Here is a 69869-nt window from a genome sequence, read left to right on the forward strand (position 1 = left end):
ACCTTTACCTAAAGCTCGGCACAAGTTCCTTATGTCACAATTATCAATTCGATCATTCTCTACTGATTCTGCTCGAATTGAGGGGGCCTGCTAGCGTATTAGAGTTGTATTATGATTGAGTTATTATTTCCTAGTTAGAATTGTATTCTTGTTATACTTGGTATTCACGTGTATATGTATCCTATAAATACTCTTGTGAATAATATGAGAAGCAAGTTAGTTTTGCTGTAAACCTATTCTCTCTATATTTACTCCTTAATTTATTTATAAACAAGTGTTAGTACAGCAGTAAGATCCACCATACTCCCAGAAAGGTAAGGTTAATCACGAACCTGAAAGATTTTTTTTTTTTTTGAACTATAAAAGGGATACGATTGGACGCCCGATAAAAGACAGAAAAAAAACAAATTAAAGCTGCAATGTGGAAGAGTTGACAAATATGGTAAAATTACCATCTCTGAAGTATGGTCCAGAAGCCAGAGCTATAAAAAGTTTGTTCTACACTGCAAACACAGACAAAAATACTGATCTACATGGGCCAGGAAAATAAAATGTTAATACCAGGCAAGGAAAAAGTGCTGTATAATGATACGTGAACAGAAGTTCGAAAGGGAGGGATTGTGCAAATTAACACTTGTGAAACAAGAAAACTTTTCCTGCCCAATGAACAAATTATTAAAGAAATGGCATATATATAGTAATAGTTAGCAAGCAATTTAGCTTCCACTAATGGAGAAGACAGAAGGAGCCCAAGATGTATGCCTACCAACTAATTATTTCCTAACCTCCATTACACAAACTTTATTAAGATGTTAAAAAAAAAACAACCTGTAACTTTAGCTTTACTCCTACTCAAACATTCCATAAAAATAAACCCCTCCATAGAAACACAGAACAAGTCCTCATCATTCTGTTTCGTTGCTCATCTAGTGATCCCACTGTTGTAATAATTTCTTTGCCAGGCTCCTGCAATGAGCTTGGCTCTCTCTCCATCTGCTTCAATGAAACCTCCAAGAGGAAAGCTTCCCCTTTCTGTCATCACTGTCATTTGCTGCTCTGCATTTCTTGCTCTTTTGTTTGCTAACACTTCCAGGTCTTTTTTCAAGCTTAACTCCTGTCCTAGGAGACTTGTTGCCAAAAAGTCAAGTGAGTAGTACAAAATCTGCCAATTAAGTTGTTTTTTTTTTTCTAATTCCCGTTTAGATTTTATGCATGAAAAGTTAAAAAGATTCTTGTGTTTCTACTGTGAATGTCACTGTCCGATAGAGGATAAAGCTGCGGTGGATAATCTTAAAAGCTTCGAAATGGATGACAGATTCGAGTTCGACCCTGAAGAGTGCAGTGTTAATACTGGAAAGTGGGTTTTCAACAAATCACTCAAACCTTTTTACACAGACAGCAGCTGTCCCTATTTAGACAGGCAAGTTTCTTGTGTCAAGAATGGACGACGAGATTCTGATTACCAGCGATGGCAATGGCTGCCCGACGACTGTACTTTGCCCAGGTGGAAAACAGGAGAAAGTTAAACTAAAACTATAAACTAGCATCACTTGGATATAATTAAGAGTCAGTTCAAGGACAGATATTATCGTTTTATGATTAATCCAACGGTTATTTGTGTGTAGATTTAATCCAGAGGTTGCACTTAAGAAACTGAGGGGGAAGAGGCTGATGTTCGTCGGGGATTCACTACAAAGGGGTCAATGGCAGTCATTTGTCTGTATGGTGGAATGGATAATACCTGAAGACAAAAAATCCATGAAAAGGGGTCTGTTTCTTTCTGTCTTCAGAGCCAAGGTATATATACTACTTGCATTGGATGTCTTTCCAAGCAACTTGAACAGGAGAAAATAATGTCTCCGCAAGCTTTGTGTTCGTTAGAAACTAGAATAATAAACTAAGTTATTTTATTTTAATAGAATCTAGAGAAATTTTTATAAAGATCCAATTTATCAAGTTCAAAACACAAATAAGTGGATTTTATTTATTTTTTTTTATGAAATAATGGCTTGTTTATTTTAGGTTCATAGTGAATGAGTGCAAATAATTTTTTTCCATATGAACTTTGGCATGTTTTAATACAATTTCGTTTTCTTATTATCAATGCTTCAGGAATATGATGCCACCATTGAATTCTATTGGGCTCCATATCTTATTGAGTCCAATACTGATCAACCCATTATAGGAGATCCAAAGAAGAGAATACTAAAAGTTGATTCAATTGAAAAGCACTCCAAAAACTGGGGAGGAGTTGATATTCTAGTGTTCAATACTTATGTTTGGTGGATGAGTGGTCTCACACTCAAAACACTGTGAGCTGCTTCAAACCCATTGATCTCTCTCTCTCTTTTCTTTTTTAATTGAACTCATAAGTTAAATCTAATTGAAAGCAGCTGGGGTTCATTTGGAAATGGAGCAGAAGGCTATGAAGAATTGGATACTCCAGTAGCTTACAAGATAGGATTAAAGACATGGGCTAACTGGGTAGACTCAAATATAAATCCCAACAAGACCCGAGTCTTCTTTACCACGATGTCACCTACACATACAAGGTATCTCTTTTTTCTTCATTACTGTATTTTAGGCTTTATATTAGTGCTTCCTCTGCGGTTAGCGTATAGTGAAGAGAAAAACAAGTGCTAACAAATTGAAAATTTCCTGAACAGAAACGAAGATTGGAACAATACAAAAGGGATAAAATGCTTCAATGAAACAAAGCCAGTAATGAAGAAGAGGTACTGGGGAAGTGGGTCTGACAAGAGAATGATGAGTGTGGTGGCTAGCATAGTTGGGAAAATGAAAGCTCCAGTGACGATCCTTAACATAACACAATTATCAGAATACCGCATCGAGGCTCATACGTCAGTGTACACTGAGAATGGAGGAAAAGTTTTGACAGAGAAAGAAAAGGCCGATCCACTGCGCCATGCAGATTGCATACATTGGTGCTTGCCTGGAGTTCCCGATACTTGGAATCAAATATTTCTTGCTTATTTGTAGGCTGTAGCTGCAGACTCGAAAAGCTTCTTAATGAAGAGAATTCATGTGTTCCTTCTCATCAACTTTGTACATAGCACGCCATTTGGGATTTTTCTTGTTATAGTTTCTGAGTCCCATATATTTTTTAAAAATTTTCTATATATCTATATATTAAACCAGAAAAAATAAAGTGAAAATTAACGGAAATCTAAAAGTAAATAGATTATTTTGATATAGAGTAAATAGTTTTAAGTTAAGAAAATAACAAACCAAATTAATTTAGTTAATTTGCTCGACCTTTTTGTCAAATGGGAAATGAAAAGCAAAACTGGTAAAAATATCATCATAAAAAGCGTTACTTCAGTTAGTAGATTTTTTAAGATTTTAGAAATAGTTTTAATATATTTTTAAAAATTAAGATATTAATTAATAGTAATTTTTTATTAAATTAAATTACACATTAATAAAAATTCAATTCGGCCCACTTATATCGGTTATGGCCGCACAGAGCCGGCGGAGTTTTTAGCATGAGGGAACTGAGCCAAAGGGCCGCGGTTCTGAATCATAAACCAACCCTAAAGACGCGCTTCTTATATAAGGTCAAAGGAGGCTTTCTCTGCCCTCAAATTTCTCAAGTTCAGGTGACGAACGATAATTTCATCCTTTCTCAGGTAAAAATCCCTTGCATTATTTTATTAATCTCATTTGATTTATGAATCAATTTTGTTCGTAATATTCCAATTCCTTTGTGTGGAATTTGTGGATGCCCGGAATTTGATCATCCCCTGGGGTAACAGTTGATTGGCGGTTTTCTTGCTCTCTCTTATTAATCGACTTTGTAGGGTTCTCTTTGGTTTATTTAAAACGATTTCCTTTCTATTTGCACAAGATCGTTCTTTTTATTGATTTGTTTTCTGTGTAGTTCCAACTTTTCAATCCAGGCGATACTGATAGATCAAAGGGACATGGCGGGTGGAAATTTCATGCACAGAGTGATATCTTATGTTGTTAATGAGCTTGTTGTCAATGGGCTAGCTAACAGGTATTGTCACTTCTATTTTCTACAGATAATGTCTTCAATACATTTCTTGTTTGATTGATTTTTACTCATTGGTAGTTCTCTTGAAGCCAAAGTGTTTATTTTATTCGTATTGTATGTCCAACGTATACTGTGGTGCATTTTGTTTTGCTTTTATGTGATCTGAAGAAAAATTAAAGTGAAGTGCTGAATTTTTTCCATCTGCTGTGTCACTCTTATTAAGTATGAGAATATTTTTGCCAACAATTTGGAACAGTGTGTTGCAATAATTTGTTATCTTCTCTTTCTAGCCCCCCTCTCGCTCTGTTGTGGGACGGAGAGAAGATGAGTAAATGAAATAATATGCGGTGCAACTTATGTCTAGGCAAGTTGTTGAGTTATTATCTCTGATTTTATATTATCTCTCAGGTCAATATGCTTCATCCCACCTTTTTGTTATATTTGCTGGACATTCAAGATACCGATTTACTCAATTTATGAATGACAAACAATTCTCTTGAGCTTTAATGACTTGTAAACTTGGTCATTTAAAGCTTCTCTCTTAGGCTGTTGGGACTAGCCAATACCCAACCTGTTTGCTCCCTGAAGTGAGAGTCTCAGAGCTTCCATGCGTTGTGCCAGTAGTGTGTAATGCTGTGCACTGCATGTTGGATGTTTGAGAAAATTTCACCATAAGCTGATCATCATCCCCTACCATCTACCTTTGTTCCTCAGGAATTGCTTCAATTTAATTTGTATCCTTGTTTTATTTGGAAAAGCAATATGGAGATGTTTTCTCGGTGAATGCAGTATTAGGTGGAATTCTTCTTCGATTGTCATTGGTTAAAACATACCATGAATTTTTAAATGGTCATTTGTAATATTTACGGACTTCTAAACTAGTAGTGATTGTGGGCCAGTGCGAGTTGCCTCCAGAATCTGTGACTGACCTGGTAGGCAAAGATTTTAGGCCATTAGGCTTTGGCCTTGGCACAGTCCTCAAGAGTTAAAGTGGAGGATTTTGTAACACACAAGTCCCACATCATTCTGATTTGGTATTTACACAGAGGGCACTACTATCAACACAGTCCTGCCTCAATAGTTAGCTCAATAGTTCACATGGGCTTGGATCATGTCAGTTGACTTTTTTTTCAATGGTTGCATGTGATTATGTTGTTGATTTGTAAAGGAAGCAGAGATGTCCACATTAGTTATCATCTTCATGAGTTGAGGCGTTGGCTTCTCAATCTCATTCTAGCTTGTAACTTGAGGAACCAATATCAATGAATCTCAATGCTAAGCTGTTAGATTAGCTTGTAAAATTAGTTGGTTAATGCTTTTCTTAAAGCTGTTGGCTAATACATTCCTGAACAGATTGCTGGCCTGTAAAATGGAATTCTAAGTACTAGATTAGGCAGTTTGAGAAATTTTGCCATAAGGTGATGGTTATCTTTGTATTGCATCTCATAATGTACTTGCTGTTTTGAATTTGATACATTAGACTGAGGACCGAGGTAACATGGATTTCTCAGTAAAGACGATTAGTATCATGTTTGTGAACATTTTGTTCTCTTAAATATGATATGTTCCCTTTGGGTGTTCCATTTTGAAATAGAAACATAAAATGAATATGTAAAGTTAATAATGATGAACAGTTGCATATCTGTTCACTTCTTCATTCCCTTGCATAGCTGCCAAAGTTGACTCCATATGCTTGTAAGGATCACTGAGATAAGTTTCTAATTAATTAACATCCAAAGGGGTGAGGCACTGGCAATATTATTAGCCTAAAGGCATTGAGCGAAGGTGCATTGCTTGGATGAGGCGAGACCTCTTACAAAGGCGAGTGTTGCCTCACTTGGCTTGAGACATGAGATGAGATGAGTGCTTGGCTTGAGATGCGAGGCGAGGCGAGGCGACTCCTTTTAATAGGGAAGACACCTTTTTTCTGCTTTTTAAACACCAAACCCTAATATGTAGCCTCCTTTTGAAGCAAATGGTTGGAGAACTAAATTTTATGTACTAATTTTGGGGATATATCCCTATAATTATGCTAACTTATTAGGGATATGTATATTCCTATAGTTGTGATAACTAATTAGGGGTATGTATCCCTATAATGTATAATTGAGGCTGTAGTGCCTCACTTCAAAAAGGCCCTTCCTTGGCCTTGCTTCTCACCTAATAACACTGGAAGCACCTGTTCTTCTTTTTCTTTTTCTTTTTCTTTTTCTTTTTTTTCTTAAAATGATAGCAAGTTCTGTGGAGGATATATTCTGTGGTGTTAACATTCTCAGTGATCACTCCTTTGACACTCCCAGTGCCAAGCGGAAATATATGTAGACTGTAGTTTGCTTCTGCATCAAGACATTTGACATGTCCTTCTTTAAGTGTTTGTTAATTGAAGAAAATGGTTGAAATAAAATACTGTTAGATGAAAATATAACGTTGTAATTCATTGACTTTATTCTTTCCTTTTTGGTTGCAGTCCTGCATTTCAGAGGTTTGCAGTAAGAACATCTAGGAAGATTGAGGATATTTCAAATATTGGTATGTCTGCTTGCATTACAACTATTTGTCATTTAGTTGCATAGAACATGTGCAATTTCGAGTTGTATTTCAGGTCACAGATGTGCTTTTGAACTGATATATGTTTGTAATGGGTTGTTAATGCAGCTGAGAAACGAAGGAAAGAACTTGCTGAGCAGATGAAAGATTTCTCCAAGAATATAGAGGTGTGTGATGGTGTTATTGCTTTTATGTCTGATCGTGATATTCTTGTTGTTTGCTGCTAATAGCATATCATAATTTCTATTTTCTGCAGTCCTTTAAGAACCAGAGATGATAGGATGGGGATCATTATCCTTGATTCCATACGTTCCCCACTATAATGGCAGCTGGAAACTAGAGAGACTTATAATGAAGAGCATGTAATGACAATGCTGGTAGTCGGCTTGTATAATTCTTTATGGTGCCTTGGGTAATATGAAGTTCAGCTGTGTGTTGCGTTGAGTTGCTGAAGGCTTTTGTTCGTTTTGAGGGTATTATTTTTTGAAACAAATTCTATCATGCCAAATACTCTGATGGATTGAATTTTCTTTGAAATAAAAGCATTTAAAGTAATGAGGTCATGCTCTTGGCTTTTTATACATGATTGTGTAAGTCATTCTCCCTCCTTTATTTGATGCTTTTATGTGTGTTAAGAATAAATAATTTAAAATTTGGTATTTTTTATAAATGATGAATGAGGTTGAGAGATAAGCCATTTAATTCTTTAGACGTAGTTTAAAACTATTTTGAAAAAATGACAAATAGCAAAATTAAGATATTCAGATTTTTAATCAAATTTTCAAAATTTAAATACAGAATAAATATTTTAGATATATAAATTTGGTATGTATTACTAATACATCATAATAATATTTATATTTTTTAACATATGACTAAAGATATTTAAATTAATTTACTTGAGTAACAAATAGATTTTTAGATAATTTTAAAAAAATTTTTAATAAAATATAAAAATAAATATTATATTATATTTTACATATTAACAAATACAAAAAATTGACAAATACAATTTAGTTGCATAAGCATTTCAATATTAATTAAATTTTTCTGAAACTAATAATTTGAATAAAGAAAATTACACTTTCGATGTTAATTAATAAATATTAAAAAGTCATATTTTTATTTTTGAGATATTTAATTTTTTTTACAATAACAAAACTTTTTAAATTAACGGAAATAAATTAAAATCTTAAAATTAATTTTTATTTAAGTTAATTTGTATTAATTAATTTAATAAAATTTAAATATCATAATAACATGAATTACAAAGAAATATAAAAAAGTTGCTAAATTATTCATAAATTTATTAAATAAGCATTTTATTTCGGATAAAATAATTTTATTTATAATAATTTTAATTTCTTCAGATGAGAATAATGAAAAATAAAAATGGAGGAAAAAATATGGGAGAGAATATTTAAAAATAATATTTTTCTTTTTGGTGACCTGAAACACGTTATACCATATTAGAGTGGCTTTTCTGAAATAAAGTTAAAATTGAGTGGCTTTATGCAAATAAATTAAAGTGTAGAAAATAAAAATCAAAATAAAAAATTAAGTGATTACGAGTAACTTATTCTCGGAAAGGAATAATTACAAAATACATTTTGGATCATGTGTTTTAATTCATAACAAATAGATTTTTATATTTTTTATTACACTATTAAATATTATTAATAAATTATAATTTATTTATTAATATTTAAAAAATTATATATTAATTTCTGTATTTTTTAAATTTATTTTTTATATTTATATTTATAAATTAATTTATTTATTTATTAAATTTTAATATTTTGTACGTGAAAAATAACAAACTAAAAATTAAATGAAAAATAACAAACTGAAAATTAATTTTAATTGACTTTTAATGACATCATGTTTGTTATTAACAATGTTAAAGGAAAAAGCCTCTATTTGTTAATAGAGTAAAATCCATAATTATTTTCATCACAAATCTCCTACTTAAGATGCCGACACATTTAATTTTTTTATAAAGAAATAAGTACGATTAAAAATTTACATTTTTCTTAAAAACAAAAAATATGCAATTTTTTTTAATTAAGTCTTTGTTATTTTATATCAGAGTTAAATAAAATTTGATTTAATATAATATTATTTTTTAATAATAATTTTTAATTTAAAATATTCAATATTTAATATTTGAATTAATATTATAAAAGCAGTAGATAATTTTTATAAAATTAAAATAATATGATAATAAATTTAAACTAATAAAAATATTAAAATTTAATTAACTAAAAAATTAAAGTATATTTTTTATTTATCTTTTTTTTTTTATATAGTTGCCCCTTTTTCAAACTTTTTGAAATGTCTCATTTGCTTTTGAAAAAAAACCTCCAACAAAGGCCAAATCTAAAAGCGTACTTAGCCCATAAGGAGAAAACCCCTTTGATAGGGGAGAGCGTTTTTCGGTTTAAACCGAAAAACCGAACCGAACCGATTAATTTCGGTTTTTCGGTTCGGTTAATCAGTATGATCGGTTTGGTTCGGTTAGTATATTTAAAATTATTCGGTTTTCGGTTCGGTTCGGTTTAAACATGTTAAATAACCGATCAAACCGAAAAACCGAACCCAACCCCTTCATTCATCCCTGAACCCATGAACCCCTTCATTCATACGCTTCTTCAGCAGCCCAACCCCTTCATTCATCCCGTTCTCCTCTGCCTATCGTACGCTTCAGCAGCCTATCGTACGCTTCAGCAGCCCAACCCCTGAACCCCTTCATTCATCCCGTTCTCCTCTGCAGTCTCCTCTCCTGAACCCGATTCCCCCCCGAACCCCTATTCTCTCTCTCGAATCCCGATTCCTCCCCCTGGCCTCTCTTTCTCTTTCACGTCGACCTCCGACCGCTGACCGTCGACCATCAACCTCTTTCCCGTCGATTTGGTGAGTTTCGCCGCCGACCGTGGACTGATCTCTTGAGAGCAGATGTACTACCGCTTTTCGCAATTTGTGTTTTCTCTCTTTTGTACTTGACCATCAACCTCTTTTTTGTACTGTGGCTCAGTCAGATGCTTGTGTTTTCTCTCTTTTTTTCCCCTCAATTTGTTAGACTTGGGTTGGGTATGGGTTTACTGGGTTTACTTTTAATCTTTGCCATTACCAATTTAATTTGTTTGTATGGGATAATACTGATTTTTTCACAAAAAAAAATCAAGCGGGTTGGTACTTTGCAGGAAGCAGTGATTACATGATTTAGGGATTTCTTGTCTGCGAGAGGGAAAAACAGCAAGGAAGAGGAAGAAGAATGTTCTGAGTTATGGAACACTTGGGCAGGTTCCAAATTAGAAATAAAAAATTAAAAAAAAAAAATTTCGGTTTTAACCGAACCGAACCGAACCGAACCGATTTTTATCGGTTCGATTCGGTTCGGTTATACCTCCAGAATCGGTTTTTTCGGTTTTAAAAATTTCAGCAAATCGGTTTTCGGTTTTATCGGTTCGGTTCGGTTCGGAACCGAACCGACCGATTGCACAGGGCTACCCTTTGATAGGGTTTTATTTGAGCGCTGAAACGCAGTGCAAGATTCCAGGATTCATATATGGCGTCTGCTTTATCAAGAAGTGCCGATCATTTCTTCAACGCCCGTCGGTTTACCAGTCTTCGCTTCCTCAGTCAATGCAGACCGTCCGTGCCTCCGCCGCCTCCGCCGCCAGTACCATCACCGGCGCCGGTTCTCGAGAATCGAAATCTCCCTCCATTTCGCTCGGTTCGTTGTCCTCACCTTCACTTCCTATTTCTTATCTTTCGGATTTTAATTCAATATTATTAATATTTTTTCCTTTTTTAAAAAATTCGCTTAATTAGGCTGTACCTGTAGATATAGGAGTGCACTCCATTTGGATTCATCAAAGATTTTTATCTAGTGCAAGTGCAAACGCTGGCACTGTTAGCTCAGAAACATCAAGAAAAGCTGAAGACGCTAAATCTGATGGAGGTGAGAAGTCTGGTGATTCGCAGCAGGACAGTGATGCGGGAAAGCCTGTACGCGGAGGGGTAAAGTTCTCTTTTTTTTTTCTCTGTGTTTTTTTTATTTGCTTTTAATTGAATCCATTGATTATGGGATCATGAGTCGGGCTTGTTTTTGAGTTGATCGTGTTGCTGGGTTTTGCAGCCTATATCGTGGTTGAGTTTTCTGTTGCTGATGGCCACTGGAGTTGGAATAATCTTATACTACGATAAGGAGAAGAAGCGGCATATTGAAGGTAGACTTCTAACGGTGAGTTGGTCATATTTAATGGTCTGTTGTCTGTTAAATCAAACTATTATCTTCATAAGTTGTGAGTATGTATTATCATTTCCATTTACTGATACACCAGTTATATATTTTGGGGGGAGAAGAAAATTTAAAACCATTACTTGAGTTGTTGCTTGTGCGAAACTTATCAGATTTGTTTTCCTGCATTTCCTCGTGGACTACATTCAATCATAGATTTAAATCTCCATTCAATTGCCCCTTTAAGGTATTATTCATTTATTTTCATGTTTGACAAGCTCAGCTCTTTGCAGAAATAAATAAAGCTTCTGAGACTGTCAAAGAAGGACCATCTGTGGGAAAAGCAGCCATCGGGGGCCCATTTAATCTCATCAATCATGAAGGAAAGCAAGTAACAGAAAAAGATTTTCTGGGGAAATGGACAATAATATATTTTGGTTTCACTCACTGCCCTGATATTTGCCCAGATGAGCTGATAAAGCTAGCTGCTGCAGTCGATAAAATAAGTGAGTCCCTTATTATTGTTATTATTATTATTGTTATTATTATTTCCTCTTACTGGTGCTGTATTTCCTGATATCTAATGGCAGAATGGGCTATAGGAATATGTTTTCATCCAATAAAGCAAATTTTCATCCAATAACAAACACAATGTCCTTGCTTTCTGATTTTGGGGGAATCAGGAGCTTGCTCCTGCATCTAACGATAGCAGAAACTGGTCAGCTGAACTAATCTAGCTGGCAGTGCTTAATCAATTCACTTTAGTTTGCAGTCTAGTGGTCAGATTAATTATTCTCTGTGAAACACATAGCCTGTTGCTACACCAAGAATTCTGATGGCCATGAGGATCGAAAGGGTCATTGAAGTTTAATTACGGATCTTATTAGGATTATTATTTGGAACTGTTAATAATATACTGTGAAAAACGCATGTTCAGGAGTTATTTTAACCCTTTTGCCTCCTAGTTTGGTTCTCATTTGCAACTTGGATCAGAAAAGAGAAATTATCAGAAACTTATCCAATGTTATCAATTACCCTTTCAAATATTTGTATGCTAAGTGCAATTTTATTTCCACTATGAATGCATGATGGTAAATTGATGATTTTCTTTTCATGTTTGTAGAGGAAAAGGCAGGGTTTGAGATTGTGCCTGTTTTCATCTCTGTCGATCCTGAGAGAGATACTGTTGAGCAAGTGCGCGAATATGTCAATGGTACTTCTTGACATATTGTTGACTATATTTATTTACTCCTGATACCATTCTATTAATTAATGATTGATGAGGTCACATTTGTGATTATTTTCATCTGTTCCAGAGTTCCATCCTAATTTAATTGGGTTAACTGGCAACCCTGATGAGATAAAGAAAGCTGCTCGAGCATATCGGGTCTATTATATGAAGACAGCAGAGGAAGATTCAGATTATCTGGTCGATCATTCCATAGTCATGTATGTATATGAGATTTTTATTCATAAATTACACACATCCAAAGAAACAAAAAAAGAAAACAAAAAGCTAAAAGAGAGTTTTGCATAACCTGAAAGTGATGTCAAGAATGATATCTTGTGCATGTCTGCTCTATAATATTTTGACTTTTGAATGTTTGTTTCACACAAAATTTGGCCTGTTTTCTTATTATTTTTCTTAAATGCACATAGAAACTCTGTTGTTTTATGTTTAAACAGTAAAAGAATTTCCTATTCTCCAAATTTATTTGATATTTGGAGAACACCTAAATTTAGTTTACACTGGTTACTTTATAAAATGCCACTTGTTTTCTACTGGATTTTTAATTGACAATAGTGCATATATATTTCTTTACCGCCTCCACTGCCATTACCACCACAATGTCATTGTTTTCACCACTATTAGTGTTGTCTAATAATGTTTTATTTTTAAATTTTCCCTCTTATTTTCCAGCAGATGTGCTAATTGTTTTCTATCTGCCTTTTGTTATACTTTGTGCTTACTGCTTAGTGAAATTGATGAGGGCATATTATTTTTCGTTCCTTGTACTTTGCCATTATTAATACTTTTTTATCACAATTTTTAAAAACAAATTAAGAAGTCCCTAAATTTTGGCTACATTAAACACTTCGGTCATTCCGTCTATTTTTAGTCCATTTAGCCATTAATACCTCAAGATAGATGCCCTTGTTAAAACCAGCTAATCTTAGAGATGTTAGTGATATATTTTTCCAAAATAAAGGGACAAATTATTGATGTCATGGAAGCAATAGTAGTTATCTGAAAATTTATCTCTCATTGGCTTGTTTGACGGGCCGAATCTACATAAATATTACTGGAAATGGATGGAAGGAAACAAATTTGAGGATCTAATTTATTTTTAGAAAGTAAAAGGAAACAAAGTACAAGGATTATGAAGTAACTTATCAAATTGATAATTTCATTTGGTATATTATCGACTTAAGATCAAGATAATCTCTTGGCTCTATCCCCAGTCTTCTTGTGTTTTGTTTTCTAACAATATTTCTGATATTATATAGGTACTTGATGGATCCTGGCATGCAATTTGTAAAGTTCTTTGGGAAGAACAATGATGTGGATTCACTGGCAGATGGTGTTATTAAAGAGATAAAGCAGTACAAATCAAAAAAGTAGACGCCTGTCAAACTCTCTAGCGTCTCCTCTTATCCCTTTTTTTTTATGTGATAGTTTCCTGAAGAATTAAAGATTATATTTTGTTACTGGCCTGGTAATTGTTTCCGGGGCATCCCAAAAATGCTGGGGACTCGAGCTATGAGCAATGAGATGTCAGTCATCAAATGTAGCAATAATTTTTGAAATATGAACCGATGCAATTATTTGTTTTAACGGATTGCATGTAACTTCAAAGAAATTGTGTTGGCTACTTGCTCCCTCCCTCCCAAGCGCTGAAACTTCAAGAGTTTAACACCTGTGAAAAAAACAAGAGCTTAAACAACACTGTACAAGGTTCCTCTGTGTTATCATAAATTGTTAGCCGCTGAGGAAATGTATTACTTTTATGCATGATTAAATTGTTACACGTTAAATTGAGTAGTAGACATTTAAATTATCTCTTCATTATTCATATTTTCAATATCAGATTTTTTATTCGATTTATTTTTAATACTCTCTTCTTTAGTTACAGTATTGTCATTTGACAAGTAGTATTTATCAATATGGGGTCTGGTATTCATATATCTTTAATTTTAAAGAATATTGCATAAATAATGATTCATTGCTAAAAGGACAAATTTGCTCCTTAAAATTTGTCCATAACTATTATTTAAGTGTCAAATAATATTATCACTTACCAGGATTTCAAAGCAAAGTTATGCTCTCCTAGTTATGGTCAAAGTATGAGTTACATGATCTTCATTTTATTTGGTTTTGTTTTGTCTTATTTAGTTTTTTAATAATAAGAAATAAATTTGAGTTGAAAAATGATATTTAATGTTTCTTTTTCTGTATAATAGAGGAGCAAATTTAATTTTTTTGTCATTTTAATATAAAATTATTTATGTGATTAAGTTAGCTTATAAGATAAGTAATCGATATAGTATTCCGAAAAGAAAAAATCAATTTAATATTCCAATTTAATTGCCTATATTGCTCATAACTTATTAAAAATTTGCCAATAATTATACATCATAGATATCCCCTTTATGATGGTATTAAGGAGTGGTTTTTGGCCATTAACAACATCCTTTCCTTCCTTTTATCTTGGGATTTTTTATTTTTTTTTTTCATTTGAATTGTGTTTTTTTACACAGATATACGCTTAAGAGAGCTTTTTTTCTAAATGAGTATTTTAGTAGGTACTCTTTATCTTCACTTTAGATTGGCTTTGTTTTCCCTTGAAGGAGTAGATTTGGGACTTACGAGGCATGAGAGCCTTTCCAATGAGATATCCAACACAATTCATCTGTGCTTCGAGGTGCGAATTAAAATCAAGTGGTACTCTCCCCCGCGTGCGTGTTGAAAGTAAATTTTTAGTCTTTACTATGTGGTGGGAAAATAAAAAAGAGTCGCGTCTATTTCAGGTGGATTCCCATTTTCCAGAGATAACACGTATAACTTGATTCATGGAAACCACATTGTCAAGTCGATCACATGAAAAGAGTTTTAACAGGATATGTCGTGCATTTCAAGTCATGAAACCTTAGTTGTATGATACAGTTAATTAAAGATTAAAAAATATATTTTTTTTTATTAAAAGCATCTATATATACTTTAATGATATGTCAATTCGCTTAATCGAGTGTAAAATGCAAGGAATTCTCTTTTTATGTTATTTCTATGAATGCACTTAATTAAGAAACAAAATTCCAGCATCTTACACATGAACAGAAAATTAAAAAAGAAAATGCAAAATAAAAACTCTAGTTGGAAGAATTTTCATTTATTCATGTTACGTCGAGAGGTCCACTATGCGGGAATTCACAAATGACGTTTACAATTACAAACCACGCAATGAGGGAAGAGAACCATGTTTCGAATTAACATTTCATAATGGGATACGCTTAAAGCGTTAGAAGAGATCACTAAATGCAAAATGGAGCAAATCACCTGACAAGCAATTCACCATATACATCTAAACTCCGTATCAAAAATTTTCAACTCCAAACAAAATTGCAAATAAGTAAAAAATCGGAACAACGAAATTTCTTTGCTCGCAGTACAATACTTTTCGTCGCTCCTACTTATGACCAACAGGATTCGTAATAAATTTGCAGTAGATTTCATTGTCCATTATATTCTAACACCACAAAATTCATTCTATGAGCCATAATAATATAACTTTACCTTAAGCTACTTCTAAAAACACATTCATTTATTTCAGGGGCCACAATGTTGGCATCTTATTGCTGTAATCCAAATGTCATCGAAGCCGGCAATTTTGTCAGATGTATGGTCTTGGGTTTGTTTTCAGACCCTGTTCAACTTATCTTTGTATGTTGGTCCGGTTCTCAATTTGCATGATCAGGTGTATTCTGCCTTCTCAAAATTTTAACAACGTTCTTCTCTTCCTGCATTAAATGGGAAGCCCAGCTTATCAACTTCACAGGAAGTTAATCAAGTGAAAAAGATGAGATATTAGAGCATCAGGGCACCTTTATACTTATACATGAATGGCCTTGCCATTTACTTGTCCAGTTCTGCAGGGATAATGGCCTTGCCAAGATAAACCTGTTGCATCTCCTCTCTCCATATCTGCCAAAGAGATGCATTGCATAGACAATCATTGTGTCACCAGAGTTTCCTCTATTCCTCATCACACAGAGCACTATATTGACCCAAAGATGTATGCATTGAATTTGGACAAATATATAGAGGGAAGGCTGGAGAAAATTTAAAAAAAGGGGAGGGGAGGGGAGGGGGGGGGGGGGAGGACGCAGGCTAGAGAGAGAAGAATGACAATTTCTATTAAGCATATCTAGGAATTATCTCACACAATAGGATCTAAAATAGAAAGGCACATTATGTGAAAGCCATTACACAATAAAACAAAAACTCCAAACAAGCCAAATGATAAAATGTTTAAACAGGTATACCGTTTCACGAAATTCCACCCGGATGTGAGGCACATTTGTTTTGTGAATGTCATTTCCATCTGGGCCCCTCTTGTAGTACTCTCTTCCAATCCAGTGTGACTGACACACAATTCAGAAGTGCACGTTAACCACACCATAAAGCACCTAGTATACAAACTGCCTCAATAAGGTAGAGGAATGCAATTATAGTAGTTTCAGTATACAGTCCACTGTTCCCCACAGAGAATCTAATCAGTGAGTTACCCTCTTCCCCACTCCAGAAATTAGTCCTCTTTTTTTATCGGATGGGTAAAGACACAAGAAAAATTATAATGCACTTCCATACAGGGATGGGCACCATTTTTTTTGGACTGTCAACACTGGGCAAAAGGAATAATCAAATCATTGTCACCCATCCCTGTCTTCTTTATTATTGCCAAAAAATGTGGGGTCAAACCCACTTCCCCCACTTTTCTAATTTCAGCATATCCTATCAAGCTTGGACAAAATACGCACCTTTAGAGCATGTGAGAAACCTGACTGATACACTGAATTCCGCGCTATCTCACACAGATCACATGAACTCAACTTCCAGACCTATTTGGGAATACATTAAAGATATAAACAATATCATGTGACCTTAAAAAATAAAACAAGTTCAGCTTTGAGTGAAAAGAGAACTCACAGAAGCAGCTATGCTGTATTCTTCCACCAAAGGTTCCTTTGTTAAGTGGATCTGGAGTGGATCATCAGTTGAAAGGGAAACATTGAGACCCCGTAGGAAGAACATAGGAAATGGATTCCGATGGTAGTCTAAAAATAAGGAATTGTTGCTAAGAGGAGACATTGCCAGACCAATCTGATGAAAGTTATGCCATAATTGCCAGTCAGATATCAGAAATAGTAGAGTCAGAAACCTCTGTATACCTATCCCAGCCACCCCTCCCCCTGTCCCCTTCTCCCAACAAAAAATAAAATAAAAAAGAAATACCTGTGCTAGATAGTATAAATACTGAAGTACAGGAGACTTTCTTAAATTAATCCCATGTGCAATGTTATGAGCCGTCAGAAATGTAGCAGCAAGGTGGTCAATGTCACCAGCCTGGTGATCAATATGCATGTGAGGCACCCAGAAGATCTAATAGTTGCATCAAGTAAAACTAAGCTTCTATTAATACCTCTCCAGAATGTGGCCGAAATTTGATAGTAGTCATGCCCTTTGATTCGCGAAGCTGAAAAATATTATTGTATCAGGTGAGTGAATGATGCATCAGTATAGACCAGTGCATCTAGCAATGATCTCATTCCCATTCATGGGCCATGTTTAGAGCCCCCCCCCCCCCAACCCAAAATAGAAAAGAAAGAAAGAGGAAGAAGCAGCCAACAAATGTTCACAGCAAAATTCATAAACACGTGAGGGAGAAGGAAAATAATGGAAAAATGACAAGAATATTAGTCAATGGTCTTTGATTAGCATCCAAAGATAACTACCTTATGGGAACACTCACCTTGTTTAAAGTGTAAAGGTTGGCATAACAGTAATATACATAATATGAATATGCAGGATTGAACACATTGGTCCATTGAGCTGGTGTAGGCATGTGCTTTGTGGGACGTCTTTCAGGCTTGCTCTCATCATCGACCAAATCCAATCCAACAACCTGAGCATGTAACAAAAACCAACTCATCACTCAAGAAGATGAAAGAAATTGTCACTTGGAGAGGAATCTAACATTAAATTGTCGCACAATATTTTTTTGTGGAAAGGGGAAGGGGAAGTGAGGTGACTTATTCAAAGGGAACAAAGAATTATGCTTCAATAATTTGTACTTGATCCACTGAAAACTCTTAAGCACAAATTTTATTTTCCATATCAGGTCAATTAATTGACAATCTCTGCTAGCTTGTAAACTCATCAACTAATATTATGCGGTAGAGTTCATGGTATACCCGGATCTCAATCAACGATGCTTATTGAGTAGAATTAGTCAGACTGATGGCAGAAAAGGCTTGTTTCAAGTTTGAAATTTCTTTTTTGATGGTTGTAGAATATAGTAAAGGGTCCACATAGTACATGGTCAAATAAAATGAAAACAAGCAACATTAGAAGACAAAGAAGTACATGTATGGACGAAGCCAAAAAAAAAAAAAAAGACTAATCAAGTTCATTTAAATTGTAGTCTATATACAACTGAAAAACCATACCTTATGCCCTTTGGGAGGTGATAAGGAAAATAAGAGGAAATAATAAAAGATGGCAAACCTGTTTTAAGAAAACATGCAACTGTGGATGTGAATCTGGATCCACAGTAACCTCAAAGAGTGGAATAAAGATATTGTCAAGAATGTTCTGAAATGATGTCACTATCCCCATCTCCTTGTACACATTGTACAGCCTTGGAAGCTGAAAAACGACCAAAAGTTTACATAACAAGAATAAAAAATAAAATAAAAACAGGTGAAAGTACTTGTGTTGATTAACATCAAATGAGTCCATTTTTGCAAATAATGGTAAATATTGAGTACAGCAAAAGATTCTTCTAAAAAAAGTTACAAGCAACCCTTTGCAAGATGCTATTACCTGAATTAACCAAACAACATTCTCACTGTACAATTCATTGTTCACTATCCAGCTAGCTAATTGGTCCCATTCGCTTTGCTTGCGGCCATATATTGATATTCGATATTCAGCCATCTACAGCAACAAAATCATTTATCAGGCATATATAATGGCTCTAAAATACTTCACTTATGAAAATGCTATCTGAGTAGAAAACAACATTCCTTTTTGTATGCGTGTCTGCACATGAGGTCAAATATTATATGAAGGTAGCAGTTAGCACGGTCAAGAAAATATTTGTTTTTTTTCCAATGGCTAATTATTCAATACAATAGAGCACTATTTTTAAGATGCAAAGTTACAGTTTCTCCACATTTATTGACAGTAGGAACTGGGAATCATGTAGGAGCATGTACTCCAAGAGCAATGAATAATCTCCAGTTATCAACACCCAGAAAAGCTTCTACAAGTCTCTTGACTTGTGTTATGCAGTTTAGATTACAACAGTAAAAAATTTTCATAAGCAAAGTTGAAAATATAATGACACATTTGAACTTCCACACTGGTCCTCAGCATGATGCATGGAGGCTAATTAGCAATAGCTCAAATCCCAAGAAAGGACGCAGAAACTGTACCACATGTAAATTCTAGAATTTCACATCTGCCCTTACCTTGGTGACATAAAGTTTAGAATACATAAACAAATTAACAAAAGCAAGCTCTCAAATTTTTGCTAAAAAAATATTCAGAATACCTTTTGAACTTTGTGCCCCAAAAAAGTCCAAAATCACACACACATGACACGGAAAAACCAAAATAACAAGAGGCATGCAATGTGAAAAAAGGGGGAAACACTAAAAGTTCTACATCTAACACACTTGCAAATGTTGTCCAACAAATCCTAAACAATGGCAGATAAAAGCAAAACAGAATACATATCTATGCATAAAATTTCATCTATGAATATGACAACTGAGCACCTGATATTTGCTTGCAGAAAGATCAGAAAACACTTGTTTTGTCACCTCAGCAAGGAAACGACCTGCTCATTCAAAGACAACCACAAAAGCAGAATAGCTTGACTATTCAAGGAGAAAGAAGCTTATACATCAGTTGTACTGTTCTAGGGAATTAAGAGAAGTTAAAATGAGAATGTTATGACACAAAGAACTTTCTAACCCTAAGGAGAAACATTTATGCACACAAAGGGAGAAAAGCAACCCTCAACACTACTGAAATTTTAGTAATCCACAAAGTAAATAAATAAGAAAAGGACTTAGATAGAATCACTAATTCTCAAGGTTGACTTTAGAATCAACCCAATTAATGGCACCAAATTAAGAAAAGAATTAAGGTATACCTTGGATAAGATTGTCCTGTTTAAGGAAGATCTCCCTAAGCCTACTCTGACCGCATGGATTGTACTTAAGGTTGAACTTATCAAAGCGGTGAAATGTGCTCTTATCAGCATGAACATCCAACAGGTCAACATTAAGGTCATACCTGCTTGGAAAAATAAGTTTATAACTACATCCTGCTTCTGAAGCAATATAAAAGGAAAAAAAATAAAATCATAACAAAGCAAATTATGGGTTGTCAAATACTAACCCAGTCAAATCCAAGCTTTCAAACACTTCCTTCAAAGTCAAGTAGGTCCCATCCCGAAATATGACAACCTTAAGTGGCACATAAATGTCAAGTCACCAAATATGTCATGTATGCTTAACCAAACGTGAATGTTACAATCTCCTGGTTATTTGAACATGTATATATATTGTATAATTTTAGAATTTTTGTTAAACAGGCAAGAACTTTTAGATAAATTTACCTCATCAGGCTCTTTCCTCAATTTTGACTTAATAAACCTTAAAAGATGCTTCTGGTTCATGCATGCTGAATGATGAACATGTGTATCCACTTTCCTAACATTATAGAAGTCACGATGAGGAGCACTTTTCTGAGCAAGAAACTCCCTGTCCGCATTAAGCATCAAATGAAGGTTGAATTTCTGTTAAATAAGCACACTGTCAGAGTTTAGTTGTTTATTAAGACCAAACAAGCTTGTGCTTCAATAAGTTGCAGCTAAATAATACAAGGATATGTACCTGTTCTAGAAGATTCAGCCGATGATGGCATAAAGTTCTGATATTCCCAGCTGCAATAACTCGAAGTATGTGATGCAAATCAGTGAAGAAGGTTGTTGCATCAGCAACAGGAAAGAGTTCTTCCTGAGCTGCGAAAAGACAATAAATAATTTGTAAAAAGGTGTAGAATCATATTGACATCACAACAATAAAATGTTCCATAAAATCATAACAAGTAAAAACCAGGAACAGAGATCAAATTTCTTGGCTTACAATCTTTATCTGCATACACATGAATGACTCCATCTTGCATCTCAAAGTAATGCTGTTAAAATCCATATATGAACAAAAAAGAAAAATGAGTTTAAAAAAAATCCATGGTAATAACCACAAAGTAACAGAATCAGATGAAAAAAGGCTCACATCAGACTTTCCCTCCGGAGCATAGAAGAAGGGCTCTGGATTAGGCTTTGGTGTACTTGGGTCAGAAATAACTTCTTTCTCCCATGGAGCAATTGCTTCCTTAAACACATACCTTTTTCGCATTTCAAGGCACTCTTGGAGAACTATGTAGGACTCCACTTCATCAGGAGATGGTACCTCTGCTTAAAATCATACATTAACAGAAAAAAAGGGTGCGCATGAGAAGAAAAGAAAAAGAACAAATCCAATCCTTCAACAATGCAGACATGCATCAAACACCTACAAGAAAAAAGGATGAAATATTGATATTAAATGAGCACCAACATCCTGATGGAAGCTTTGTCATTTGCAAACTTGCATGTACCACAGTTCAAATGACTAGAGTTGCCATAAATAAACTAATAGAAGCATAGAAAAATTTTATGAATGAAGAACAGATTGAAACATTGTTTAAAATATTTAATTACCTGTGTGTACGCACAAGCATTCCAAATTATTATTTTTTAACAAAATAGCTACCATAATATCCTTCACTATGAACTCCATCCAATGGTATCCTTGTCAAAATTGAATTTCTCTCTATCTAGCATGCATTTGTATTTTGGATGCTTGCACAACATAATATTATCACATAATAAAATGTACAACCAATATTCAAAAATACATGAAGCAAACTGTGGCAAATCTTCAAACATATGCTACTGCATATTTATGAAGAAACTGTGTGCACGTAGTGATATCTAAAATAAGGTAGAGATGAGGCATTTAATACCAGTAGGGGAAATTTTAAGCCGTGCAAAAGTTTCTTGTTCTGGCTCTTTTCTAAGAATATCAGCTGCAATAGGATCAGGCTGTACACCATGCAAGTCACCAGATACACTATGTGATCGAATCATGCTTGAAGCAGGTATAGGAATTTGCTCTCCGTTGGCATTAACTTGTTTTGGCAAATTGTCAAACAGGCCTTTACACTCAGGGCCCTGTACATGAGAGGGGGGGTTCAAATTCAAAAACTATCCTATAGATCCTAGAAAATATGCAAAACAAAAATAAATAAAAAAAATCGCAAGCAAAAGCTTTCAAAATGAGCACTGCACTTGTGTCTATGCAGTGTGCACTACTTTCCCACAGAAATAAAAGGAACAAACATCCATAAGCACATAAAGAACTCACAGCAGCAGCATTTCCATTGGTATGGATATATGTAATGTCTATCTTAGTGCTGTCAGTCATATTATCTTCTTCATCTGATCCTTCCACGCTCTCAAAGGCACTAGCACTAGGAACAGGAGATTTAGGAGAAGTTGGTCTAATATGATTTCCAGCTCTCTTGACATGTCCTGCAGCCTTCACTGAAACAGGATGATATATTTAATCAACAAAAGTACTGCAACCTCCAAATTTACAAGAAGAAGAAAGAAATAATGTGGAAAAAATACTATCCCCAGTCATGCCACTAAGCTAGAGCTAATGGCCTTCTCCAAGGTGACAAGGATATAGGAGGCATATTAAGAATTTATTGACAGATGTGAACAACTGCAATCAAGTCCATCTCTTAATGGAGCACTCTGTAATTTGGTCCATAACGAAGCCAAAAAAAGAAAAAAGTTACCTTAAATTTTGTTAGTCGGGAGAAATCATCTTCTCAATATTTGTTTATCACTAGATTTAGGTTCCTAAAGATCCTCTTTGTTAGACAAAGAAGGCTAGTTCTACCCCAAGAACTTCATAATACAAGAATTACTTGGCTCAAATCTTTGTGAAATCTATTATTTCATCATACCCATAAAAATCATCTTCTTCTCACAACAGAATGGAGAAAGAAAATTTTGAAAGTTGGTGATATTTGCAATGTTCAGCTCTTTTGCATAACTGGTACAAGTGACAATGAGTTTACTGAACACCAGATGAATTCACAGTAAATAAGATCAATTGAGGTCCCAACATCATTTAATCAAACAAGAAAGCTAGAAAAATTCGAATAACCTCGAGAACCCAGGACCTACAAATTGGTATATCTCACTGCAGAAATCCAAATACCAAGTAACATAGTTTCAGCCTAAACTCCGATTTCCCACTGTCACAGGCATCACAGCATATAAAGATCCTTTCGTAAGAATAAGTTCTACCAGCAGCAAACATATATATACAAACTAACAATCAGGAATAGTTATTCGACATGGCCCTGGTCCCCTGATTGAGTTATAAAATATTCCTAAATAAATTTCTCAATAAATTTGACTACACATTAATCAATCTATATAAATACGATAGCCGTCAATTCTAGCGGAGTTTTATTACTCCGGCGATAAGTCCGACATGTCCATACCTTCAGGCAGCGTGTGGAGCCTGGGTAACCCGGGGGGAATCCCGTCAACATGCAGCGGACCATTACGCTTCTCCATTCCATCGACTCCTCCACCGCCACCAGAAATGGCAGAGACATCCGGCAAAGACGCAGAGCCACGACGGTAGTAACCGTTTCCCTTCCTCCGGCCATGACTACGGCGCTTCTTCAAATGCTGCGGCGAGTCTCCATCAGAGTTATCATCTCTCTCCCTCTCTCTTTCTCTCTCGACCGTCTTCGCAAACTCCAGCAACTGTGTTAGGGTTTTGCGGTGCATATAATACGCCGATACTGCCACCAGCGAAGCTCCCAACAGCGCCGCCATGGTCAGATGCACCGTATAAGTATCCATCTCTCTCTCTCTCTCTCTCTCTCTCTCTCTCTCTATGTGCGTGTGCGCTTATACAGTAGTTCTAGTACCAGTAAAATAACCCTGGCCAACAGTAGAGAGCTGAAGAGGCAACTGAGAGAGCTCAGTTTTATTCGGGACAAGCGCGTCGTCTTCCGGTATTTATAGGCTCAGCCCAGAAGGAGACGTTTCCATTTTTCATTTTTTTCGTCTCCCTATATCACAGTCATTTTCACTTTTCTCTTTTTCTTTTTTTATTATTATCTTTTTTAACCTAGTGCTGTGGAGGCCAGAAAATGCGGTGGATTACATTTGCAGCGTCGCCGCTTTTGCCCAAATTAATGATTATTTAAGTGGTTGATTAATTGTGATTAGAGTAATTAATTGGGTTGATTAGAGGAATTAATTGAGTTGATTAGGTTGTGAGTAGGAAAGGCAGTCCGATACGTGGGAGCTCAGATGTGGATGCTGAGTCGTTTTCGTTATCCGTAGAGTATGTGCCAAGCTGATGCAACTTACACATACGTTAATTGTGTTATTCTTCTGCTTTATTTCTTTACTAAGCACAATTACTAGAATATTATTAGTATATTAAAATTTTAAAAGTCCCCAACTAATAAAATAATTAAAATCCAAAATATAGGGAATGATATTTAAGGAAGTGATTTTTTTTTTTGAGAGAAGTGAGTTTTTATTCTTCAGATACTTAGTAGATCACTTTTTCTTTTTTAAAATGATTTAGTTTTCTTTAAGATGAAGAATCTTTTCATTTGATTAATATTTTAAAAAAAACTTTAAATATAAAAAATATTTTCTTTGCAAAATAAATGGATCCTGAAAATTAAATAAAAAATATATTTTTTGAAAGACATAACAATTGTGCTAATAGCATTAGATTCCCGCTAAAAAGAAATTGTAGGTTCGCATCTCGCGATAGGGAATCGTCTCATTGATCTTTATTCTTTTATATTTTTTATTCCTTGTTTCCTTGTCAAATATTTATTTATTTATTTTTAAATTCACTCAAATTTAATGTTTTTAGAAGAATTTTTATGATGTATACTGTTTAATAAAGTAATAATGAAGAATAATCCACTGAAACGAGAAAATATGCGAATCAAGCTTTAACACGAATATCTCTGGTCCAATGCGCAATTATTCGCGCAAGCAAACTGCAAAAAGATGGTAATTCATCAATATACGTAATAATAAAATGACACTTTTTTATGTTCCTAAAGCATATAATATTTAAATTTTAAACATTTCAATATAAAAAAAATATATTTTTTAAAAAAGATATAAAAAATTATTTTATTTTCAATTTAAAAAATTTACCTTAAAGAAGGAAACCCGATTCAGTGAAGATTCGGCACATTCCCTCTTTTATTAAAAAATTATTCCTTTATAGGATTTGGTTTGCGGGAATTTGTGAGAAAGGAAACCGGAGCCGTGTGTGGGTTCGGAGTCAGTTTACTTCTCACAAGATAAAATTAGTAATGCAAAATAAAAATAAATCGGAAGCCACTCATATCAGAGCCAGGTTTCGATCCTGGGACCTGTGGGTTATGGGCCCACCACGCTTCCGCTGCGCCACTCTGATGTTGTTTGTTAATATGCCAAAACAATTTTAAAACATTGAAGCTATTTGTCCTTGTATTTCAATATTTATATGAAATAATCGAGAGAAAAATGAATGATAAGTTAAGTTTTATAAGATTGTAAAATTCATTATTGTATTTATTAAAAATAAGAGTAAATTTTAACAAATTAATTAATATTACTTAATTTTCTTAAAGTGACATATAATTTTGAATAAATAAACTAATAAAGGTGACAAATAAAACTGGAGCAATGTGTGATTTCTTATAAAAGAAAAACCAATTTTCCTTATTGAAATTATTTTTCTACAACTACAAAAGCAACTTAACTATTCTTCACACTTAAAATAATTAGTTTTTTCGAAGGTTTTACACGTTGTTTTATTCATTATAAAAATCTTTTTTTTATTATTAAAATTTAATATTTTATTATTATTAATTATTTTCATATAAAAAACACCTCATAATATTGATAGAAACAATAAAATATTAATAAATTAAATTAAATTTATTATAAATTTGTCAATAGAGCATCATTTAAAAAATTAATGATTAGTATAATAATTAAAAAAATTAATCCTAAATATCACTAAAATAACAAAATAAAATCCTAATGATATATTAGAATATTAGTATAAATAACAGTAAGAACTTTAAAATTTGTGCCTATTATATGAATATTAATATTTAATGTTATTTTTATAAATTAAAAAAAATATTATTACAATTATTTAATATTTTATTAATATATTTTAAAATATTGGATAATATTGTTAATTATCTTTAATAAAGATTAGATCATCAACCTAAAGTTTATAAATTTTATTTCAATTTATTAAAATTGATTGAGAGGAAAAATAAATCACTTATTATATAATTAAACTTGATAAACTTTTCGTATACCGTAGAAAATTTATTGTATTTTTAAACTGAAATTATTATTTAATAATTTAATATTTTCAAAATTTAATTCTATTACTATTTATATATAAATGAGTGGTGAAATTAGAATCCAACATCAACCTCAGCTCAAAAGAGAATCTAACGTCAAACCAAGGAAAACTTTATTTGGTATGATCATTAATGACAATCTGCACATGAAAGTGTAAGCTTTTAACATTTTTGGGCTGTGAAGATGAGAGTTTGAATTCTTACCATAATTATAATTTATAAGCCTCTTGGATACTCCAGTTGCTTGGTACTCTCCAGCAGTACCTGCCAAAGAAACCAGCATATTTAATTTAATAGAGTATTAAAGCTGTCATTTTGAGAATATAAAACGAGACACCAAGCAAGAAACACAAGTTTTGACAAATTTGGTGATAAATAAAATTTTAATTTGATTTTTAATTTTAAAAATTTTAATTTGATTTGATTTTAATAAAAAAAATTAAAAGAGAATATAGAGAAATTATACTATAATTAAAATTGAAATATTTTAATTAAATTTCAAAATATAAAAAATAAAAAAATAATTAAAATTTTAATTAATTAAATCAAATCGATTTAATTTAATTACTACTAAAATTAATTCAATTCAATTTTTAAAAATATTAAAATTTTAATTTTTAATTTATTAAATTCGATTAATTTTAAATTAAATCGATAAAAAAAACTTTGTGTATTTCATTGTTGTCGGGCCTTCACATTCTATTATCATGAATTTAAAAAAAAAAACAAATAAGTGCATTATTATTTATTTGTCCTTTTTTGAAATATAAATAATTTTCTAAAAGACTAAATGATCATCCTATACCGGATATAAGTTACACGTATTCTAATTTTTTTATATTTTTATAAAATTTAAAAATATAATAATTATATTTTATAAAGTTTAAAATTATATTTTTATATAAAACACATGTTAAAAACAAAAAGTCAATGTATTAACTGAGATATTAAATATAAAAAATGAATACTTTCTTTTTAAATATAAAAATTGATAAAAAATTATTACAAATTTTTATATTTCAAATATTAGAGTTAATAAGTAGTCAAAATATTTTCTTTGAATTTTTTTTAATAAAGAATTTGAGTTATTTGTGTAAACCAATTCATAGTAGATTTATTAGAAAAATTATTTTTTAATATCTGAAATATAATATAATTAACAGATTTTTTTTTATTTTTAAAACACAATACTTTTATTTTTAAAATTTAATTTCATCAAAATTTAAAATTTTTTTATCAAAAATTTCTGTTAAGTCAATAATTTTAACCAAGTCAAAGGAATACCCTTATTAATAATAAAATAAAAAATAATTATTTAATTATTATAATATAAAAAAATTCATTATTTAATATTTCAAATTAAAAAAATATATTAAAATATTTCTGATATTTTAAAAAATTTACTAGTTAGTTTCTCTATTAATTTTATTACTAAATATTTTATTATTTAGTTTCTATATTTTAGAAAAAATTATTAGTTAATCTCTCAAATTATTAAAAAATTTACTAATTAATTCCTCAGAGGTATTTTAAATTTTTTTTTATAATAGTTAACGACTAAAATTAATGAAAATACTAATTAATAAATTTTTTAAAATATCAAAAACGTTTTAATGAATTTTCTAGATGACGAGCAGTAATTCACAGCGAATAGCATCACAAAAATAATTTTTATTGAGTTTTTATTTTTAATAATTTAAATTTTATATATTTTAATTTTTATTATCTTTCCTAAATTTGAATATTAAATTTATTAAAATTTTTATTTGTTTATGAAAATTGAGATTTTCTTATTTGAATTTTGATAAAATTAAATTTTGAGGACTAAAGTATTGAATTCAAAAAATAAAGGGACAAATCTGTTAATTATGTAATATTTTAGAAACGATAACATTTTTTTTCTTTAATTTTTTGAGAAATAAACATATAAATTTGTAGAAATTAAATTTCAGATACTAAAGTGTTAGGTTATAAAAGGATAATTCAGTTATTTTTTCCTATTTCACGAACGGTATTTTTTACAGAGAGATATTTAATTTTGACAGAATTAAACTTCAGAAATAAAAATATTCTAAAAATAAAATAATAAATTTATTAATTATACTATATTTTATAAATAAAAAAAATAATTTTTTCTAAATTTAGTATAAAAATACATAATTTTTTATTTATTTTTATTTGATGCCATCAATCTTCGGTCTATATAAACAGAGTATAAACGAATATGTTTCTTTAAATAGAAGGCTTTGTCACATCAATTGGGAATGCACCCACCATTATCCAAGGTAAACAAATAAATGTATTAAGATTCTTTGTCTTTTTCCACTAACTAGGGAGCAAAAAGACAGCAGATTAATTTGCAAATCTGGTTTTTCAACGACTTATTTAAACTTTACAAGTCATTTTGGAGTTACATATATAAATATTGTTTACACTTGGAAGAAAATGACTCATAGAAAGTGGCAGATTTTTCATTGTTATTATATAGTAGATGTAACATATACCTATAATTTATATTAATTACGCGAATATGTCCCCATGATTCTAAAAAGGGAGACTTCGTTTGCCAAATAGCCATAACATTCCCTAATCCCTGCCCTTTTGAACATGGCACATATTTTAATAGGAATTTTTTCAGTTTTGATGTAAGAGATGGGTGGAATTGGGTTCAGAATCCAATTCCATTGAAGCAATAGAATATATGTACATATATAGAGAGAGTTGAATAAATTAAATAAGTATTTTTTAAAAAAATATTACTTAAAAATATTAAAAGATAATTTAAAAGTTATTTTTAACACAATTTAATTATAAAAACATTAAGAAAACAAATTTTTTTTAACAGTGTATTTTCAGAAAAGTACTTTTTTTAATTTTCAAATTCAATACGAAACACGAGGGGTGAGCATTCGGTTGGTTCGGTTCAAAACTGAACTGAACCGAATAAATCGAAAACTGAAATTTTAGTATTTATAAAAATCAAATCAAACTGATTTTGATCAAAAATCGAACCGAATTGAACCGGTCTGATTCGATTTGATTCCGTTCAGTTTGATCAGTTTTAATTTTTAATAAATTTTTTATTTTTTACACTTTATTTTTAATATTTTAAAATTTAATTAAAATATTTTAATCTTAATATAATTTAATTTCTTTGTATTATTGAAAATAATATATTATTATCACTAATCGATTTGGTTTAATTTTTTCAATTTTTTTTATCAAAATCGAACCAAACCGAAATAAATAAAATTTTTGAAATTAAAAACCGAACTGAACAAAATTGAATAAAAAAGCGAACTAAATTTTAAAATTAATTCAATTCGATCGATTTTTTCAATTTGAACGCCATACGCTCACCCCACGAAACTACACCCTTAAATTTGGAAAAAGGTATAGAAGTTCCTACCTTCCCAGGATCCTAGCTAGGTTTGGCCAACAGCTTTTCATCCCCAACTCCACTTCCTAAAAGTTCAATAATAACACTTTACACCTTTTTTTTTTTTTAAATTATCAGGTCCTAACTATATAATTCATTTTTATCTTAAAATTATTCAATTAAAATATTTATATATTTAATAAAATTATTTAAATTTTATTATATTAAAAAATTTATTAATTAATTTATTTTAACTTTTATTTAGAGAGACTAAATAATATAAATTTTTAAAATGATGGAGACTAAATAATATATTTACATTTAACGGTTTTATTAATAAAAATGATTTGATTTTTATTTTAATGTGAGTTTAGTAGAAGTATCTTTAAATATTTGAGTCAAATAAATATAAACTTTTATTTTCGAAATGTGAATGATCAATAATTAGTTAAATACAACTATCATTAATAAAATATTAGTAATATACATTTAGCAAAACACGAAAATAAAAAAATCCAACTAATAAAAAAAATACAGTAAACAAAGTTGAGTTTTTTTTAAAATATTATTGAGAAAATAATTACGAATTTTAAAAAATAGCTGATTTCATCGCAAGATCAATTGTGCTTTTCCTCAAAGTTATTATTAATAGCATCTGTGATAAGTGCATGTGATAAAAAAGGAACATTCACCCAATGGCATATCAATTTGTAGCCTAAAAAGGTTTCCAAGTTGGAATTTGAAATATTAAATGCTTTACAATTACATCATATGCTCCTAACTCATCCTATTCCACCCATACATAGACTCCATACCTCCCATAACTTTTATTTCATATATATACTTTATCCATCCTATAAATTTTATCCGCTTTACTTTTTAAAAATATAATTTTTTTATTAATTTTTTAATTATATTTATTTTAAATATATTAAATTTTATTAAATTTGAATCAGATCTAACTCACACAAAAAATAATTGAAGGAAAAAAAATTAATAAATCATATAAGGGACAAATTACCAAAAATGACTACAGGGAAAGAATTAATGAACCATATAAGGGACAAATTACCCTTTTTATATTCAATACATCCCGTTCACACCCAAAATTTTACTGATACGTGTCATGTTGGAGGCCCAAAATTAGATTGGGAGGCTCTGATACCATGTTAAATTTAAGTCTGGCCTAACTTATCTAAAAACTAGTTCAACGAAAGGATTGTTTATGAACCATGTAAGGGCACATTACCCCAATCCACAATCAATGTGAGATTCAATAAATTTTATTAAATAGTAAAAATATTTAAGAAAAATTTTAAAAATAAAATAAAATAAAATAATTATAATAATCAATTTATATATTATTATATTCTAAAAAAATATAATAATTTTAAAATAATAAAATAATATAAAAAAATTATACAACGAATGGAATATATATATATATATATATATATATATATATATATATATATATATATATATATATATATATATATATATTCCATTAGCTCGGATCACAATTCGAAATTGAAATCTCATAATTTTGAATTACCAATATACATCAAAGTAAATTAATGTAAAAGCAAAACAATTATTTAAGATAATTTTAGTGGGAAAATATAGAAGAGAAAATAGAAATAAATAAAAGTTTAGGCTAAATATTTATATAAAATTTTAAATAAAATTATATTTCTTGTAAATTTTAAATTTAAATATAAAATTATTCTAACCAATTAAATTAAAAATTAAAAATTTAGTTCTATATTATTTTAACCGGTTAAAATGAAGAATACATTATTGTTTTTAAATTTTATCAGGGATATTTTCGGTAATTTTATTATTTTTAATTAAAATAAAAGATGAAGAATTTAGTTTAATTTGATATTTAATTAAAATATATCAAATTAAATTAATACTTTAAAACTCCATTTGTTTCACAAGAAAATATTTTTAGTCAACGATAAAAAAAATTTTAATAATAAAAAATAAATTATTTTTTGCACTATAATATATTTATGCACTATAATATATTTATTAAGATCTGTATATATACATTTTTTTAATAAAATTTATTTTTTAAATTAAAATTAATCAATAAAAAATAAATTATCATTGAAAAATAACATAAAACATTTTATATAAAAAATATTTTCTAGATATAAGTTATTTTTTTAAAATAAATGGGCCAATTCAAAAAAAATATAATAATCTAGAAAATTAGATTTTTCATTTTTTTTAATAATAGAAAGAGTTTTTTTTTCCATAAGATAAATTCATTAAGCCATAAAAGGCTAAACAAAGATGATTCTGGTTAGAAGGATTACATCTGAAAGAAGAATTTACCAGAAAATGCCTACACAACTTATATATCATTTCATTTGCTGATCTTCTAATAAAAGAGAAACTAATATTTAAATAATAAGAAACTGAACATTGGATATCATGGACAAAAAACTGAATACACAATGGTAATTCACAATTTTTACACCCGTTAGTCATTTAGAGAATCACTTTCGACAATATAATTTTGACATTCTCTCTTATGAATAAGAAATAGCGCTTCTCTGCACGCCAGCCCTTCAAGGAGAAGAGGGTCTGATATTCCGTATCAGAGTCGATAAGATCAATCCACTATTTGACCCAAGTGATTTCGCACAATGACAGTTGAAGAGTCTTGATTTTTAATCTAATATTGCATCAAAATTCAGTTTCTGAAATGAAAGTTATGGAGGTGACCAAAGTTGTATCATGTTACGAGGTAAAGAGCTAAGTGAACAAAGCTGATTTGGACTGTTTGCTGAATTTAAATTCTCTTGTTGCTGTAAAGCACTTTTAATTATTTTGATTGAAGGTGAAAAAGTTTTTATCTTTTCATATTTACCAAAAGATAAAACCGGTCAATTGAATTAACTTTTAAGCGGATGGTCTCATATCAATTTCAGAATTATTTGTAGGTCTGGAAAAAAAAAAATTCAATTCACTAATTTACTTCTCTCTATTTTTTCAGAGAGAGCATCTCATTTGCCGTTTTAATTTGTTAGGCCTAGGCTTTCATTTCATGCAGCTAGCAGGCAAGTTTCCTTTCCTTGCCTCTCCTTTCTTATAAATACCTTTTTGTTTATTTTGTTTTTTTTTTTTAACACACATGAGAACTTAGGTGTGAGAGAGCATTTTCTTTTCAGATTTCTTGTGTTGGTGCTTGTTGTGCCTTTTTTTGGTTTACAAGCTGGATTTTTGGCATTTATACTCGTTGTTTATAGTTAAGAACACACGTAAGTTTGTCAGATTCAAAACAAATTCTGCAGATAGAAAAAAACAAAAGGCAAAACGACAACGTTTAAGTTTAAAGATCAAAATGATTTGGAGAGTGCCTAGGAACACAAATGTACAGTGTAAAAAATATAGAGTATTTTTCCTCTTTTGTGAGCTGGCACTCCCTCAGCTTGTCCTTTCTTTTCTATTATTATTTCTAGAACAATCTATTGATTTGTATAATTAGGAGTACAAATAGAATGAAATGATAAGATTTTTCCTCTCTCATAATACATTTCCTTTGCATGGCATCAGAGCAGTGCCTCTACTTATACTCTTTTTTTTTTCTATTTTACCCATCCTTTTACACGATATAATGGCTGAAAGCAGTGACCAAACCCAATCCCTGGAAAAGAATAAAGAAAACTCTGAGAATGCAACTGATGATGCAATAGCCCTCCTGAACTTAGAAATCCTGGAATGCAGGCGGTCAGCGTCCCAATGAATGGCAACAACTACCTGTCATGGAGTAGAGTAAGGAAGAAGTGCCGGATCCAAATGCAAGTGATTTGAAGAAGGGGCAGAAAACATATAATATGATAAATGCTTGGCTATTAAACTCTTTGTCAAATCACTACAAGAAAATAGATATTTTGTGGGGAATTTTTCCCATTAAAATTATAAATACTAAAATTATAAATTTCACAACTATAAATATTAATGTCGAAAAGAAAATTCGCTACAAAGTCGCCACTAGAACTGTGTCACAGAAGACTGGCGAAATATAATTTCGTCACAAAAACTATACAAGATAGAATTTTAAAGTCTTTCGTGGCGGAATATTTTCCCAACAGACGTTTGTAGCCAAATAATTGTCCGTAGACATTTGTGGTGAAATATTTCTCCACTTAAAGTAAAAGTATTTGTGGCAAAATTTTCCTCACTAAAAAAACATGACATTTGTGGCAAAATTAAATATTCCTGCCTAATATCAATTATTGGAGAATCATTATAGTCATTAAGAGCTTGCTCACATATATTTTATTTAACCTATTTATCTCATTTTATCAAAACATCTTATTAAAAAAAAAGATACATTCTATGTATATATATTTAAGTCTAAAAGTAGCGTACATTCATCAAGAAAAATAAAATAAATAAATGAATGCATATACGTACAAATTTTTTATAACATATTCATTTAAGACCATTGTGCAACACTTTAGAACTACTTAGAGGAGTTAGAAGAATCCATTTGTCTTTTACAATGAGTCATACCCTACACACTTTAAGACTTGCAATGAAACATGAGTTGTAATAATTCATCACTGGCCTCCTACAATGACATATCAGCAATTTTATTCAAATCAGAGGTTGCATCTGTAGTCTCCTGGACCAATTTGACAAATTTCTTGGTCAATAGGTATGCCAACATAGCAAATTGAAAATTTTATTTATAATAGTAGTCATGTAGAGCCGAAGCCGAGCACAATAAAACATGCAAATAAATTTTTGTATCAGTTTAGGAATGAAAGTGAAATAGAATGCAATGTAACTTTGTAAGAAAATGAATTTAAACCGAAAAACAAATTTATGGCAATCATAATAGCAATATTCTGAAGAACTGACATATTAAGCACATATATCAACTAGCAGCACGAGACTAAGGAAAAAAATATTGATGCAGTGACATGAAGATCTTATCAGTTTTAACTAGAAAATCGAAAAGTTAGTTACCAGAGCTGATATATGCATATGAACACCCTGTCTTTCCATTGCTTTGGTCAATTCCATGACAACATCTTGGCCAATCTATTTTCCAGAAATTAGGATGGGTCATGCCTTCTCTCACAGTATTAGTAACGTAGATAGTCAAGAAAAGAGTGCAAATCTAATATTAGACTTTAAGAATAATGAATTCACTATAAATGAAAAATAAGCATGAGGATTTGATAAACAATATCTAACACTATATAACATCAATTTATAATAAGGGTGAGATACAACTCCATCATACAACCATAGTTATTAAAGGCTCAAGGCGTAGTAAGGCGCCATGAGGTCCTAGAGTCTATGCGCAAGGCGCAGGCTTGAATGACACAAGCGTAAAAATTAAAATAAATAAATAAATATGAATAATTTATCAAATTCAAAAATTGAGATTGGAAAAATTTTCAAATCTGACGCGAGCAAATTGCATGCTGCAGTTTGCATATTTGCAGCATGCAATCTGCATGCTGCAAATATGCAAATTACAGCTTGCAATTTGCTAGCTGCAGATTTGAAATTTAAACATCAAACATTCCACATGGTCACTGAATTCAGCTATTCAATCCCATGACCTAAATGTTCCTTAGGAATTATAATCATTATAGAATAAGGAAATTTAAAATTTTATTAATTAGAAATTTTATGATTATAAGGTTAATTATTTTTACTAATTTAGATTTGCTTACCTTCCATTATATATTCACGATGGATGATGCTCCTCTATGTCCTTCCACTTCCAGACATTCCGGTAATCTTGAAGAAACCAATGATGCCAGCACCATAACACTGAAAAAAATGAGGAATTAGCTTGTTCATTAGCAAAAGAGCCTAGACAATGGTAAAACATCTAGTACAAATAATATATGAGCAAAACCAACTTTAGAGTCTAGCCATATATAATGATTTTCCCGTTCGATCAAATTCAATATTGAAAAACCACTCAGAAGTGAATCAGAAATCGGAATATGATCCATTTCAACCATTAAACTATCAAAATTAAAGAGCACGAAAAATGTCAAAAACCACATAAATTAACACTTGACAGGAGCACTAATGGTAGTGAGGGTTATCAATATGCATGCAACTTATAGAAGTAAAAGCATGAATCCTTCAAATTAATGATTCCAGCTTTTTATCATAAAGAAGAAGAGTTCCTTACCTCAGGATAACAGTCTTGACGAGCAGTTGGTGATTATTGCAGCTCTTGGCAATCTTGGGGCTTGTTTTTCTGCACCAAAACATGAAATAAAATAATTAAAAAGCCTTTATCAATAAAATTTTAACTAATTTTACATAACTTAATGTAGATATTCAATGTAATAATTATTACACTTGTCTTTGGTATAAAGGAAAGCTTATTTTAAATATGTAAAAAAAGAAAAAAGAAAGTGAAGTTAAATAACGGGAAGTTCATCTCCTACCATGGTATCTACACAGACATCTAATCCCAAAATATGCAAATCTAAGTGAAAAAAATGTTAAATATTAACAATCCTCTTACCTTCTGTTGCTATAGCCTATAACACAGAAATATCATAAAAATGAAAATCAATGTCTATTAATGCAGCTTGTTCTGGAATGGTACTTTTTCAGTAAAATTCTTATGAACATGAAACAAGAAATTAAAACAATACAAGTTACGCTACCAAATAGGCAGATACTTTTTGTGGAACAAATTCATTCATTTGGTGACAATTGTAAGTCACACTACCAGATAACTACAAGAGAAATTAAACATTTCAAGTTAAAATGAAAACCCAAGTTTGAACGGTTGAATTCTTTTTTTTTTTTCTCAAAATCACATGGAAAGTTGCACAACTATGAAAACATTATACCACCTTCAAATTAGGATCGCCAATGCCAGCAAAGAATAATTCCTTCAACTGAAATCTAGTGAAAACCATTCGATTAGGATAGTGAAAGACTAAGAAAGAGAGAAAATATATAATATATTGTGAGTGCCGAACTGAGATTTCCTATCAAATCCCTAATTGAAAAAATAAATTGAGATAAAATGAGATGAATTACCTAATTTATGAATCAAAATACCCATGCCTAATGTAAATAAAAATTTCAACCTTCAATATTACAAATAAATTATTACCCAATTTATTAGAGGAAAAAATAGTTGACGGGTGAAAACAACATACTACATAGAGGTTATATTTTCTGAGATTTTAGCTCAATTTATAGGGGGAAGAAAGCACAACAGATAGAGATCGACTGTCAAAGTGAAAGAGGGAAATTTGTCATTAAGCCCCAACAAGTCGAGGACGGCAGAACTAGAGGAGATATAGAGAGCAAGAGAATGGGAGGCATAGAGTCACCTTAATCTTGGCTTTCCCATTTTCGTCGACATATCACACCCATCCACTACTGACCCATACCTCTTCTCCCACTTCTCCATATTTAGACATCTTCCTTGCTCCTTAATGGTGGACGGTGGGTGTGCGTGACTATATGAAGGGTATTACAAATCAGGAGAAGAGAATAGAAATTGGGAGAGAGGAATGGAAGAGCGGCTGTGAAGAAATCGAGAGAGGAAAGTGTTGAAAGTTTATTTTCTCTTAAACGCGATGCAGAGCTGTGCACACTTTTTTTTTTTTTATTCATCTTCCCCACTGATCGTAAGCATTTTGCGGCGTTTTTTCATTTTCGCACTGTTAACCACCACTTATTCATTTTTAGCGGGAAAATAAATTTCTCCATAAATATTTTATCATAAATGATTAAATTTGTTGTAGCGAGTATTGTTGGAGCTTTTATCTATTCAAGTTCTGCAAAGATTTCATGAATAGAAATTAAAGAAAAAGTTTGGACAAAGTAATAGTCCATTACTTTATCAAATTAAAAAAAAATTATATCTATAAAAATTATTGAATGAATTAAATTATTTAAAATTTTTATCTATATGTATCCGTGAATCATTTAAACTAATTAATTAACTTGATAACCATGATAAAGTAATATAATTTCTAATGAAATTTAATAAATAATATAGTCTTATTAAAAATCAAATATTGATCAGGAATTCTCCTTCTTTTCTTATGGTAGTAAGCATAGAGAAACAAAAAGAGATACATAACACTAGTATTAGTGATTTTAATATTGCAGTCTTGAAGGTGAGGGGTCCAAAAGAAATTTCAAATTCCAGAAAGAGGGAAGACAAAAAAAAAAAAAAAAAAAAGACAAAGCAAACAGGGCCTGCAGCCACTGTGGGAACATAGGACACACAAAAGAGAAAAAATACTCTACATTGTTTACGCCTAGCCTCTCTGCAAATCATTTTGATCTTTAAATTTAAATGCCATTGTTTTGCTTTTGCTTTTTCTATCTGCCTTCAATGGGTAACTTGCTTAGGAATTTCAATCAAGCTCGAGATTCCCATTCTCTTTAATTGCGATAACAAGACGATTATTCTATTGTATGCAAACAGATATCAAAAGACTCCATTTCTACTCACCATGTCCAAATCGATGACCTTTTCACCAATCTCTTTGGTGCTTTCACTTTTTATTGCTTTCTGTCCAAGATGAGACTGCGCCTTTAATTGCATCTTCATCTTGCAGGGAATGAACAAATTATACAAATAGAAAAAGCAAGAGGCAATTATACAAATAGAAAAAGTAAAAGGCAAAACAAAAGCATTTAAATTTAGAGATAAAACGATTTAAGGACAGCATAGAAATATAAATGTACAGTATAGAAATATAAATGTATAGTGTAAAAAATATAAATTTTTTTTTTCTCTTTTGTGAATTGGCATTACCCTTTATTTTCTATTATTATTTTTGAAACAATAAATTAATTTGTATATATATATATATATATATACAAATAGAATGAAATAATAAGATTTTTTCTTTACAAATTCATTTAGATTTTTATAAATATGTTACCTCTTAAAGACGTTTACTAGTGAATCTCATTTTAGACTCTGTCTCTCAAAAGTGAAAAAACGCTAAATCTCTGAATGTCAGTCGATCATCTCCCTTAGTTTAGATCATAGTCCTTCCCATAATTAATATTGATTATACCTTATTGTGTTTGTCTACTCTCTTGGGTGCTTGATGAGTTACACCTGTAATTTTATTTTGTTAGGCTGGGTGTGGATTTATTTGAACTTGACTTATGGTAGCCCATCTTGTTGTTGTCTTATGTTAGGTTTTCACACAGTAAATCTAATTTTTCTTTAACAAAAAAAAATCTACTAAATTGATGTTTTGAAAATAGAAATACTATCAAATATATATTTACATTCATAAACTTTATAAAAAATAATTTAATTTATTTTAAATTTTGAATATATCTTATAACCTATTTAAACTATTTAAAAATACAATTAAGATAACATTATAATCTTCATATAAAATAGCATGAACTATAAATATCCTGACATATATCTATAAATTTCAAACTATTACTTAAATTCACAATTAAATGCCAATAACTAAATAATAATAATAATAATATACAATATATAAAATTTGAATTTGAAACTCATGCTATTTTTTCTGTTTAATTAAACAATCTCTTCCATTGATTTAAATTAATAAAAATAAATTGAAAAATTCAAGTTATTTATCTGTTCGAATTGTGAAAATATCTTAATTTTATTTTTAAATAATTTAATTTTAATTGAAAATATAAGATTATCTTAATTATATTTTTAAATAATTAACTGTGTTATGGTTATGATACATATTTAAAATTCTATAATTTTCTTATAAAATTCTGACATGTAAATATATATTCACAAACCTTTCAAAAACCTTATTTTAGAAGCCATAATCTCTCAACACGAAACTTTGAAAAAAATAAAACTTCATCCCGTTCATCCCACACACAGGTTAATTACACCTACAAAATGCCCGGTTTAATCAGCTCCACTAAAGTTACTAACGCACGATATCTCCGAGATAGGGTCCCAATCAAACTCGAAATTCACCAATAAATACATGCCACGTATTCGACAGACCTAACTTTGAGTACAATTAAGCACATGAACAAACTCTCCTTAACTTCCCAGTCCCTCCAACAAATTTTTTTATTTACTGCTGGAGTTTATCATTATTCTAACTCCACTATTAGCGCTCTCCGCCAGTCTCTGCAGGCTCCATAGCATCCTTTTTTTTTTATCTCCAATGGCGTCTACTCTGAGCACCGTTTTGTCCATAAGTGCATCCAATATCCACAATAGACGAGTTCGGACTCGGTCGCTTCTCCCCCCTCTCTCTATTTCTGGCACAAGTGAGTCAACTCGTCTCTGATAGTGCTAGTTATGATTATCTCTTATTTTTTCTGTTACTCAGAACGATTATGGTGATTTCAGGACGTCGGCTTGCTATAAGAGCAGCAGAGACCGATGCAAATGAAGGTTTTTTCTCCCTGCTTTTCAATTGAGGAGGTGACTTTTGGAATTTCTGTTGTTTGTTTTCAGTGATTTTTTTTTGAACCAGTGCTTTGTTTGAGTTATGATAGTTAAACCTCAGGCGCCGGATAAGGCGCCCGCTGGTGGTGGTTCGAGTTTCAACCAGCTACTTGGTATTAAAGGAGCGAAGCAAGAAACTGTGAGTGCTGAATTGAGATAATTTATTGAGCTCGAATTCCTTTATTTCTATTTATGATTTGTATAATGTTAAATTTTCTGCTTTGGTGCTAGTAAAACTTGAAATATTGACTATTTTTTCCGGTGATTTTTCGTGCTAATTTCTGTTGCTGACACGAGAGGACATCCGATTCTAATTTGACATAGCTCCGAAATTGAGACTGGTAATGTGAAAAAACATGTAGAATAAGTAGAAAATAAAATAATCGTGGCATAAGCTGAATGCGGTGGACTTGCAAGGAAGTGTCATGAGAAAAGGTAGCAAGTTCTTTGTTCTTTGCTTAAGTGCTTTAAAAGATCACTGGGTTAGAATTTGTGAGGAAACAGATAATCCCTGGAGGACTGGATGTGGCTGACAGATGACTTGTATTTGTATACGTAATAGTCAAACTTAAACTATATATCTGAAAAGACCCACTTAATGTGTATTTATCATCGAGGTTTAAGCTGCTTTTCTGGAACAAATGGAAGATCTGTCACGTTTTGGTATGCTGATTGTGCAATTGTTATCATTCAGAACAAATGGAAGATCCGTCTTCAACTCACAAAACCTGTTACTTGGCCTCCTTTGGTCTGGGGAGTAGTTTGTGGAGCTGCTGCTTCTGGTAATTTAGTTATGAGATTTTGAAGTATATTTTTGTTTTTGTAATTGTGCTTTTCAATGTATAGTTAGGAATTGTGCAAAAAGCCTCACTAATGAATTCCTTATGGCCAGCCTACTCTGGCATTTTAAAACTTCCCCTGGCCCTTTTTTCATGCAATCTGTGAATTATGAAGCATCTATCTCTCCAGTTCATACTTAACACTCTTATTATTTTATCTTCCTAATATCTGGCTGTGTTATAATTTGTCCAATATCCAAGAATATAAGAGCTGCAAAGTTTATGACTACTAATTATTTTCATTCTTAAAACACTTGTGTGATAGACAGGTCATTTTGCAAGTATTCTGTTGAGATTTGGATAATGTCCTCCTAGTTGCAGTTTTTCCAGAGATGAAAAAGACTGAAAGAGTAACCTGTATTACTATTGAGCTGAAGTATAAAGCGTTATTTCTCTTTTTGCTATTATAATCCCTTTTCCATTCTCACTCCACCCAAAACGCATAAGAATATTCCTCCTTCCTTCCTTTATTTATTTTTTAATTTCCATAACATAATAGGATAGAGATTTTTGCCTTTCTTCTCTCTGGCCCCATATAGCCATTCATAATATTATTTTATCTGTTAATAGTTGTGTGGATTCACATGTCTCTGCTCTGTGGCATGTGGTTAACTAATTAAGCAGTCCACCGGTTGTGATAGACTTCATTATAATATGTGCTTAGTTAATAGCTTTCTTTTCTATATGTGGAAAAATAATTACAAATTAAGTAACCTGCAGTGACTTCGGCCCTGTTTGCTTACATTACAGGGAACTTCCAGTGGAACTTGGAGGATGTTGCCAAATCAATTGTTTGCATGATGATGTCTGGCCCATTTCTTACTGGCTACACGCAGGTACCTTTTTCAAATGTAAATGATTAATGCCTTTGAATGATTTAAGTCTTTGACATCAAATTTTGCAATGTCCTTTTTACATCTGTAGACACTCAATGATTATTATGACCGAGAAATTGATGCTATTAATGAACCTTATCGTCCAATTCCATCAGGGGCTATTTCTGAGAATGAGGTCTGTAATGCAACTCTGTTTTATAAATTCTACGTTAATGAGAGCAAGCAATTCACCTGCAACTTGCCTGAATAACTTTTCTTGAAACTTACTGTAGGTAATTACCCAAATCTGGGTACTGCTTCTAGGAGGGCTTAGCTTGGCTGGTATATTGGATGTGTGGGTAGGTAACTTAAATGGCTGATAGTTGTTTTTTCAGTTTATAAAATTAGTGCAACTCTTGAATCCTTGTAATTTACAGGCAGGGCATGACTTTCCTACAGTATTCTACCTTGCTTTGGGTGGATCCTTGCTGTCATACATATATTCTGCTCCACCTTTGAAGGTTAGTTTACTTCCACTCGAGACAAACTATCTTACTTTCATGTTACACACACACACACAAAAAAAAAGGTTAAAGCCTGACTTGGTCCAAAAATTTTTTGCAGCTGAAACAGAATGGATGGATTGGAAATTTTGCCTTGGGAGCAAGCTATATCAGTTTGCCATGGTGTGAGATCCTCCCTTTTACTGATCTTGTAATTTTACGTTAATAGGATATATAGTGTTCTATCATTGATGACATCTACTTCATCAACTGGTCCATCTATTTGTATTCTCTCTTACTCAAAGTAGAAAGTTGAGAGTCAATGTGGTAAGCCGGGACGCCATACATATGTGGTGAGCAGGACACCTCCAATTGATTATGATCAGCAGATCCTTTCATATACCAAAAAATGATTTAGGACAATTCTTTTCACTTGAACAGTACAGAAATTTTGTAGATGATTTGAAAAAAAGAAAGCAATTGGGGCAAGTGATGAAAATAAATTGGACGGTCACCATATTACTTAAGTATTCCATGTCATTTGATGAGGTGTACCTGTATGCTTCTTGTACCTCTAGATCATATAATTCACTAGTTTGCAATGGCCAAGCACCTCCGGGCCCTGTTTTATGAGTAATTACAGGAAATTTTGGGTTTAATCTTTGATTGACAGGTGGGCTGGTCAAGCTTTGTTTGGAACCCTTACACCAGACATAATAGTTCTCACTCTCTTATACAGTATAGCTGGGGTACGTGTTAATTGACTATCTTTATGTGCAAATTACTTGTTTTATCCAACCACTGTTAATTCATAATTCTTGTTTAACTTCAGCTGGGAATTGCCATTGTGAACGACTTCAAAAGTATTGAAGGAGATAGAGCATTGGGTCTTCAGGTTAATATTGTTTAATTCGCATGCCCATAGTGTGAAATTCCTATATCTCCAAATGAAATATTGCTCACCACTGCATGTTTTTCTTGGTTTTGACCTTTTGGCTTCTACTACTGGCTGACAGTCACTTCCAGTAGCTTTTGGTGCTGAAACTGCAAAATGGATTTGCGTTGGTGCTATTGACATAACTCAGATCTCAGTAGCTGGTAAGCTTATGATGGATTCAGCTATCATGTTTTGTATGTTTAGTTATCATGTGATTTGCTCAAACCCTTGCATCATCATGAATGTAGGTTATCTGCTATGGTCCGGTAAACCTTATTATGCTTTGGCATTGCTTGCTTTGATAGCTCCTCAGATTGTTTTCCAGGTAAAGAATGCTACTTCAAATTTATATTTTAATGTTCCTCCAAACAAACATCATAAAATCACATATATATTGCCTTGCATGTGATACTAAGCCCATAAAATATTAATTCTCTCTTTGGTATCCAACCATTTCCATCTTCTGGTCTTCTCTCTCTAGAATAGACTGGGCATATGCAAGCAAGACAGTAAGGTTATGTTAAAGAGAGGATGCGACCTTCCTCGACTTTCAAGCTGCATATATGAGCTTGTTAAAACTTCATAATCTAAATATTTCAGATCCTTCTATCCATAAAGGTTGCCATGATATATGACAATTAGCTTATAGTATCTGGTATTTTTGCTTCGTAATAGCGACTAATGTCCCTGATCTTTATTTCTTCTTCTTCTTTTTTTATTTTTTTTTGGGGGGGGGGGGGGGGGGTGGTGTGTGGATACTTGGCCCTCCTAAAAACGATATTGTAAACAAGTGAACACAGTGCTAATACTTTCTTCTGTTCATTGCAGTTTCAGTATTTTTTGAAGGATCCTGTCAAGTATGATGTTAAATACCAGGTAAATCATATAATCCCCCCTTTTGAGGATTTTCCATCGACACGCATGACCCTGCTTAAATGACTGCATGTGAAAGCTACTTGACCCCCTCATGGGAGTTGAATAGTCTAGCAACTGCAGACAATTTTTCACTCGAACTTTTCAGCACAGGTAGAATAATCAAGCTCCTGTGTTTTGAGAACATTAACTTACAGAGGCGGGCAACCCAGATTTTATGTCCAATAGCAACTGAAATGTGAACAATATGTGAGATCCTGTTACTATATAACAGTCGAGTACAGGAAGTCTAGGATCGGACATATTGTTGGATTCTCCATGACGTGTAGAGCCGTAAGACTTATTTGATTTAGACCACATTCTCCCAAGTAGTAATCACCATTTTACTTTCCTGTGTTTCAGGCTAGCGCACAACCTTTTCTTGTGCTCGGCTTGCTGGTGACTGCTTTAGCCACAAGTCATTGATATTTCGTCGTGAGGCAATGACACAGTCGAGTAGCAGACCGTGGTAGGAAAACCTGCGAAGGCGCACAAGTGAATATCACACCAGACAATCCGCACAGGCTGTGCTCCTAGGCAGCTTCTCTTGTAATAAAGCTTCCTCAATATTTTCCCCCTCGTTTCTCTCCGCTTTCTGTTTTCTTCTCTCTCCTGTCCCTCGTTTCTTCTCTTTCCTCACCTATCCATTTTCCTTCCCGGGACCAGACAAGAGCGCAAGAAGCCTAGTGTATATTTTTAGGGGTTTAACTTAAGCTCGTTGAAATGCTCAAATGAATGTTCACATTATAAGAAGTAATGCCTTAATTTCACCATTTGAAGCAAAGTCTCATAGCAAAGTCTCATTACCTACTAGCCCATTACCATGTATTGGCAACTTTTACCACAACCAACAATAAGCAAGAGAGAAAGATATAGGGTCTAAACAGAAGCGACTGTCATTACTTGCTACATTAATTTACATTACGTAAAGAAGTCAACGAGCCAACAAAAGAGCTGCACATAGAGGCAATCCAACCAAAAAAAAAAAAGAAAAAAAAAGTAAAGAAAACCCAACAGGCTATGCATGGGACTGCCTCCTCCAAGTAGGAGGAGTTGGTTCAAAAGAAAACCCGGTAACAAAATCAACCCATGCATATTGCCATCACTACAAGAACACTGGGAGAATCTACAGCTACCAAGGTCAAAATGCTAGTTAAAGAAGACACTGGCACAACACAACCTAGCTACGGGTTCTGTACTTGGACTCATCAATTTCGATCCCTTCCTCAGCAGCACGTTCTCCACCAGACTTGTCTATGGTGCTAAGCCCACCTTTGCGGCCCATCTCCTGGTACCCTTCAGTCCCCATCTGCTCCCTTCTAGTCTCACCTCCACGGTGGCCCAGCTCCTTGTACCCCTCTGTTCCTAGCTGATCTCTTCTCGTCTGCCCTCCACGGCTCCGCCCTGACCACAAACGATAATAATAAAAAAAAATCTGTCAAATGGACACCAACGAACAGTCCCAACACAAACTAAACCAAAAAAGATTGGTAAAACACCGTACCTTCTGCAAGGTGCTCCTGAGCTTCAAGGCTCTTGCCACCAGTTCCACCTGGAACAACCGTCTCTCCTTGCTTCGCCCTTGCATCAAGGTCAGATCGTTCTTGTGCTGAAGCCATTACCAAACTATAAACTCTCCTCTTGCTTGAAACCTTTCGTTAACGCACATGCAACATACAAAACACGAAAGAGTCGAGTGGGTATTTATAGAGAACTGAGAGGGGGAGTAAAGGAAGCAAAGGGACACGTAGAGGTAAGATACATCGACGCGGCAAATCAGGAGGAAAGATGGCTTGTGGTAAAGACACGTTGGTGCTATAGCAAGCAAAGCAGAATGACACGAGTCCAAGCTTGGTGGGTAACAGGACAGGATATGTCGAGCCGAGTATTTTTGGGAGTTCATCTGTTTCTAAAAAGGCATCCAAAAATCCTTGCTTATTTTAAGTTATTTATAAAAGTGGTATACCAAAAAAATATTTATAGGGATATAAATACTAAAATAAATCGAAGAGTGTTTATTTTTTATTATTATATATAAATAATTGAGTATTTGATGAATTTTTTAATTATTTTTAGATTAAATTATATTTTATTTTTAAATTTTAAAGTAATTAATGAATTAATTTTTATTTTTTTAAAATTAAATAGTTAAATTTTTATATAATTAATTTATTCAAATTCAATGTATTTATATTTATAATTTTATTAATTAACTGCTAAAAAATAAATATTTAAAATATTTTATAAACACTTCAATTTTTATGGATGTGATTAAAAAATTTTATATTATTTAAATTACATTTTAATTTTAAAATTTTAACATAATTAATAAATCAAATTTTTTATTTTTTAAATTTTTTTATATTTAATTTGTTTAAAATTATATTTCTTTCATTTATTATAAACATAAATTCAAAACTAATACATAGTGAAACTTTTAAAAATATAATTTATTTTTAAAATATTTTTATAAAGTTTATGTTATTTAAAATTATTTGATACAATTTAAAAATAATTGAAATTATAAATATTTTTTAAAAATTATAAATATTAAAATATTTTAATGATGAAAATTAAATAATAAAAATTATTAAAAATTTGTTGAATGAGATAATATAGATAAAAATTAATAGAAAGTAAGTATGAATGTTCAAAATATTTAGATTATAATAGATAAAAAAATAGATAAAATTTTATTTTTCTAATATTTTTAATTTAAAATAATAAAAATAATAAATCAATAAAAAAAAATTAAAGTTTAAATGGATCGATTATAAAGAAATTTAATTAAAGTATTGGAACCGTTTCATTAATTATAATAAAATTTAATAATTTAAATGTAATTTATTTATTTAAAAATATAATAAAATTTTTTCACACATAAAATAGATAGATTAACTTTTAATTTTGATATTAGAGAGTTTAATTTTAAAAATATAATAATTAAATTATTTATTATATTTTTATGTAATTTAAATATATTTTTGACAGATTAAATATTTAGTTATTAAATATTTAAATAAATTAATTTCATTAAAATAATAAAAATATATGTGATATATCTATTAAAATAATATAACATCTATTTTATTTAAAAAAAGAAAGTATGAATTGGTTAGCTCAAATAGATAATTTTAATAAAACATAATAATTCACCTATTTTTCATTATTGACAATAATACAGAGAACGCAAAAGAAGATAGCGCCCACATCGCAGGCTGCCTCTTGATAGAATTCCATCGTTCAGGGTCTCCAACGACGACTGCTTTTATCTTGAACATATATCCAGCAAACAAAGCTGTTCTTTAAACTCTCATTGCCTTAAGCAAAAAGACAGTGCTTCTTCCAATAAAAGCTTCCATTTTGTGTGGAGGCTTGTCAAATAATATTTAATAAATTAAAAAGAAAGGGTGAAAATCAAAAAAATTAAAACATCGCCGTTGCCGGGGATCGAACCCGGGTCACCCGCGTGACAGGCGGGAATACTTACCACTATACTACAACGACTTGCTTGACATCTTATGATGGGAAAAATAAAAAAATAAATAATGCGTAGATCTTCCTTCGGTGCCGCATTGATTCAGTACTCTTACAGGTCTTTATATATTGATATAAAAATAACTAAATAATAATTTGTTACTAAATAAACATATTATAATAAATAATACTCTTTCCGTTTTCATAATTTATTTTTTCATACATTAAAAAATATACTTTTTTATTAAATTTTCAATTATATTCATTTTAAATATATTAAATTTTATTAAATACTATAAATTTTTAAAAATAAAATAAAATTATAATAGTCGATTTATATTATTATAATTTAAAAAATAAAAATAAAAAATACTCTTAAAAAATTAAAAAAAATAAAATTACGAAATAGAGTGAATAATAATTTATATATATATATTTATAGGAGTAATTTATGCTAGCATTTTCTCAATTTTGGTAGTAGTTACATTTCAATCTCTCATTACTCTAAGACCTGTGATCTTTCAAAATATTACATAAATGGTGTGCAAGTAGATAGAATATTATTAATATTTTATGGTACACTTTTATTTTTTTAAAACTTTTTGATGACCACTGGATTTCTTTACCCCGGTCCTGGGCCTTGACCACAGCCAAAGGCCCAACTCATTCATCCTTCAAGGCCGGGCTCGATCAAGCTTCTTCACTCAAGTCGGTCCAGCCCACGCGAAGCAGGTCCTCTCCTCTTGGGTCCAGCGTCCGGCCCAACTCTCGGCCCAGCCCAGTATCCAGAGCCCTACTCAGACAGCCTGGCAGATCCGCTCGAACGTACGCACGAGGAGAATCAGAGGCCGTTACGCATGGAGCAGGCAGCTGATACCCTCGTACACCCGAATCTGTATGTCAGAGACGCGTGTCCCAATCACGGAGAGGCCTTTACACGTTTCCAGTAAGCAAAGCGAAATGGATAAAAGGGGAGCTCCCTCCCCAGGTAGCATAAGTTTTTTTAAGATTATTTTTCAATACCAAAACCCTTGTAAAACCCTATTCTATTGGATCTCATATCATCAATTGGCGCCGTCTGTGGGAAACGAAGGAGATCTTTTTATCACCGGAGTTTTCACTTTCAAAACCCACTGAGATCCACGATGGCAAACCACCAAGAAAGTAACCTTAACATTCCAAATGACCTGAGCTCTGCCCAAGATGGGCAACAGTTCTCCTTTTCTAGCCCTACAACGTTGAATAACCAAACGCCTATCCCTCTTAATCCCTCGCCAAGCTTGGCAGGGAATACTCCCACCATGATTCTGTCTAACCAGGACATTCAAACCATGGCTCTCCAGCTACAGACTACTGCTCACTGGTTGGGGCAGATAATGCAACAGAGGGGCCTTAGCACCCCAGTAAATACACTCCCAGTAGTGGAGGAACCCAGAACCAATGAGCCCCGACCTACCTCTGATCACCTCCAAACTAACAGCCACGATGCCGGGGAAGAGGAAGAACCGGAGGCCCGAATCCATGGGAGAAGGGCAAGAGAGTTGATAGAAAATGAGGAGGCGGACAACTATTCTGCCGAAACAACCAGGGAAACGGGAACTGAAACAGAGGAGGAGGAATACAGCTTGGGCAAAGGATCCAGCCCGGAAGACGAGAAAATGAACCAAAAGCTGAAAAGGTTGAAAGAGCAGCTCTTAGCCGAGCTAGGTAAGAAAGATCAGAGCCAAACCTCCTTGCCCACCTCTTCTCCTTTCTCAAAGATAGTGCAGCAGGAGACCGTTCCCAAGAAGTTTATGATGCCGCTGATGGCGGCCTATAATGGAGCTGGTAACCCGAGAGAGCATGTCATGAACTATAAGACCTTCATGGAGTTGCAAACCCTGTCAGATGCCTTGATGTGTAAGGTGTTCCCAACGACGCTCTCGGGACCAGCGCGGGCGTGGTTCAACAGCTTGGAGGTTGGAAGCATCAAAAGTTTTGGAGATCTTGCCACCCGCTTCATCAGCCGGTTCATAGCCGGGGTGCCAGCAGATAGGAAGACGAGCTATCTAGAAACAGTGAAACAGAAAGAAGGTGAATCACTCAGAGAGTATGTCGCCCGTTTTAATACGGAAGCCCTGTAGATTCCCGAGCTAGATGAAGGAAGGGCGGTGGAGGCCATGCAAAAGGGAACAACCTCTGCCGAGTTCTTTGGTTCTTTGAGCAGAAAACCTCCGACCTCACTGGCTGAGTTGATGAAGAGGGCGGAGAAGTATATAAGGCAGGATGACGCCTTAGTGACGAGTAGATTTGCCAAAGGGATGGCAGGAAAAGAGAAAGCCCCGGAGGAAAGGAGGCCGGAGAGACACGAAAAGAAACATGGAAAGAGGCCTGAGCCGTACAAACAGACCTGGGAGAGAAGGGATCAAAGGCCTCCTCCACCTCCTCGGGCTCTTGAACCAAGAGTGCTCCCTCCTTGGGTTCCCGAGAAACCAACCCCCCTCAACGCTTCCAGAGCCGAAGTACTCATGGCAATCCAGGATAAGGAGTTCCTCCAGTGGCCCAAACCCATGAAGTCGGAAGCAGATCAAAGAAATCCTGACAAGTATTGTCAGTACCACCGGAGCCATGGGCACGATACGAACAACTGTTTTCAGTTAATCGCGGAGATTGAGAGGCTGATAAAAAGGGGGCACCTCAAAAATTTTGTGAAGAAACCAGAGGGATAGAGGCCTCACCCTGGTCCGACAACTCAGACGCCTAGGAGAATAGGAGCTGGACCAGTGAATGACGGGTCCAGTGGGACCATCCACATGATTGTTGGAGGAACGGGAGGACGGATGAGCCATCGAGGAAAGAAGAGAAACCGGGAAGGAGAGACCAGCAATAGTGAAGTCATGCAAATCGTTGACCACTCTCCCATGATCATCACTTTCTCCTCAGAAGATGCTCAGGGTATTTAGATGCCCCATGATGACGCGCTTGTCGTTGAAGCCGTCATTCATAATTATAGGGTAAAGAAGGTCTTAGTGGATGATGGGAGTAAAGTCAACTTGCTGCCATACCGAGTGTTTCAGCAGATGGGAATCCCAGAGGAACAGCTGGTTCGGGACCAGTCACCAATCAAGGGGATCGGAGGAGCACCGGTACTTGTAGAAGGAAAGGTGAAGCTGGCTCTTACCTTGGGAGAAGCACCCAGAGCTCGCACCCATCATGAGGTGTTTTTGGTGGTCAAACTCCCACTGAGCTACAATGCAATTTTGGGGAGACCGGCGTTGTTCGACTTTGAAGCTGTCACTAGTATCAGGTATTTGGCACTCAAGTTCCCAACGGAAGAAGGAGTGGGAATGGTCTGGGGCAGCCAGGAAGAAGCAAGAGCGGTATACTTGGCCACAGTAACAGAGCCGAGCTCAACTGGAGAAGCACTCGACTCGGAAGTTCTGGAGGTCAGAGATGAAACAAAAGAAGCCCGGACAGAGCCAGTTGGAGAGTTGGAAACTTTCCCTTTATCAGGAGCAGATGCAAACAAGGTCTTCAGTCTTAATGCCAGCCTCACCAAAGAACAAAAAGGTGAAGTCATGGCCCTGATTCGAAGTCACGCGCCGACCTTTGCATGGAAGCCTTCAGACATGCCGGGAATTGACCCCAAAGTGATGACACACCGATTGAATGTCCTCCCCGAGGCCAGACCAGTAAAGCAAAAGAAGAGAGTAGTGGGAAGAGAGAAGCAGCAGGCCACCCGGGAAGAAGTGCAGAAGCTAGAAGAGGCAGGTTTTATTAGGGAAGTCATATATCCACAGTGGTTGGCAAATCCTGTGTTAGTCAAAAAAGCCAATGGCAAATACAGGATGTGTATAGATTTTACCGACCTAAATAAGGCCTGCCCTAAAGATTGTTACCCCCTGCCTGATATTAATAAAATGGTCGACTCAACGGCCGGTTTTGATTATATGTCTTCTTTGGATGCTATGTCGGGTTATCATCAAATCCCAATGGAAAGGTTGGATGAGGAAAAGACCTCATTTATAACTGAAGATGGAACTTATTGTTATAGGGCTATGCCCTTTGGATTGAGAAATGCCGGGGCAACATATCAGAGGTTGATGAATAAAATCTTCAAACACCAGATCGGTAGAAACCTGGAAGTGTATGTGGACGATATGGTGGTCAAAAGTTCCACTTTCCAACAACACATAGCAGATTTGAGGGAGATATTCGGGGTGTTAGATCAATACAGAATGAAGTTGAATCCAACAAAATGTGCCTTCTTCATTAGGGGAGGAAAATTTTTGGGATACATGGTGAGTGGTAAAGGCATTGAGCCTAACCCGGAGAAAGTGGAAGCCATACTAAATATGCCGGAACCGACCTGTGTAAGAGATGTTCAGAGACTAACCGGGAGAGTAGTAGCGCTTAACCGATTCATGTCGAGGTCGGCAGAAAAGTGCTTGCCATTCTTCAAAAAGTTGAGAAAAGTACCGAATTTCGAATGGACAGAAGATTGCCAAAAGGCCTTCATAGAGCTTAAGAAGTATCTTAGCTCGCCTCACGTGCTCAGCAGTCCCATAAAAGGAGAAGAACTTCTGATATATCTGGCGGCCTCAGAACAAGCAGTCAGCGCAGTGCTAGTAAGGGTGGAAGAAGAAGAGCAGAAACCTGTTTTCTACGTTAGCAAGGTACTCAGAGACACTGAGGTCAGATATTCGAACATTGAAAAATTGGCTTACGCCTTATTACTAGCAGTCCGAAAATTCAGAGTTTATCTAGAAGGCCACCAAGGAGTCGTGATGACAGACCAACCCTTAAAGAAGATTCTACATAGGCCGAAAACTTCAGGGCGGATGTTGGCATGGTCTGTAGAAATTAGCCCTTACTGTCTAGAGTACCGACCTCGAACAGCCATAAAATCCCAAGCTCTGGCTGACTTCATAGCGGAGTGCGCATTCAATGAGGAAAAAGGAGGATCATCCTCAGAGATATCAAGAAAGGGGGAAGAAGGAGAGCCCCCCCAAGAATTTAGCTGGAAGCTGTATGTAGACGGAGCATCAGGTGCTGAGGGTAGTGGCGCTGGAATAATGCTTAAAGGGCCAGAAGGTTTTAAATTATGTTATGCCTTGCGTCTAGAATTTACGACTTCTAACAATATGGCCAAATATGAAGCCCTGGTAAATGGAATGTTGGTAGCTTCGGAGGTAGGGGTAACCGACCTCGAGGTGAATAGCGACTCTCAGTTGGTGATCAACCAGGTGACGGGAGTATATCAGGCTAGGGACCCCATCATGCAAAACTATCTTGATAAAGTAAAAACTATAGAAGCCGAGCTCACGGGTCGGGGAGTTATCATCAGATTTCAAAGAATACCTCGGGATGAAAATGAGGAAGCAGACCTGCTTAGTCGATTGACCAAAGAAGAGTTAGAACAGCTTCCCGATGAAGTATATATACAGCATGTCCGTACACCTGCTTTTAAAAAGACAAACACGGTACTGCAGGTAGAACAGAGCCCAACTTGGATGACCCCATACCTGAGATACTTGGAGGAAGGTGAGCTCCCCGAAGATAAAGATGAAGCCAGAAAGATAGCAGCTCGTGCGGCCAACTACCAAGCAGTAAGGGGAACCTTATACAGAAAAGGGAAGTCCAGCCCATGGCTCCGGTGTGTGAGTCCGGAAGAAGCTGCAAAGGTAATGGAGGAAATACATAGAGGCCTATGTGGGGCTCACGAGGGAGCAGGGACATTAGCCAACAAAATATTCAGGCAAGGGTACTACTGGCCCACTGTTAAAAAAGAAGCAGAAGAGTTTGTCCGAAGATGCGACGTATGTCAGAGATTTGCTAACGCCATCAGAACCCCTGCCACTCCTCAAGCGAGCATATCCAGTCCATGGCCTTTCTCACAATGGGGAATCGACATCCTGGGACCTTTCCCCAAGACTACGGGGCAAAGGAAATTCGTGGTGGTAGCCGTGGAATACTTCTCGAAATGGCCAGAAGCAGAAGCAATAGCCACAATCACAGCTCGCAAGATGATAGATTTCGTATGGGGACATATCATCTACAGATTTGGCATACCTAGAGTACTTATCTCAGACAACGGCAGACAATTTGACTGTAGCATTTTCAGATCCTTCACGACGAACATGGGCATATGGCATAAGTTCTCCTCCGTGGCTCATCCTCAGACTAATGGCCAAACAGAAGTCACTAACAGAGCTATCCTTCAAGGATTAAAGAAACGGCTGGATGGCGCAAAGGAGAATTGGGCAGAAGAACTCAATAGCATACTATGGGCACTCCGAACCACTTCCAGAGCGCCCACTAAAGAAACACCGTTTGCACTTGCCTATGGCACAGAAGTCGTAGTCCCAATTGAATTGCAGATCCCCACTCATCGAGTCCAATTCGTTAGTGAGAATACTAATGAGGATAAGTTAAGAAGCAACCTGGATGTTCTTGAGGAAGTCTGGGAAGAAGCCCAAGTCCGAACTGCCGCTTATCAACAACGAGCGGCGAGATATTACAACCAAAAGGTCAGAGAAAGAAGCTTAAAAGTGGGAGATCTGACCTTAAGAAACCTGGAAGCTACAGGAAAAAGAGCGGCCGCGGGCAAGTTAGCACCTACCTGGGAAGGTCCTTTCAAGGTGACAAAAGTGGTCAAGCCAGGGGTATACCGAATCGAAGATATGCAAGGAAACCCCGAGCCCCACGCTTGGAACATCCAGCACCTAAAGAGGTATTTCCCTTGAAATATTTGTAAAGAAAAACATTGTATTTTGACGAATATGAGTAAATAAAGTTGTCTACACAATATGATTGTCTTTATGAATAATATTCTTCCATGAAAAAGAAAGAACAGGGCTCAGAAAGATCCCTTGAAAAAACAAGACCTCAGTTAGGTCCAAAACCAGCTGAGATGACGAAGCGACAGTAAATGAGCCCGAATCTTGTGCAAAACCTCAAAGAGGTACAAAAAACTGCCGGCGGGGCCCCGAGGTCACCCCGGAACGGTCGGTGAGGATCATAAAGATGCCTCCCGGAGCATGAAGACCGGGATCCCCTAGAACTCCCGGGTAAACAAAGAAGACCGGGATCCCCTAGAACTCCCGGGAACATCAAAACAAAAAACTGCCGGCGGGCCCCGAGGTCACCCCGGAACGGTCGGTGAGGATCATAAAGATGCCTCCCGGAGCATGAAGACCGGGATCCCCTAGAACTCCCGGGTAAACAAAGAAGACCGGGATCCCCTAGAACTCCCGGGAACATCAAAACAAAAAACTGCCGGCGGGGCCCCGAGGTCACCCCAGAACGGCCGGTGAGGATCATAAAGATGCCTCCCGGAGCATGAAGACCGGGATCCCCTAGAACTCCCGGGTAAACAAAGAAGACCGGGATCCCCTAGAACTCCCGGGAAAGTCAAAACAAAAAAACTGCCGGCGGGGCCCCGAGGTCACCCCGGAACGGCCGGTGAGGATCATAAAGATGCCTCCCGGAGCATGAAGACCGGGATCCCCTAGAACTCCCGGGTAAACAAAGAAGACCGGGATCCCCTAGAACTCCCGGGAAAATCAAAACAAAAAACTGCCGGCGGGGCCCCGAGGTCACCCCGGAACGGCCGGTGAGGATCATAAAGATGCCTCCCGGAGCATGAAGACCGGGATCCCCTAGAACTCCCGAGTAAACAAAGAAGACCGGGATCCCCTAGAACTCCCGGGAAAATCAAAACAAAAAACTGCCGGCAGGGCCCCAAGGTCACCCCGGAACAAAACAGTCAGGATCTCGTAAGATCTCCTGAAAACAAGAAATGGTCGGTGAAGGACTTAAGAGCTTTCCGAAATAAAAATTCCCCATATCATATGCAGGGACAACTTAACACACAGTTCCGACCTCACAAAAAGAGAGGAGCCCGGAGCTACCAAAGAAGAATCCGGTTCCGACCTCCTGAAGAGGTTCGGGGCACAATAGCCAAGAAGCGCCGACCTCGAAACAGACGCTAACGCTAAAAGTTTGGCTATCGGGCAAAATGCCGAGCTCCCAGCTCGGATAGACTTGCATCCTCAAAAGCCCAAGGTATGAAGGCCAAAACAAAAGGCCGGGCTCCCTCTTTCAAAAAGCTCATAAACAAAGAAACCTGTAAAAGGATAAATGAAGGAGAAAAGGACCATACTCCAAAATCAAATAAAAATTCCCCATATCATATGCAGGGACAACTTAACACACAGTTCCGACCTCACAAAAAGAGAGGAGCCCGGAGCTACCAAAGAAGAATCCGGTTCCGACCTCCTGAAGAGGTTCGGGGCACAATAGCCAAGAAGCGCCGACCTCGAAACAGACGCTAACGCTAAAAGTTTGGCTATCGGGCAAAATGCCGAGCTCCTAGCTCGGATAGACTTGCATCCTCAAAAGCCCAAGGTATGAAGGCCAAAACAAAAGGCCGGGCTCCCTCTTTCAAAAAGCTCATAAACAAAGAAACCTGTAAAAGGATAAATGAAGGAGAAAAGGACCATACTCCAAAATCAATTTATCGGGAACAGACATCCAAATTCACAACTAAGAATGAAAGGCTAAAAGCAAAAAACAGACATGCTAGTCGCCATTAAAAGGTATGAGATTTGATCTCTCAGACTATTAGCTAAGAGCTGAGCATGCAACTCAAGAGTAATCCAGAGCTTATGAATAAGAATACATAGTGTACAAATATGAGAAAAAAGATATTAGAGTACTTTGAGGAAAAAGAAAACTGATATTTCATTACAAATAACTATTACAAATTATCCTTCTGACGAAGTGGGGGGATAAATAGTCCTTAAAGGACTTACATCAGTAAGAACACCCTCGCCTACATTATTTCTACTTGCAGTCACATCTGAAGGAAGCTCGAAATCCTTTGGACCAGAGCCCTCAACGTTTACAACAGGAGCTATCTCTGACTCAAGGTGGAGATCCTCCTTCTCAGAGTTAAGGTCATCCTTCCCTGACTCAAGGACCTCCACGTCCTCCCTCTCTAGCTCGGACTCTTCCGAAGAAGACTCAGCTGGCCGGCATATGTCCCTCCGACAATCTCCTCGGGGCATAGGAAAATCATCCTCCCCATACAACACTGGCTCGCCATCTGAGTCCGCTTCATACTTGCGAAGCTCGGCCAAAGGAGTATCAGGAGCGTGTCTGGCTTCTCTTAAACCGCGATTATAGCCGGTCACATACATACGGAAGGCTTTCTTAAGAATAGCCGCTTTCATTTCACCAGAAGCCTTAAATTCATCAAGATGTGCTTCACAGGCCTCAGCTACAAATTCCTTAAGCTCAGAAGAGTCCTTATAGTCCTGGAGGTGAGCCTCACAGGCCTGCTCGATCTTCCTTTTCAGCTCATCAGACTCCTGATATTCCGCTATGCATTGCTCACGCACCAGCTGAGATTTGTCTTCAAAATGCTTTACTACCTTAAGCAGGGCTGAACACTTACGCTCCAAGGTCCTGACTTCATGGTTGAGCTGCTGGTGGCGAAGGTTGAACTCTTCAGCCGATGAAGCCAGGTCTCTGATACGATCAGAGCTCGTACTCAACTCCTGCTCAAGGACCTCCATCCGAGCTAAGGCCTTTTCCTTCTGAGTTTTCACTTCATTGAGATGCGCCTCAAGTCCTTCAAAATCGGCCTTTAAAGCATCACATTGACGCTGGACCTCAGCTTTCTGGCTCACAGCCTCATTTCTCTCTTGAAGAGCCTGTGTCATAGAGGACAGTTGCTTCAAAACTTCTTCACAACGACCCTCCATCGCAGCTGCCCTCTCATCAGACACTTTGAGAACCTTACGAGTCAGAGACAGCTCTGCTTCTAAAGACTCGGTATGCTTTGCTGTCTCAGCCGCCTTTTTATCAGCCTTTTTAAGGGCCTCTAGCGCAGAGTGCAAATTCACCTGGAGGGACTGGATTTGCTCCCGAGCAGCTACCAGATTACCCCTCGCATCACTGGTTGCAGACAGATTTTCCTCCAGACGCGCCTCTTCAATCCGGCGGTCTATGGACTCCTGGAGGGAGCGATCACGAGCATCCACCTCCATAAAGAGGCCCGTCACCTAAAAAGGCAGAATAACTGTCAAGAAAAGGAAACAAAGCAAACTGAAAAGAAGTGAAAAAAGTAATTTACCATCAGAAGCATTTCCCTGATCGTGGATCCGAGCTCCTCACGAGAGCGAGATTGGAAGGATGCTTGCTCCTTGGTAGAACTGGCTAAGAGACCAGTCAGGGCAAGAAGACGAGGATCTGAAGCCTCTGTGATTCCGCCGAATATTCGCTCCTTGAGAAATTTGGCGACAGCACTGGTCGGAGACTCGGAGGTAATGTCCGACGTGTTCAGAGCATTGTCAGAAGAAGACAACGGAGGCTCGGCAGCAACACTTTTCCCCTTCCCAATGGAAGGAAGGGCTGGAGAAGCTCCTGCGGCAGCCCTGGATTTCTTCCGAGCAGGAGATGGGGCAGATGTTCTAGGAGAGGTTGGGCGCTTGTCCCCGGTCTTTGATGGAATGCCCTCAGAACCCTCAGGTTCAGTCCTCACAGGGGCAGAGACATCCTGGGTAGAAACCTCTGGAATTGGGTCCTCTATAAGGACGATCTCCAGCCCTGTCCCAGAGGCCTCCTTGTCTTTAGTCACAGGGGACTTAGATTTTTCCCCTGACACCCCTCCAGGAGAACGGGCAATACCCTGCTCCACTTGTTCAGCACCTTGGGTCTGCTCCACAATAGCTAGGGAGGCTTCCCTCACGACCTCCGAGGAGGCTGGGGCAGACCTAGACCCTTCAGCAGGCCTAAGAGTTGAGCTCGACCCACCACGGCTAGATGGCTTGGTGCTGCGGGAGCTCGGCTTCGAAGCTCTACAAGAAGCTTTGGCGGGAGGTCGGCTAACCTTCTTGGAGGAAGCAGCTTGAACCATCTCCGCAGCAATCTCAGTCACTGAACGCCCATCCCCAAAAGCGTCAAAAATCGCATGCATATTGTCCCGGGATAGGACAAAGTTCTTGGGAAACTTGATGTCATCCATCTTTACCTCAGAAGCTACAAAAAACGCGAAAGTACAAAGAGTCAACATATCTTCTGATATTGCGGGCAAAGAAGAAACAGAATAATTGGACAAGGCACTATACCCGTGTCCCGGATATCCCTAAGATTGGACACGAACATACACTTCTCGACGTCATACTTCTTCTCAACAGAAGTCAGTCGAAGCAGCCCCACCTGCTCAATAAGACTCAATTGGGGCAGCTCGTTGCAACCCGGAAAGATCTCCCCCCAACTTAGATCCACCTCCCACGTTCAGGCGGACCCTAATTTTAACTCCGCCACAAGGAAGTTCTCCACCCATCCCTTTATGGAGTCCTTATACCCCGTGAAAAGAGATAACCCCCTACGGGGGGACAAGTAATAGAAGTTTTGAACCGCCTTAACCAGGCGGAAAAAAGTAACGAACAGACAGGCCGTGGGTGTAAAACCCCAACCCAGGCAGATAGACTCAAAACAGGACATGAACAAAATGGAGTTTGGGGATAACATCCGAGGAGTCACCCCGAAATATTCAAAGACCTCAATAAAGAAAGGGGTAAAAGGAAACGGTAGACCGAATTCTCTCTGCTTCAAGAAAAACACTATACGACGACCCTCTTGGGGATCCACCAAACCCGAAGGGGGAGGGTAAGGAAGGACTATCCTTTCATTTGGAAGAGGCGCTCGAATCAGATACAGAGGAGTATCTAAGAGCCTCCGGGAAATGTACTTAGTTATGTTGGAAGGAGTAATATGCGACTCAATGTCAACAACATCAGGAAGCTCTGAAAGGGCCATGGAAGAACAAGGAAGCGTACCTGAAAATGCAATAAGGTGAAAAAAGCAGAAGGAGTTGCAAGGAGACAGAGAGCAGAAAAGAGCTAGTTTCTTCAGAAGACAGAAGGAATTCGAAATGAAAGGCAATAATGAGATGAAACGTTGATCTGAACAGTTTTGTCTTGGAGCGGCGCGATCATTAATTACTCTCGAAGTTTACCCTCTCAACGGTTATCTAATAACCAGCGAGAAGGTAAAGGGGCAAAAGGATGATCGCTGGGCTTCTCCACATCCGTCAAGGGCCAAGTCCACAATGACAGCCCATCTACATAAGCCCATTTGCCATCCACATAATACAAGCCCAACTCGTCAGTCACAGTAACTCAACTTGCCAGATTCACCACTTCACCACTTCCACGGTAAATACCAAGGAAATAGAGGGGCAAGTCATGAAAAGACTCAAAAGTATAAACAGGTGGGAGCATGATAAAAGTCAGACCTGCTTCTCACTTAAAAAGTTATAAGATTTGATTCGATTGTTATTGAACGAATGCTGCGAGATCGGAGGCAACAAGGGCACCTCGGAAACATACAGAGCTAAGGGCTCAGAGTTCAACTTATGAAATAACAGTAGAGCTCACAGGTCGGCATTCTAGCTCGGAAAAAGTAAACCGAAATAGAGCTCACAGGTCGGTCAGTCCAGTTCGAAAAACGTAACTTAAGAGCTTAGCTGACTAAAGAGATTCAAAGCTCAACCCATCGAGTAAAGACAGAGCTCACAAGTCTGTAAGTCCAGCTCGGAAAGAGTAACGCGAAAGCTCAGTTGGCTAAGTGGATCCGGAGTTCAGATCATTGATCAAAAGCAAAAGCTCACGAATACGGTCAGTTCAGCTCGGAAAAAACAAAATTTAGTTGGCTAAGGCTATGAAGAAAGCAGTATCAGTACTCCATCCACGACAAAGAAAAGAACAAGCTCAAGTATGAACGAAAAACAAGAATTTTATTAAAAGAAAAGTACATTACAGAATGGAAGACTATCCTTAAAGGATTTACATGTACGGGCCTATAGAATGGAAGACTATCCTTAAAGGATTTACATGTCCGGATACTTCACCATCTTCGATTACATCGTCATCACCTATCTCACTACTCTAATCTTCAGCTCGGAGGAACTCTCGCAGCTCAGAATGTGAGTTTGGCAGAAAAGGCCAAGATCTGTCTCGCTATTATAGGGGAATTGAACAAGTTGATTCCCATAAGTATTTCTCACTGTTCCCCTATAATAGGTCGACACCCTGATTGCCCAAATGTGATTCACGATACATAAGGACAGGATATAATATCCGAGCTTGTCCGTATGTACCATGAAAACACGGGCTTTCTAGTTACGGCTCCAAGGAGATCGCTGAGCATACATTCGAAGGTATCGCCAGAAGCTTGACTGAGTGCAGCAGATCTCAGCCTCGCATAATACTGGTACTTCACACCAAAGGGAACAATAAGTTGAGCATTTTCACCACTTCCATTTATATCAAAAGCAGATAACAGGGGCATCGGGGAAATTTCCTTGTCTCTCCCGAAGAAAGGTAAAGTTAGAGCAAACCCCTCAACACCCCAGAACCTCTTCGGAATCCGGACAACAAGCAAAGGAGGAGGCCGGCCAGATGACCTGGGTGAAATAGTTCCAGCGACTTGCCGAATGGTCTCAACCGTCGACCTCCCTACCAGAAGGACCTCCAAAACAACGCTCAGACTCCTTAGAGGTAACCTCAAATTTTCAAAAATTTTGAGCTGACCCATTTTTATCTCAGGTACTGCAAAAAGTTTCAAAACAGAGACAAGTCAGAACAATTTTCTATCAAGATGATAAAGGCAAGATTAAAGCAAATCTATGGAGTAACAAAGCAATACAAACTCAAGCTCACCTCCAGCCATTTGAAGAAGGCGTCAAATGGATCCTTCGCAGATAAAACAGGACAATCTCGTCGGAAGAAGGAAGCAGACAGAAAATTGGAAACGGAAGAATCCCTTACTCCAACAGAGGGTCCAAGAATGAAGAACAGCTGGCGTTGATATATACCAGGAAGTCTGAGGCCCTAACACAAGATAGAGTTATATTAGACTCTAAGCTAGCAATGACAGATGTTCATGGGAAAGGAAAGAAAGGACATGTCCAGATAATGACGACAAGAAAGCAAAGGTAACAGAGGACACGGAGAATAGAGAAAAGCCAAAAAGGGAAAAAAGCAGATAAGATTCAAAAACTGCGTAACGACAGAAAGATGAAAGGATGTTATGAAGGCATCTGAACACGAACAGACGCGGTCATAATGGTTCTTGATATTCCCCCCCTCGGCAGTTGAAAGCAATAACTACCGAGAAGGTGAAGGGGCAATTGATGACCATTGGATTTCTTTACCCCGGTCCTGGGCCTTGACCACAGCCAAAGGCCCAACTCATTCATCCTTCAAGGCCGGGCTCGATCAAGCTTCTTCACTCAAGTCGGTCCAGCCCACGCGAAGCAGGTCCTCTCCTCTTGGGCCCAGCGTCCGGCCCAACTCTCGGCCCAGCCCAGTATCCAGAGCCCTACTCAGACAGCCTGGCAGATCCGCTCGAACCTACGCACGAGGAGAATCAGAGGCCGTTACGCATGGAGCAGGCAGCTGATACCCTCGTACACCCGAATCTGTATGTCAGAGACGCGTGTCCCAATCACGGAGAGGCCTTTACACGTCACCAGTAAGCAAAGCGAAATGGATAAAAGGGGAGCTCTCTCCCCAGGTAGCATAAGTTTTTTTAAGATTATTTTTCAATACCAAAATCCTTGTAAAACCCTATTCTATTGGATCTCAGATCATCACTTTTTATTTTTATATTATATCAATTTATATTGAATAAATACTAAGAAGGGCTCTAATAAAATTTTATGTAAATTTTTAAAGATGGGATATTTTTAACTTTGAAATTTATAAAAACCCTTATGACTTTAATAAAAATAAATAAATAAATAAAAGCCCTTATGTCCTTATAATCATTGGTTATCCAGTTACAAAAGCTAATTTGACACACTAAATTTGAAAAAAATATATATATTTTAAACATCCTATTGTAAAAATATTTATTAATTTCTCATCTAAGTTCAACTCTCTTCTCCAAAGTCACATTTGCTGCTCTCCTTTCCTACCCATACCAGTATAATATTTTTCTTCCCAGAATTTCTAACCATTTCTTCTTTTTGTTTTCACCCATTCCAACCTATCCCCTTTTTTAAATTCCTACACATTTCTTCTTCATCATCATCTTCTTTCTTCTCTTCACCCATTCCAATCCAATCCCTTATTCCCAATTTTTTAACCCCCTTCTCTTTTGTTTTTCCCTCATGATTTCTTTCATTAAGGTTCGATATTTCACACAAAATATTTTTTAAATTTTTTTTTATATTTTCTAACATTTAAAACACTAAAAAAATTAATTAACAGAAAATATTTTTTATAAAAAAATCATTTTATACATTTTTATAATTTTATTAACATTTCTATATAAATATGTTAATATATTTTATTTTTTAATATTAAAAATAAACAATAAAAAAAATTTATATAAAAAATATCTTTCAAATTCAAATTATTTTTTTTTAAATAAAGCTTAAAGCTTCGTTTATTTCACATAAAATATTTTATAAAAAAATATTTTTCATATTTTTCATCGGTTGAACACTTAAAAAATTTAATTAATAAAAAAAAGTCTAATTAAAAAAGTTATTTTTAAAAAAATAACCATTTTTAAAAGATAAAATTATTTTCTGCCTTAAATCTTTATTAAAATTTCTCTATATAAATATTTTAATAAAATTTATTTTTTAAATTAAAAAATAAAAAATAAATTAACTCGCAAAAACATATTTTTTATAAAAGATATTTTTCAAATATAAATTATTTTTTATAAATAAATAAAGCTACGCATCTTCTTCGATTCTTTCCTCTTTCTTTCCCTTTCCTTTTTTAAATATCTACTTTTAATGAAATTATAAGTTTAACTTTGATCATTTTTATGATGATAATTGATAGTAAGTTTGATTTTAATTTTGTTATTTCTTTACCTCTTCTTCTTTCACTTTGTGAACTTTGTTGAGATTGGCTATTTTCATAATAATTGAGCTAATTATTGTGGAGTTTTTTTTTCTCAATTTGTTTTGTTGCTTTTTTCTATTGTAATTTTTTTTAATTTAGTTGAATATCTTGTTGGTGTTGGTTGAAGAAATTAATAAAATTACGGTTTTCAATCAGAGAGAAAGGTTATTAAAAGAAAGTAAATGGCGAGAATATTTTAAATTATTTTTATTTAATTTGATCACATTAACTATTAACTAGAAACCTGTAATTCAATAATCATAGAAACTTGTAATTCAATAATCATAGATCATATGCAGTTTTATATTAGGGTGAATTATCTTGATATTTTTAGTGTTTATCAATATTTATTAATTTATCCTTGCATTTTAATATTTACATTAAAAAGCTTCAATATTTTAATTTTATATATTAAAAAGTACTTCCGTCCATTTTTAAAGCCAACGGCATTAATCTATGTTAAAAATATTAAATTACTCTTTTCATAACCTCTGTCCTCTTTCTACCGTTATTACCTCTTCCATCGCTTTGCTTTTTGCCTTTTCCTTCCTCGTCTATATCTTTGTTCTTTGAACCAAATCTTCGACCTTCACCTTCGATGGCCATTTGGTTAAAATCTTTCGCTACTGCCAGTACCATTGCCTTGTAAAGGTCTCAATACTCCTACACCCCTAGCTCTTTTTGTTCCTTATAAAGGTCTTAATCCTCTACACCCCTAGCTCCATCAACAAAAGGAGGACAATGAGTACTATCGAAAAGGTGATGGCCATCACCATAATAGTTGTTGGGGCTTTAACAGTCGTCGGGGTAGGAAGATTTGTTTCATTGTTGGAATAACAATTAGATTTAGCATAAAAGAATCAAGAGGGAGCATTTAAGAAGCTAAAACATTTAATGATTATAATGCACAAAGACCAATTTAAGCTTGAGTTGAGTCCTGTTGGAAGATTGAGAAATTACACTTCAGGGAATATGAATGGAAACTTATGGGCAAAATTTTGACTGTGTTTGTAACTTTGCTCTTGGGATTTTTAGATTAGGTCACAATGAGGATTCTCATGCTGCAATTTCTTTTGAAGCTTGAACATAATGGTATGGTTCATTACCATGTTTATGTTTTCATATCAAAACTACTGATTGTATTAATAAAATTTCATCAAATAAAGAGGGATATCATCCCAAACAGAGAGACGATTATACCTAATAGATTCTCTAGCCAAAGTATGAGCAGTTAGAGTAGCATTACGACGAACCCATTTAACAGAAATATCAGTTGTAGAGTCTAATAAAGATTTACAATCATTTAAAATCAAACCCCTGCATAAGATAATTTGATAAAGATGCTCCTCATTCTTTCTCATCTATCGAGTATAAATCATTAAAATCTCTCGAACAAAGGCACGAAAAATAGTTTCTACGAGATAAAACTCGAATAAGATTCCAAGACTGATGTCGTCGTTGCGATTCCGGAAATCCATAATAACTAGTAAACCTCCATTGAACATTACCTTCCGAAACAACCGAATCAATAGAATTTAAAAAATAGTCAACCACAAAAACAGATACATGACTCTTCCACCCAATCATTGTCTATTGACTGAGAAGCAACCATCAAAATGTAAAAAACTACAGAAAAATTCCATACGAGAACTAAGAGATTTTGTTTCCATAAAAAATAAAATGTTCGGCTTATAACTAGTAACCAAATCCTTCAATGAATTAATTGTCCGAGGATTGCCGAGTCCTCGGCAGTTCCAACACAGGATGATCATTGCTTTCGGCTATCTCGACCTTTGACAGGATGAGCCGCTTCACTGTAACCTGTCAAATTAACATCCGCAGGGGTGTTGTTAGAGGCATCTTGTTGAGAGGAAGGAAAACATGTAACAACGTTACGTTTAGTGTTTCTTGGCCTTTTTTTAGCATCATCATTTATTCGGACTGCAATCTCCTCATCAAGTTTATCAGAACTGCCTTGGCCCACAGAAGTCTTGTCCATGTCCATAATATGGTCCTCATTCTCCTTATTTACAATGGGTTGACTTTTGTCAAATAATGAGAATTGCCTATTATGTATTGCCAAATTAGTGTTTTCAAAATTGCTAGTTGATGCCAATCCTGCCACAAATCTCAGTAGAGCAAAATTGCCGGAATCACGCAATTACAAACTTGTCGGTCTCTGGTTCTGACGAACAGGTGCTCTGAGGAAATGATCCGAACCAAACTTGATATCTTCTTTCTTCAACCTCAGCCGCAAGTCACAGAAAGCCTTCACATGACCCATTTTCCCACATAGATAGCAAAAAATAGTCAGCTTTTCGTATTGAAACTTCACAGTAAACACAATACCATCATCTCCAACAAACTTCTTCTGCCGTTTCAAAGGTTGCTGAATGTCCAAACAAACTTTAACTCTCATAGGGCCCGGCTACATAACTGAAACATTTTTCATATCATATTCTTTATAGTGGCCAACAAAATCCCCGAAAAATTTAGCCAACGTCTCGTTATAATAACCAGAAGAGAGATCTTTAATCAGAACCCAAAAATCAGAATGAGTTAAAGGGATATAGAGAGAATTTTCATTACCTTGTATCTCCTTCCAAATAGACAGGAATCGATTGTACAACCAAGGGTCCCCATTCCCTATATTTTCAAAATCAACATTATTAAAAAATTGAAACAGATATCTTTGTCTCTAATTCCATAATAAATACCCCTCTAAAGGATGTCATAAATCTGCCAAAGAAGTCTGTATATTCTGAAAATTGATTGGATTGTATGTGAGAAACATCCTCACTATACAGAAATAAAAAGTTAATTGACGTACAGAAATAAAAAGTTATTCTTCATCGATAGTCAATTGACGTAGATCGTCTTCCATGGGGAAGGGGAAATAAAAAATTAAGTTTAAGAAATAGGAAAAAACGAGAGTATCAAGTCAGAGAAATAAAAAGTTATTATTCATCGATAGTCAATTGACGTAGATCGTCTTCCATGGGGAAGGGAAAATAAAAAGTTAAGTTTAAGAAATAGGAAAAAACGAGAGTATCAAGTCAGAAACACCACAGAGGGAAACTTTGTCAAACGTACCAGTTAGACTTCAAATACATTGACGAGAATAGAATAGAAGAAAATTAAAAATTTCAATCCGACACTATTTATTTTTATCTTTGTTAACTTAAAACTATGATATACCTTCTTAGTTTATATAATTCATAAAATGAAATAACAAAAATCGTTTATATATATATATATGAGAAATTTGTGAGGTAGATTAAGTGGTTTGATGCAAGTTAAGTATGTAACTAACGACTTTTACTTACTCCCATCACTTAAATCACTCTAAACTGACACAATAAAATTAAATTTTTTTAGTTGGAAAAAAAAATATTTTTTTAGGGAACGGAAATGAAAGAACTTATTGTCTTATTGAATACATATCAAATTTTTTTTAGAAGGAGAAGCTTATTATCAAATATAATTTAAACTTATTAAGGTTGCGTTTATTTTATGAAATATATTTTTAAGGAAATTATTTTGTATTTTTTAGAGTTTGAAATATTTAAAAAAATTTAATCAATAACAAATATTTTTCTAATTAAAAAAATAAATTATTTTAAAGAAAATAATTTCACATATTGAAATCTTTCTTAAAATTTCTTTATATAATTTTTTTGATAAATTTTATTTTATAAATTAAAATTAAGTAATATTAAATAAATTATATCGTTCAAAAATATTTTTCACATAAAACTAAAAATATTTTTTATATTTTTTGTCAAGATAAATTATTTTTTATTATTTAATTTTAATTTAAAATTTATTAATAAATTTATATTAAGATATCTTGATATGGATATGAAAGCGTAGATAAAAATATGAAGGCTTAGAAAATTACTTACTATTATTAAAAGAGAAAATTATTATTTTTTAAATAATTTATTTTTTATTTTGATTAAAAAATATTTTTCATCATTAAAATTTACAAATAATTCAAACATAAAAAATATAAAATATATGTTTTAAAAAAATATATGTTTTAAAAAAATATATTTTTCGTAAAAAAAGTCAATATCCATATTATTATATTAAAATTTCAAAACTAATTCTATTTATTTACCCTTGTAAATTATATTATATGTAAGAATATAAACGGTTAGTATATCACAAAAATTAAATTACACGAATTCGAATCTATATTAACAATATTCGAGCTTTGCTTCAAATTCAATTAAAAATTAATACAAATTATATGAATTCATTCTAAACTAAATTATTATTATCTGAATAAAAAAAAATTTGTTTAAAATTAATACAAATTATATGAATTCGTTCTAAACTAAATTATTATTATCTGAATAAAAAAATTTGTTTAGTCTTATTTATTTTAATTAATAATTTATATAAAAAATATTTTTTATTTAAAAATTAATAATTTTTAAAAATATTTAAATTTATTTTTTAAATAAAAACATATAAAAAATTTTATAAATATTATTATAATATATATATATATTTATATTAAATTAATTATTTATATAAAAGAATTCGAACGGTAAATTTTTTTTTTTAAATGAGAATTGGAGGCTGGATTAGAATATGAAATCTCTCAAAATTACTTAAATATACTTACCACCAGGTTAAACCTATAAGTGTTGGACGAAAAATACTTTATAAATAAAATTTGAAATTCAATCCGAACCCATTTATTATTTTTCAAATTTGAACATATTTCAAACTCAATTATAACAATTTAAACTCATTTTGTTACGATTGGATATGATCAAATATAAAAAATACCCAACTTTTTATCATCCCTAATTATAAATATAAAACTCATAGCTGTAACAAATATAAATATTATTTTTATTGGTATGAGATGTGGATAAATTTTAGATTTCTTGCATTATAAAATTTAATCTCTAAAACTATATAAATAAGATCACTTATTTGCATATAACAACTACCATTAATAATTTTTTTACCGTTGAAGTATTATTTTTTGATCTTCTTCTTAATAATTTATTTTTCTTTATTTTTCAATTAAAAGTAAAAAATGATTATAGTAATTTAGTATTATGATAAGTAGTAATTAAATTTAATTGGCTATTACATTTTTTTCTAATATAGTTGGGTATTGGAGTTAATATCATATATTAAAAAATTAATTTTATAGAATAAGTATATAAAATACACGTTTAAAAAAAATTAGTATATATAAATATGTGATGGATAAAAAATATCCTAAAATTATATAAATATAATTTCTTATATGATAGATAATTTTAGTTAAAATTCTATAAGGATTAGATTTAATTGAAGGTGATAAAAGGGAATAAATCAAAATTATTATTAATATAGTAAATAGTTCTATGATTATTTTATTATTTTTATAATAACTAGATTTAGTAAATATAATAAAAGGAAATGACCCAAAATTATTATAATAAGAAATTGAATTGAAAAAAAAAAATTGAACTCATTGATCCCAAATAGGCCATTCATCGTTCCTGTTTGGCTAAGGATATCAAAATAAAAAAGCCTCGCATTACAAAAAGCATTTTTTGCATACCAAAATAAGGGCACCAAACAGGCCTTGGTGAAGGAAAAACAGGCCTTTGTCAAGCCCAAAACTACTTTTTGTTTTTTAATCAAGTGATATATTATAACCCATGGCATAAGGAAGTAAACCCTATCCAGCCTGAGTTGGCAGAGAGCTTCCTATATAAGCAAACGCTGGCATACACTTCGGACTACAACCCTAGCTCCCCAGTGAGCCGCCTCATCCTCTTTTGTCCTCTTCTTTCCTTTACTTTCTCTCTCTTATCTGTGCTAAACCCTAGCTATTCCCTTTACTCGCCGTCAGATTTTCTGTGGGTTCTGCTTCCCTTTCTTATCGAATTGTTTCGATTTCGGTATTGCTTTAGGCTTTAAGCCTTCTTCTTGTTTTTTAATTGACTCGAAGTCGTATTCCTGGTTATTAGGAGTCTT

General features: G+C 34.3%; 7 protein-coding genes, 1 long non-coding RNA gene and 2 other non-coding genes across 19 annotated transcripts in view; 5 read left to right on the plus strand and 5 right to left on the minus strand.

Moving 5' to 3' along the window:
• Window positions 1-880: 880 nt before the first annotated feature.
• Window positions 881-3102, plus strand: LOC110623599 (protein trichome birefringence-like 3). The gene is made up of 6 exons (XM_021768595.2): window positions 881-1146; window positions 1267-1504; window positions 1626-1797; window positions 2113-2312; window positions 2394-2552; window positions 2667-3102. The coding sequence occupies exons 1-6, from the start codon at window positions 972-974 to the stop codon at window positions 2998-3000; spliced, it is 1278 nt and encodes a 425-aa protein (XP_021624287.1). The 5' UTR covers window positions 881-971; the 3' UTR covers window positions 3001-3102.
• Window positions 3103-3489: 387 nt separating this feature from the next.
• On the plus strand, window positions 3490-7146 carry LOC110622278. 2 transcript variants are annotated; one of them, XM_043959481.1, is made up of 6 exons: window positions 3497-3650; window positions 3777-3817; window positions 3902-4021; window positions 6486-6547; window positions 6674-6732; window positions 6822-7146. In XM_043959481.1, the coding sequence occupies exons 3-6, from the start codon at window positions 3945-3947 to the stop codon at window positions 6840-6842; spliced, it is 219 nt and encodes a 72-aa protein (XP_043815416.1). In that variant the 5' UTR covers window positions 3497-3650; window positions 3777-3817; window positions 3902-3944; the 3' UTR covers window positions 6843-7146. The 2 variants fall into 2 exon arrangements, with proteins under 2 accessions (XP_043815415.1, XP_043815416.1); XM_043959480.1 differs by lacking the exon at window positions 3777-3817 and having other exon boundaries at window positions 3490-3650.
• Window positions 7147-8880: 1734 nt separating this feature from the next.
• On the plus strand, window positions 8881-13644 carry LOC110621976 (protein SCO1 homolog 1, mitochondrial). 3 transcript variants are annotated; one of them, XM_021766296.2, is made up of 8 exons: window positions 8881-8987; window positions 10086-10301; window positions 10400-10588; window positions 10707-10797; window positions 11102-11314; window positions 11932-12021; window positions 12125-12257; window positions 13317-13644. In XM_021766296.2, the coding sequence occupies exons 2-8, from the start codon at window positions 10134-10136 to the stop codon at window positions 13429-13431; spliced, it is 999 nt and encodes a 332-aa protein (XP_021621988.1). In that variant the 5' UTR covers window positions 8881-8987; window positions 10086-10133; the 3' UTR covers window positions 13432-13644. The 3 variants fall into 3 exon arrangements, with proteins under 3 accessions (XP_021621988.1, XP_043815723.1, XP_043815724.1); XM_043959788.1 differs by having other exon boundaries at window positions 8887-8987; window positions 10413-10588; XM_043959789.1 differs by lacking the exon at window positions 8881-8987 and adding an exon at window positions 9098-9522 and having other exon boundaries at window positions 9769-10301.
• Window positions 13645-15161: 1517 nt separating this feature from the next.
• LOC110622801 (AMP deaminase) lies at window positions 15162-24287 on the minus strand. Of its 3 annotated transcripts, none has more exons than XR_006351997.1 (20): window positions 23725-24287; window positions 22569-22747; window positions 22168-22375; window positions 21396-21574; window positions 21246-21297; window positions 20994-21121; window positions 20717-20896; window positions 20497-20564; window positions 20249-20391; window positions 19869-19930; window positions 18910-19023; window positions 18592-18732; window positions 17837-17989; window positions 17507-17560; window positions 17320-17430; window positions 17014-17187; window positions 16845-16925; window positions 16350-16493; window positions 15909-16008; window positions 15162-15824 (listed from the first exon to the last, which is right to left on the minus strand). XR_006351997.1 is itself a non-coding variant. In XM_021767441.2 (20 exons), exons 1-19 carry the CDS (start codon window positions 24092-24094, stop codon window positions 15940-15942), a joined length of 2565 nt encoding a protein of 854 aa, XP_021623133.1. In that variant the 5' UTR covers window positions 24095-24284; the 3' UTR covers window positions 15162-15824; window positions 15909-15939. The 3 variants fall into 3 exon arrangements, 2 of the variants coding, with proteins under 2 accessions (XP_021623133.1, XP_043815722.1); XM_021767441.2 differs by having other exon boundaries at window positions 16350-16448; window positions 23725-24284; XM_043959787.1 differs by lacking the exon at window positions 15909-16008 and having other exon boundaries at window positions 16350-16448; window positions 23725-24286.
• Window positions 24288-25619: 1332 nt separating this feature from the next.
• On the minus strand, window positions 25620-25691 carry TRNAM-CAU. The gene has a single exon. It is a non-coding gene; the product is annotated as a tRNA-Met (tRNA).
• Window positions 25692-34413: 8722 nt separating this feature from the next.
• On the minus strand, window positions 34414-37653 carry LOC110622406. 4 transcript variants are annotated; one of them, XR_002489097.2, is made up of 6 exons: window positions 37372-37653; window positions 36883-36927; window positions 36204-36272; window positions 35731-35830; window positions 35012-35116; window positions 34414-34664 (listed from the first exon to the last, which is right to left on the minus strand). It is a non-coding gene; the product is annotated as an uncharacterized LOC110622406 (long non-coding RNA). The 4 variants fall into 4 exon arrangements; XR_006351933.1 differs by having other exon boundaries at window positions 35012-35086; window positions 36883-36934; XR_002489096.2 differs by having other exon boundaries at window positions 36883-36934.
• A 2417-nt stretch (window positions 37654-40070) lies between these two features.
• LOC110623146 (chlorophyll synthase, chloroplastic) lies at window positions 40071-45265 on the plus strand. Its single transcript, XM_021768061.2, has 15 exons — window positions 40071-40294; window positions 40377-40421; window positions 40526-40614; window positions 41170-41257; window positions 42065-42150; window positions 42239-42325; window positions 42423-42488; window positions 42567-42650; window positions 42754-42815; window positions 43306-43381; window positions 43465-43527; window positions 43649-43730; window positions 43818-43894; window positions 44398-44445; window positions 44845-45265. The coding sequence occupies exons 1-15, from the start codon at window positions 40189-40191 to the stop codon at window positions 44905-44907; spliced, it is 1122 nt and encodes a 373-aa protein (XP_021623753.1). The 5' UTR covers window positions 40071-40188; the 3' UTR covers window positions 44908-45265.
• A 91-nt stretch (window positions 45266-45356) lies between these two features.
• LOC110623147 (carrot ABA-induced in somatic embryos 3) lies at window positions 45357-46341 on the minus strand. The gene is made up of 2 exons (XM_021768062.2): window positions 45986-46341; window positions 45357-45885 (listed from the first exon to the last, which is right to left on the minus strand). Exons 1-2 carry the CDS (start codon window positions 46098-46100, stop codon window positions 45662-45664), a joined length of 339 nt encoding a protein of 112 aa, XP_021623754.1. The 5' UTR covers window positions 46101-46341; the 3' UTR covers window positions 45357-45661.
• Window positions 46342-47916: 1575 nt separating this feature from the next.
• TRNAD-GUC lies at window positions 47917-47988 on the minus strand. The gene has a single exon. It is a non-coding gene; the product is annotated as a tRNA-Asp (tRNA).
• Window positions 47989-69590: 21602 nt separating this feature from the next.
• Window positions 69591-69869, plus strand: part of LOC110623033 (ERBB-3 BINDING PROTEIN 1) — a 4495-nt gene continuing 4216 nt past the window's right edge. Inside the window, exons 1-2 of one of the 2 annotated variants that reach the window (XM_021767858.2) lie at window positions 69591-69751; window positions 69863-69869. The exon at window positions 69863-69869 is cut by the window's right edge and continues 115 nt beyond it. The gene's annotated coding sequence lies outside the window, so the exon portion shown is untranslated. The other variant, XM_021767857.2, reaches the window with a different exon arrangement.

The sequence above is a fragment of the Manihot esculenta genome, chromosome 9, assembly GCF_001659605.2.
Source record: "Manihot esculenta cultivar AM560-2 chromosome 9, M.esculenta_v8, whole genome shotgun sequence".
NCBI lineage: Eukaryota > Viridiplantae > Streptophyta > Magnoliopsida > Malpighiales > Euphorbiaceae > Manihot > Manihot esculenta.

Coding starts and splice junctions, on each gene's coding strand:
- LOC110623147 (XM_021768062.2), bottom strand. CDS start 46,100: ATGGCTTCAGCACAAGAACGATCTGACCTTGATGCAAGGGCGAAGCAA. Junction 45,886..45,985: donor TCAGGAGCACCTTGCAGAAG/GTACGGTGTTTT, acceptor GTTTGTGGTCAG/GGCGGAGCCGTGGAGGGCAG.
- LOC110622278 (XM_043959480.1), top strand. CDS start 3,945: ATGGCGGGTGGAAATTTCATGCACAGAGTGATATCTTATGTTGTTAAT. Junction 4,022..6,485: donor GTCAATGGGCTAGCTAACAG/GTATTGTCACTT, acceptor TTTTGGTTGCAG/TCCTGCATTTCAGAGGTTTG. Junction 6,733..6,821: donor ATTTCTCCAAGAATATAGAG/GTGTGTGATGGT, acceptor TATTTTCTGCAG/TCCTTTAAGAACCAGAGATG.
- LOC110621976 (XM_043959788.1), top strand. CDS start 8,900: ATGTCTCATTTGCTTTTGAAAAAAAACCTCCAACAAAGGCCAAATCTA. Junction 10,302..10,412: donor ATCTCCCTCCATTTCGCTCG/GTTCGTTGTCCT, acceptor CTGTACCTGTAG/ATATAGGAGTGCACTCCATT. Junction 10,798..11,101: donor GAAGAAGCGGCATATTGAAG/GTAGACTTCTAA, acceptor AGCTCTTTGCAG/AAATAAATAAAGCTTCTGAG.
- LOC110622801 (XM_021767441.2), bottom strand. CDS start 24,094: ATGGATACTTATACGGTGCATCTGACCATGGCGGCGCTGTTGGGAGCT. Junction 18,733..18,909: donor ATGTTGTTTGGTTAATTCAG/GTAATAGCATCT, acceptor GTCGTTTTTCAG/CTTCCAAGGCTGTACAATGT. Junction 17,561..17,836: donor ACCTTTACACTTTAAACAAG/GTGAGTGTTCCC, acceptor AATATTTTTCAG/CTTCGCGAATCAAAGGGCAT.
- LOC110623146 (XM_021768061.2), top strand. CDS start 40,189: ATGGCGTCTACTCTGAGCACCGTTTTGTCCATAAGTGCATCCAATATC. Junction 40,615..41,169: donor AAGGAGCGAAGCAAGAAACT/GTGAGTGCTGAA, acceptor GTTATCATTCAG/AACAAATGGAAGATCCGTCT. Junction 43,731..43,817: donor AACTCAGATCTCAGTAGCTG/GTAAGCTTATGA, acceptor TCATGAATGTAG/GTTATCTGCTATGGTCCGGT.
- LOC110623599 (XM_021768595.2), top strand. CDS start 972: ATGAGCTTGGCTCTCTCTCCATCTGCTTCAATGAAACCTCCAAGAGGA. Junction 1,147..1,266: donor ACTTGTTGCCAAAAAGTCAA/GTGAGTAGTACA, acceptor ACTGTCCGATAG/AGGATAAAGCTGCGGTGGAT. Junction 1,505..1,625: donor GACGACTGTACTTTGCCCAG/GTGGAAAACAGG, acceptor ATTTGTGTGTAG/ATTTAATCCAGAGGTTGCAC.